The sequence below is a fragment of the Coturnix japonica genome, chromosome 2 (genome assembly GCF_054131305.1).
Source record: "Coturnix japonica strain WE chromosome 2, WE-NBRP24, whole genome shotgun sequence".
Lineage (NCBI taxonomy): Eukaryota > Metazoa > Chordata > Aves > Galliformes > Phasianidae > Coturnix > Coturnix japonica.
Genome location: NC_140664.1, coordinates 75,853,214 through 75,923,088, shown reverse-complemented (window position 1 = coordinate 75,923,088; position 69,875 = coordinate 75,853,214). Strand labels below are relative to the sequence as shown.

Here is a 69,875-nt window from a genome sequence, read left to right as displayed (position 1 = left end):
TTAGTTCAGAGGCAAAAGTAGTATAGCTGGAGCATGCTAAGGCTTTTAAAAGTCTAATTTACATCATAAAAGTAGAATTCTTTATTTAAAGCTACCTTTGATATATATTTACCCTAATGAAGTCCACAGAGTAAATATACACAATGATCATGCTGAAAATTGAACCTCAAGAAAGTGGGGATAGCACTATTTCCTCCCTCCTACCCTTCTTCATCTGCTTCAGCTGAATTTAAGGTCTTTGCAGTAGGAATGCATTATTTTGTTTGCAAAGCAAGATCAGAGAGACAGTCTTATAAATGGATGAACAGTTTTAAGCAGAAATGGAGGAAAAGAATAACAGGTTTTACTGCTTCATCTTTTAAATGCCAGACTTCTAAGAATTTCTTTCTCTATGCTGCATCCTGTCAGAAGAGATTCCTATTTTCTGAGAGAACCAATGAAACTAAATTTTCTCATTTAATCTTAGTCCTAAAATTAAGGCTAGGAAATGATGCTGAAACTATAATCTTCCATACAGTTTCTCTTTTCTCTGAAGATTTTTGAATATCAGATGACACATGTGGGTGGGGGAAATTGAAAGTTAATCTTAACCAAATCTCAGCTTTTGCTGGAACTTCCCAGAGCGTTTCTCACCCTTTGCTCCTCGCTGAAGTTTTACTAGTTTTGGGTACATTCCAATTAGAACTTTAAAAAATTTGGCTTGGTTTTGTTGTCTTGCAGTGTTCCAAGTACTTCCAAGTTTTATTTCATCATCTAAATCTACCCATTTATTCTTCAGTCCACGTTCAAACAAACCTTCTCATGATTTTCCAAAAGACTTTTCATCTGAATAAGGAAGTTAAAAAAAAAAAATCTTCTACCGTAATCAATAGAGACAAAATTTACAGTATTGAAGCAGGGTGAATTCATACTAATAGTAGCTTCCTGGTACCATTTTAGAAAGAAACAATGACAGGTAGCTTTACTTGGTTTCATTGTAGAAAGATCATTAATTCCAATGATCATCCATTCATTGCAAGTGGGTGGATTTGTAAGATGGGATCTGGAGAGCAGATAAACAATCCAGAGCAAGTGAACTCTTTTAACACTGTTTCTCATATGATAATGTTAGCCTTCATGAAAGAGAAAGGGAAATGTAAACTCAAAGCAAGAATTTATTATTAAAAAGATGATGGGAGGAGAGATTGATTTAACAGGAAAAATCAAAGCAGGGCAAAAGTGTTGAGGTGAAAACCAGGAGCTAATGTCCAACAGAACGTGTCTCTGTAAGGACATTTCAGAATATGTGCTAAATCGTACCAAAAGCCACCAATTTCTTTCAAGTGATAACTGAGTAAATACACTGTGATATTCTTCCCCGCTTTAGCTTGCTTTTAGTCATTCATGCTTTTTCTTTGGCTTTCTCCCTTTTCTCACCTAACACGTAGAAATTTGATTCCTTTTCTCCCCATTTAACATCTTCTCCCATTACCGTTATCCCCATGGAGGTGGTTGAGTCACCGTCCCTGGATGTTTTTAAGAGCTGTTTGGATTCGGTGCTCAGGGCCATGATTTAGCAGAGGGTTGTTAGTTAGGGTACTATGGTTAGGCCGCAGTTGGACTTGATGATCTTTGAGGTCTTTTCCAACCTGAGTAATATTATGATTCGAATTCTATGATCCTTCCCTCTCCCAGCTCTTGGCCTTATTTTACACCTCCTTGCATCACTCCCTGTCTAATCACATCCTTGACTAATTCATCCTATGCTACTAGTCTTCTTTAATCAGCTACAGCTGTTTTGTGCAGGCTTGATATTGGAAAATGGAAGAGTTCTTTCTTACAGAATTATTTTGCAATGACGCTTAACTTAGCAAGTAGATCAAACTAATGATTTCAGATACTCCAAATTTGTCGAACATGCTGTGAGAAGAACTACCTGAAGCTGATTTTATTATTTACATCTTAGACCTCATCTATTTGAGTTCCTGGCAACTGAATTCAACTCAACTATTTTCACCACAGCCTCCAGTGACTTCTTAACTGAACCTCACAACTGCAGCACTGCAGTCATCTCATTCTTGGTCTGCCACATCTTGACACAACTGTCATGTATTTCTGAAAGTCTGGCATTCATTGGCTTCGGAGTCTCCATTCTCTCCACCTCTTAAGCAGCTCACAAACACGGTTTGGAGAACATCTTCGATGCCCTCCAGCACTTAAAAGAGGAACAGCATTCATTTGGCCTCCTTTCTCTTCTTCTCCTTTTCTCTAATTACTCCCTCAGTGCACTTAGCACCTTCATACTCACAGCTTACAAATCCACGTTTCCATTCTAGCCATGAATCATTTTCACTTAACTAACCACGCAGCTTGTCTTTCTGACAGCTCACAGTGGATGTGAAATCATCAGTGTAAGCTTATTATGGTTAATCATCCTCCTCCAGTAATTTCCCACCTGCCCCCCCCTTTTTTTTCCCTTACAGTGGAAACATCACCATCCTGACAATCATTTGGACCCATTAAGACAGCATCATGTTCAGCTTGAATTTCTCTCTTGATCTTCATGCAAGGCTACAAAGAAATCTTGAAGATACTTTCTGAATAACAGCCTTAAATAAAACATTCTTCTGTTTATCCAGCTATGATTGCTTTGTTTCTCATCATTCATCATCTCAGTGCTAGCAATAATCTTCTTTTCTTGGCTTTAGCAAAACCATCCTGCACCATATAGATGTTTCAGCCAAGATGAACTTTATACCTTGATATATTGATTTAATCTCCTTTCTTGTGACCTCTCTGCTCTTATTCTTGGCTTTGTATCATTACAAATAGAACACTACTAGTCTTCTGTTTGTAGTATCTTTAGTAGGATGCTACAGTATAGCCCTAACGTGTCTACTGCCTGTGGAACAGCCCCTCTGTTATTTTCTTCTATCCTATTTATGTGTTCCTTCACATTTTCCTTAAAAACGTTACTTTGCTGAGAGTCCTAAAAAATTATGCTACAGCAAGATCCATTTAAGTTCCCTCTATACTACCAACTGTTCCTCTCTTGACTCTTTGAGTTACTCATAGATTATAAAGCTCTAAGAGGACAGTGAAGGTAGCAATGGATTTTGTGGTTCCTGAAATACATGTAAATGAATAGATAAGTGAAAAAATAATAGCTACATTATCCTTGCATTGATGCTATGGTACTCTTCAGTACTACTAACTCCTAACATGTCAATAAATGATACCTTTTCCAAAATAAATTTGCTTCTAAGGTAGACTGACTGAGGTTTGTAAATGCTTGCATAATTCAGATGATTGTGTACTAAACTGTACAATTTAATCACTCTTAACTACAGGATTAGACCCATCAGTAACTTCCTTGTTCTACCGCAGGCAAGTAAAATGAATACAACGTAAATAACCCAGTGAAACAATGAAGCATTACACAAAGACTTGTGCAAAGCAGTATGACTCTAATTTCCAGGTGCAATGCCATTCAACATCCATTTTCAGTCTAAGCACCACAGCAAGGCAAATAAGCAACAAACACAGTACAAATACAGTGTTCCCTTGTGCATCTGAGCAGATGTTTCCCAAAAGTCTTTTTTATAGCTCAGCATCCAGTTCATCGCATTGACACAGATACACGTGCCGCTACTGGCATATAATGTGTATCAGATGACATGATTATGCTTTTACATGACCGAATAACAGGCTTTTCATTTTAGAACAGCATCAATAAAAAGAACAGTTACAGAAAAAAAAAAGAAAAAATAAAAAAAAGAAAAAAAGAAAAAAATGTCCTACAATTGCTGGAAAACAAAAACATGAATTGGCAACAGAAGAGTATCTGTAAATATTTCATATAACCACTTAGTACACAAAGGAACATGTAAAAACATTTAGGAATGATAGAAATTTAGGCTATGATAGAAATCACTTAAGAAGTACAAATTCTAGGTGCTATGCACACTTCTTCAGAAACAAAAGTAATTTGACTTGGTTATTTTTTCCCGAAGCTAAATGAATCAGCTCTCACTACATGCTATAATTAATGTAACACTGCACTCTGCTGAGTGACATAGTTGATTCTTTTAAGGAGATGCCAAGATAAGGAAGAGAAAAGAAGACTGTGCTTCTCATCTTTCAGGGAAGTTCTTATGATATCCAGAACTGATCAGTGTTTTTATCAACACTTGGAATATCTCTTAAATACATTTTCTGCTGTCACCTACCTAACAGTTTTCCTGAGATGGGAAAGGTTTTTCTTGTCTTTCATCCTTAGTAAGATCAAACCACTAACACTTCTATTATCATTCAACAAGAAAGTGATAATCTGATTGAAAGATCCTATGGAAGAAACAGAAAAATTTTCATTACTTTGATATATTCAAAGTCAAGGTTCCAAAGACTTTGAGTTCTGTTAAAAGACAAATTATCTAAATAGATGCAAATATATTCTTAAATTTACATCCTAAGCACAGTGTAGGATGATGCCCACCTGACCTCATGATCTTTTAGGTCATTGGTACAATAACAATAATCAAAATTGGTCCTGAAAATAAATATTGAAAGAATAGATTCAACTTCTAAATACATTCATCAGCAGTTGAGTTACACAACAGGCTTCCTACTGTGCCATACCAGCCCCTGTATTCACACACATACTGGTATATTCCCTACCAACTAGCTTACGAATCAATTTGGGAGATAAAATTTCTACACCCTGAAAAATATGCCTGAATTATTTGAGTATTATTTTTAGTTTCTGCAAACATTAGAGGCCTCCTCTACTCCTTCGTTTGGCTGGATCTCAACATGTTCGGTCAGCTTTTTCCCAGTGTTTTATCAGGCAAAAATTCCCATCACTTTCCACAGCTTGCTTTCACCTACTTTCCAAACTCTCTGTTGCCAGGGCGTGGGACCAAGATAGCCAGTTTCAACATGGAACAAGTCATAGGTTCCATCTACTGGTCTCCAAAGACCCAGTTATGTCTACTGGCATGCACAGATGATTGTCTCCACAGATGCTTTTGTTCCACTGAAACAATTTCTATGTCCTTTACATCCCCCTCTCCTCTTGTCCAGCTGCCTGGGACTCCCCACTGGTGGCTGAAGTTGGATTTTCCCTTAAAGGGGAAGTTTTCCAGAGCAGAAGGAACTTGCAGAGAAATTAATATGAGTCTCCAGCTGAACTGAGCATTGAACAGCTTCCCCAAGGGACTAACAGAGGGACAATTAATTTCTTCCCTTGAACTGCCTCTTATATGAACATTGTGCTCACTCAGCAGAAAAGAAAGAAAAACAAAGTGAGCATTGTAAAGCATGAACAAGAGTATCAGAGGGTGACTAGGCAGACATGAAAGCAGGGATAAAGAGTATCAGGTATGCACATTTCTTTTGGCTGATATACCAGTGTATATCACTGTGTTGAGGCAGTGTTCTGCTCTACCACTCCTAAGAATCAGAGAGAACAGCTGGAACTCTCAAGAAAGCTGGAAGAGAGAAGTTGGCCCTGGCACAGATTTTCAGATCTAGTCCAGAATATCTCTGGCAGAGGTAACCCAGAACAGGAGGGTGGGATATGCACATCCATCTGGACATGGAAAGAGTCTGGCTGTGCCTGCTTTCCTGGTAGTTATGCTCCTGGGAAAGCACTGCCCTACAATTTTGTCTGATTATAATACATTAATATAGCTCTCCTTTCTAAAAAGGCAATAGGAGTTTGACTTCAATAGTACCATGAAAATCTATGTGCATTAGGTACTAGACATCCTTCTAACACACTTAATGTAACTCCATTGTAGTAACAAGGAGAGTGGGGAGATAATATCTTCCTTCAGTTTGCATTGCAAACTTCCACTATTTTTCTATTCTATACTATGTTTTGCCTTCACAATCCACAAACTTTCTATTCTCCTTATTCTTCTTCTTTCATTTTGGTTTAATAATTCACCCTGCATCTTCTTTAGGGTCAAGAACTTCACGTGATATGATGAGTGTGAAATGTGGGGGCATTTACAGGAACCTGGAAGCATTTCTATAAGCATTTCTATCAAGAAAGGAGCTTCATAAGTCAGAACGTGGATATTTTTTTTTTTCAAATGAAGTAGTTTCACAGCTTGTCTTTAGTAGTTTCCCTTCGCATAAAGAAAGAAACTAAAAAATATTCACTGTTGTTTCATGATGGCATGATCTGAACAGTTTCAGACTAATCCTTAATTAGCTCAACTCTTTTTGTATCTGGCAGTGACATCTTTTGATTGTGTTGAAGTAGTGCAACTAACGTTCTTTTCTTTGGGAAGTTTCTCTGAAGGGGGAATTTTGCGTCTGCAGTTCAACAGACACACACTATATAGTAGGTATTCTTTATTCACAAGTCCAGTTCTGTCCTTGTCTTGTGTTAGGGATGAAATGAAGATTCAGATAAGCCTCTGAAATTTGCATCTGGACTTGTAACTGAATCAGATGTTGAAGTTTCTCACTCGACATCCCACTTCCCATATTTCTACACTGCATCTTGAGATAAAAAAGTTTCTGCTAAATCCTTCTACCTCAGACACCAATTCATGCTAAATTAATACTTTCTCCTCCTATCTTAAGAAGATATGAGCTAGACAGAGCCATAGGGAAAGATCTGTATTAATAGTTTCCTGTGGGTTTCTATCAATATATCTTGTCATGATCTAAATCAGAGACTGATTTTTATGTGAAAAAATATGAAAATGGAAAAAAAATAAAAATACTTATTTTTCAGGTTTAGCCCAAAGCACAACTACTACTCCATGTAGAAGACTAACACCTTGCAAATTGAGCCAGTAGAAGAAACAGCTGCCTTCTCCACATCCCAGAGCAATAGCTTAGGATCTCCTGATGTGACTGTGTGAAGCTTTTGTACCCACAACCAAAGCACAGAAAATCTTGACTACTCAGGGCTTAATTAAGAAAAGGGACTCCCTTGCAATTCTATCTGTGACTCGGTTCTCCTCTAAAATCTTCTCTCTGTGGGAGTAGTGAGATGAACCAGAAAGCTGGGTTTGCTCCTGAAAGTGCCATATGGGAATTTGAGAGAAAGCTGGCCACACACTGTGAGCCATAGAGAACAACTTTCCAGGAAAAGACTCAGAAACTACCAGTAGGAAAAAAAAGCTTGTAGAGAAGTCTAGTCATAATCTTTTCCAAGCAAAATTGGCCTCACTTCAGGTATCACTGAGCATTCGCTCCCTCACATCCCTAAAATATTGTTAGGAATGACCACATATCAGACACAAAGTTATCCAAGCATTTTACCACCTTCCAGAACTGGTATGATACCTGGAAGAAAGCACAGAATGGTGTAAAGATGACCTCAAATTTGTTGCGCTTGTAAAATATCCAAAACTATTCAATCTGTCTTCTGCAATAGACTTCCACTGAACAGTGCTGAGCACCTTCCAACCTCACTGTGCTCAGTCAAATGCAAGAACAATCATTTTTTCCCCATGAGCACGGTAAGATAATCATATCAAATGTGGGAAAGTGCTGTCCTAATGGAGTGACTCAGAAGTCCTAAAACAAAGAAAATTTTGTTCACAACTGCTTATGTGCTCTTTAAAAAGAGGGGTAGGGTAAAGGGGCAGAGGGACTGCCCTACATTGCTGAGCAAGTGGTAACATTTAGGAGTTCTCTGGAGTGAATAACCTGGCCTTTTGCCTATGGAGAACACATACAAAGACTTTTATCATCTTTGTTACCTTTTTTCTCTCATTTGCAGAGGATGTGGGTGATGTGGGCTACCAGAAAATGTTGGTAGAATATCTTCCTTTTGCTTGAATATGTTCCTCTTGATTGAGAGCACATTTCACAGAACTGTTCATTAATAATTTCATACCGTAGCTTTGGGCCCTATGAGGATGGGAGATATCAAGCAAGCCAAAAGGAAAGCATAGTGTTGGATCCTGCAGTACTGTTTCAGAGTCAGCCTTCCTTCAAGGACAACTGAAGTCACTAAAAGATAAGGCTGGTATATAAGCAATGGATATGGTTGATGGGTTTTACGAAACGTTTTGTTTCAGTATAAATTACTAGTATTTTACTCAGGTTTCATCCCATGCTTTATGCCTCCAAATAATTCTAAAATCCCTTCAACCACATATCAGTTTCTTAATAGATAAGTCTTTTAACTTCTGTCCTCTTTTCTCAGTACAGGGCTATTTTAAACCAGAGCTGGTCACGTTTCAAGAAAGCCAAATTTCACACTCATCAGCAAACCTTAAACACATTGCTTTATCAGGAAACATCTTGCTCATCATGTAAAGCTATTCTACATTAATAAGAAGGTACATTTGGTGCAGAAACTATGATGTAGCAATTCATATTTGTGAGGCAAAATGCTGGCTTCAGTATCTTCTTAGAAATTAACTACAAAATTGCAGAACACCTGTGGTCCATTGGCTGCCTGTTGGAAGAGCTGAAATAGAATCCTACCGTCTCAACCACGGTGGCCCTTATGAGCATCTTTGGATAATACAGAAAGAGTAAACTTAGAACACTATGGTTTCATTCAGTTTCTGAAGAACTGAATGAGAGGTATTGCATAAGGGCTGGAAAATACAGGGAGAATGGGCAAATGGCCACATCTTGTTTTTGTCAGCGTCCAGGAAAGTGAACTGGATACTATTGAAGGGGCACATGTACTCAGGGAGACAGAAATCATCAGGGAAACAGTTGTGTTCATCATTCTTCTGTTGCCTCAGGAATACCTAAATATTTCCAAAGATCCACTCTATCCCATCTCCCAATTCCTCTGTCTTTCTACTTCTATCCAGACGTGACATCTTTGGGAATGCACTGGCACTGTGCTGGTTCTAGCCAACATATTGCCTTAGTAAGTCACCAGCACAAGCACAGTGATACTGCTCACGTGGGAAACATTCTGAGTCACCAACAAGGGAGAAGTTTTCTGGACAGTCAGGGAAATGAAACAAGGGCCAATCACAGAATACAGATACAAAGAAACTAAGGCTTAAACATCTCCTGGAGAAAGGGAGGCCAACAGGCTAGGTAGTACTTTCATCACTCATAATATAGTTTCATTATGTATGTGGTTCCTTTGCTTTCTCTCATAACTTCCTCTTCAAAAGCTTGTGTAATACACGTGCAAATATATCATATTACTACTGCACTGGGAGCAGCCTCTACATACCTATCAGACTCCTCAGTATCCTTCTTAATCTTTCCATGCAGAGTTTACTATTTTTGTGTACTTTATGAGTGAGCTCTAAGTGTCTTCTCTCCCATCTCTTCCAATATAACCCCCAGTCAGGTGAATTCAAAGAAAATCAAGCCCTAATGTGCGCAACAGAACTTAAGATACTGCTAGAGCAGCCCATCAGAGGAAGGAAGGAAGCACAGGGCTTTTAAACAACTTCTCCTTTTTCACAAGACCTTCCCATAAAGGCTTTCACAGGTCAACATCATCAAGTGTGCAGCTGTATCAGATAGCAGTCTCACACAATCCATTCACAACAGACCCTTTTCAAATTCATGGATTCAGAGTTAATTCTTGAAAATTACCTTGAAAAGCTCATTGCTGAAGGTTTATGACCTGTTGGTTTTTGGGTGGTTTTGTTTGTTTTTTTTTAGCATTTATACAGATAACATACTGTATAAGAGAAGTTGTGAATTGGTTTGCTTTAGTGTGTATTGTAATGCATGCTACTACCATGAGATTTAATACTGTTTATCAGGATTGTTAAATTAGGATGTTCTAGGGATCAAATTCTGCAGCAACAGAGATTGGACAAGTAACTCATCTGAAGTTCTGTTGCTACATTTATAATAGATTTACTCATATTGGAGTCTTAAACCCCCCAGAAGATCAGCTCATCCCTCCACCTTTCAGGTTAGAAAGATGATAATACAGAGCCTTCATTTCCAAGGAAGAGTTTTGGAACACAAACACTGAAACGTAACTTAATTAAATATATCCTCATTAAGAACTGGAATAAAAGCTTTTGGCTTCTCTTACAGAGGAAATATCTACGACTGCAGCTATACTTTTGTAATCATGTACATCATTGCACAGCTATTTTAATTAACGCTAATCTAAGATCTCTTTAAGCGTTGTTTGCTTTCCAACATAGAATAACCTGCCACAAAAAGGAAGACAAAGTTTGTGACAGGAACAGTACCTGAACTATGCACATTGATCTCATAAACACAGGCTGTTAAATCTTAAAAGCTGAAGTTTCATTAGGTAACTCCCTTGCATGGTTAAACCTTGCACCTGACTGACGTCAAGAGTAAGTGAAGATTCATGCCCAAGTGAGGGTTAGCCCTTCTGCTTACAAAACAATGAATTATCATCAATAGTTAAGATTTTACATCTAACACTCACAGACTTGGTTTCGTTCAATTTACTTGGTTTTCATTCGGAGTCTTACTGAAGGCTTTGCATTGGTTTTCATAGCTCCAGCTGTGTTTCTCCTAGTTCTGTACTACCTCTGAAGGCAGAGGAGGTCTCTAGTTGGAAAATCAAGTACACAAGGGGAATGAAGGCTCACTTTCCTCTTTCATATTTGCATTAAATCACCTGCTTACAATCATCTCTTTCCATACACCCACGTTCTTTGTTTAAGAACCAAAACTACTAATAAAATCTGGCACATGAAACTGTACAGTCCTGGGATCTGGGGACAAACAAAATCAGTTTTGCAAGCCCAGCCACAAATTTTGCATCTCTACCTTTGGCTCCATGCAAGTCTTTCAAACTCACGGGGAAGCCAGAGGAAATCTCTCTGAGTAATGTATCTCACATACATCAGCATTACTGCAACAGTCACAATTTCTTCTAGATGCTTTGCTTCTGGCTCTGAGCCACCTCCCCCTGTATGCGACATGCCTATCTTCTCCCTCGTACACTTGGGTTACGTGTGTTGTGCAATACAGAACATGCAATACTGAACTGTTTTCCTACACAGTGTTTGCTCAGGAGCTCTGCTGTGGGCAAGGAAAAAGTGAAGCACATTTGACTTCTGATGAGACCACTACCATTTCCTCCTCTTTGCAGATTCCCCGCCTCAAGAAGAGCTCTCAGCAGAGTTCAGAGGAAGGTGAGCAGTGTTTGACACTGGCTGATGATGATGATAACATCAAAAAGTCAGTCAGAAAGATGGTCAGATCTTGGAAGACACAGACAAACATGCATTCCCACTCCTGTTTCAAACAGTGTAATTGTTATTTTCTTAAGCTTTTATATGAACCCTAGGATGTAAGTATAAGCGGGCAGCTTTCCAATACACAGCTATATTGTGGAAGTGAGAAAGGAAATAATCAGTGCTATGGGATACAAGAACTATTAAGAGGAGGTTCCTCTCTCGACACCTTTCAACATAGTGGAAGAATGATTTCAAGTCTTATACTACTCTGGGGTTGCAAGTCAAGAGAAGAAGTTGGATATGGTAATTAAAATGAAATTGAAAGGTTTTTTCAAGAATGATATTTTCCAAAAGCAAAGTCATGAAGAGAGAACACAGGTATCCACACTCAAGTACCAGAAACCATAAGAACAGCTTTGCAAGTGTTACTTGCCACAAGCACACACGCAAAGAAATGAGTCACTACATCACAAGGGGTGAAACTGTAAGAATTCTCAAATGCTCTGTTCATTATACTCACACTGCCTTCAAAAATCATACTCCAGCACACATGAAATCAGTAAAAAGCTCTTTCCAGAGTGCATGAAAATGCTTTACTGTAGAAGATAACAGTGGTGAGAATGGCTTGAGTAAACGTCTGGTGTAACCACTGGCACCCATAGTGCTAGGCAAACAGTTCACTATTTGTCCCATGATTTCTGTTAGCACTGTGACATGAGGATTCCAAGTGTGACCCATACCCCATTTTGTTAGGTAATGAAAATTATACAGTTTTTGCCTGTGCTACTGAAAATATAATAGTAAGTCCTATTGTGCAATAATAGATGCTTGAAGGAGTGCAGCACTGATGCATTTTGGGCAAGGGTTTTGGTAGGCAAACTAAAAGAAAAGGAAGGAATCGGTTTCTGTTAAACCGAGGCTAAATTTTCCAGCTTAACCTGTCACACCACTTATTAAGCAGATGACTGGTAATCCACAGAGCTTTCTGCTGCTTTACTATTTTTAACTCAATTCTGTGATGCACTTACATAGGTCAGGAACATGTCATGCATGTTCTTGTTCCCATTTCTCTCATCTTTCCAATGATGTTTATATTTTAGATCCTTTCCTATAATAAATGAATAAATAACACCAAAACCTTCTGATCAAAAGGTGACCATATTGTTTGTCATTAACATCTCCTAAGATTGAATCAAAATCAGGGAGAGGAGAGGGAGAGGGAGAGGGAGAGGGAGAGGGAGAGGGAGAGGGAGAGGGAGAGGGAGAGGGAGAGGGAGAGGGAGAGGGAGAGGGAGAGGGAGAGGGAGAGGGAGAGGGAGAGGGAGAGGGAGAGGGAGAGGGAGAGGGAGAGGGAGAGGGAGAGGGAGAGGGAGAGGGAGAGGGAGAGGGAGAGGGAGAGGGAGAGGGAGAGGGAGAGGAGAGATTCAGCTCTCTTTCAGTTTTCCACTTGAGGTTTCATTGTTAGCCTTGTTGTATAGCAGTCACTATCCTGCACTTTGGGTTGAGCCCCTGAACCACAACAGTTAATACCAGAACGTATTACTTGAGCTTGTAAGGTAGTGTGACGCGGGATGCTAAATGATGATAGGCCACAGAAAAAGGTCAAAAAACCCAATGGGGCAAGCAGTGCACGTGTTGAGTACTGTGAGAGCTATGCTGAGTAGCTGCACGGATAACTGAGTTTGGGGGATTTCTCAGTTCTGCTCATTGCTCTCAGGGTTTGCAATGCTGCAAGTAGCAAAGAAGAAAAGGGGGGAGGGGATGGGAGAAAGGCTGTGCAGATGTATAGTAAGGAAGTAATTCTAAAATGTGGCAGCGCTGTTGCAGCAGTGGTAGATCTGCACAACTGGTTACAGTGCTTCAGGGAAGTATATTTTGTGCTTGAGCCTTTTGTGCAGGAGCTCTGGGCACAAATGGGGATACCCCAAATCAGTGCTTAACAAAAAGGGGGGGGGGGGGGGGGTGTCAAAGCACACATATATATATATACTATTAATTCAAGTTAGTACTGGGGATGTATCACTCTGAATCACATACTAAGTTTATGGAACTATATCATACAGAGCAAGTGTAGACACAGTCTAAAGTAATGGTACACACCAAGGTGATTTTAGTCAGCATTATTGCAACAAACCTAATCACATTTTTTGCATTGCTCAAACCAGAACTCTCAAAGCACACACTAAACACTAAGCACATGTAAATCAATCAGTTAACAACTTACACGAATATGCAATTTTATATCACCCTAATGGTCTGTAGAGACTGTCATTTGCCAAAATTTACTGTATTCCTTGGTTTCCAAGACTGTAATATTCTACCTTACAAGGCAGCTTACCAGGCCATATTCTGCACTGGTACTGCAGAAATAAATACCTCCTTTTGTGGTGAGCTACTTCTCCTTCCCATGCATGTGGAGGAGGCAGGTCCGGACAGCGGTTACATTTGTTAAAACAACCCTTTCACACCTCTGGTGAGTGCCATCCTGAGTTGGCAGAGAGTGCCCATCAGGTATGTTAAAACTCCAGTCCTGAAGAGGCTTACATTATAAATACAAATAAATATAAAATACAAATAGAGACAACATTCCTGCATTTAGGCAATAGTAAAAACAACAGTAGCTAATGCCAGGAATCTATCTTCAGCTATCTCCTTCCTCTGACATTCTGGTACATCCTCAGGAAACAAATAACCACAGCCAGAAGCAGGCACTTATCTTTTCCAGAATGTATGGGTACTACCCTTCAGTTTTCCTCTGTGTTATAGCTCAGTGACTAAGGCTGAACTTCAAGTCATGAAATAAAAGATTTTGTCACAAGTTTCACACTTCGGTGCACCTTGGCCCTCAAAATGCATGGTATTATAGCTGAGCAGGAAATTAAAGAATGGGGGAAAGGTAGGGCATCTCCCCAGGCTGAAGTGATTTCAATGTACAGAATAGAGCTGAGAAACTGACAGCTCACAAGCAGCAAGACTGTAGCCTGATGATTTATGTCTGTTACTGCAAGGAGGAGAAATCTGGACCACTGCTATTTCTCCAGGCATCATCTTCTGCATTTGTACAACATAATCATTGCCTGAAATTGTCCTGGAAAAATTCTAAGTCAGAAAGTTTGGACCAGAAGGATTTTAAACATTGCAGATTAGACAGGAGAGCAGTTTAAAGGGCAGAAATCTTGAGCATGGACAAAAGGGAGATAGATTCTGCTGAATCGCTCCAGCAGTGTCTAAGTATCAGTTTGCCTATACAGAGAATATAAACTATTCTTATTAGAGGGAAATGGCCTCTAGTTGCACCAGGGTAAGTTTAGGTTGGATGTTAGGAAACATTTGTTTACAGAAAGGGTTGTTAAGCACCGGAATAGGCTCCCCAGGGAAGTGGTTGAGTCACCATCCCTGGATGTGTTTAAAAACCATTTGGATGTGGTGCTCGGGATATAATTTAGCAGAGTTGTTAGAGTTAGGATACTACGGTTAGGTTGTGGTTGGACTCGATGGTCTTTAGGGTCTTTTCCAACCTGAGAATTCTATGATTCTATGTATTATTATTATATTATTACTGATTTGTACCAAATACTACAGAAATGATATCTGTCCTACGCATAAAATGCTATTTATGAAGCTCACATTACATAGATATTTTTCTGGTATAAATGTAGCCCAGTAAGTGTTGGTTGTAGTAACAAAATAACTGCTCAGAATTGCACAGAAATGAAGCAATGAAAATGGGTCCTGAAATACATTTGAAAGATGGTACACTTGGCATCAGCATATACATGTGTTTTGTATCTGCCAATGTGAGAAAGACTTTGACTAACTCATTATTTTACTGATCTATCGAGAAAGTTGGTATTTGGATCTACTGTTCATTACGTTTCTGTGACTTAATGCGTTTAGAAGAGTGTTCTCAGCTCTCCAGCACCCTCTTCTGGGCTCTGACTAGGGAAGCACTATCCACCCTTTTCTGCGGTTCACTAAGGGCCCAAGTAATGTTGGGATACTAAAGATTATGAATTGTTTCTTTACTCCTGTTGAAACCCCAGTGATTATTAGTGTGGCATAAATTTTTAGGAGCCTACCCCCAGAATTATGTCTTCTGTATAATAATCTGACTCAGATTCAACTTGTCAACCAGAACATCCTGTTCCCTTTCCATGGGGCTGTTCTCCAGCCTCTCATCTCCCAGTCTGTACAGATATCCAGGGTTGTTCCTTCGCAGGTGCAAAATCTGGCACCTGCTCTTGTTGAACTTCATGTAGTTGGTGATTTCCCAGCTCTCTGGTTTGTCAAAATCTCTCTGCGAGGTCCCTCTACCCTCAAAGAAGTCAATAGCTCCTCCTAATCTAGTGTCGTTTGCAAATTTACTTACACCTTCAAGTCCTTTATCCAAGTTACTGATGAAAACATTAAAGAAAACTCAGCCTAAAATGGAGCCCACTCATTAGGCTGCCAGCTGGATGTAAGCCCATTTGCTGGAACCCTTTGATCCCAACTTGTGAGCCAATAGTTTAACCTTCATATTATGTTGTTGTCCTGCTCTATGCCAGATATTTTGTCTAGTCTAGATCTGCTGAGATCCAAAAAGATTAGTTCAATTGGCTTCCCTTGGTCAACCAGGTGGTTAACCTTGCCATAAACAGAGATTAAGTAAGTTCATTAAACAGGGCTTTCCCCACATGAGCCTGTACTGGCAGTGACCAGTGACTACATTGTCTTTCCACATATTTTTCAATAACCCATGAGCTCAACCTTGCCATAGAAGGACAGTTTTGCTGCTTATAAGTTATTAATCTCTCCTGCATGTTTTGTTTTTTTTTATTTGGAAGTCTGGCCTGAGATTAACAGGCAGGGAAATCACCGACCACATAAAGATTAACAAGAGCAGCTGCCAGTTTCTGCACCTGGTACAAGGCAGCTTTGGAGATCTGTACAAACTGGGGGATGAGAAGCTACAGAGCAGCCCCATGGGAAAGGATATGGGGGTTCTGGCTCATGACAAACTGAATCTCAGTCAGCAGTGTGCCCTAGCAAACCAAAGGTCCAAATGTACACTGTGGTGCAAGGAAGGGGCTGTCCCACTGTGTTCTGCGCTGTGCAGCTGCACCTCCAGCACTGAGTGCAGGTTTAAGTGCCATTGTATGAGAAGGACATAAAACAGCATCAAGGCCTGAGGGAACATCATGAGGCTGCATCCGGGGAGGGTCAGGGACAGGTCCTGCACCAGGAGGTTGTGGGCATGGAACAGGCTGCCCAGGGCAGTGGGCACAGCCCCAAGTGCTGGAGTTCAAGGAGTGTTTAAACAACACTATCAGATGGGGAAACCTGAATTTCACCCATAACTACAGTTTGATCATAGAACAAACACTGCTGTCATAGTAGTTGGTACAAACCAAGAATAATACAACAATAGAAATAGTTTATATTCTATGCATAGGCAAACTGATACCTAGAGACAGAGGGAGAGATTCAGCAGAATGTATAGCCATCTCCCATCTGGCTATGCTCAAGATTCCTGCCCTGTGAACTGTTCTCCTATCTAATCTATAATGTTTAAATCTATCTGTTCCAAATTTTATGACTTGGAACTTTCCCAGGACAGAGTTGGGCTCACTGACCATTGTGGGCCCCTTCTAAATCAGGAGGTTCTATGATTCTATGAGGTTTATGCATTGCATAGATTAGTACCTAACTGCTCCCCTAATGCCTTGCCAAAGACTTGCTAGAAGAAGCTGCAATTAAGTTTCAGATTGATAGAAGCCTTAAATATATACATTTGAAAGCACTCTAAAGCATTCAAGCATTATTAAATGTTTACCATCACAAGTTTTAATACCAACCCGAATGACGGATCAGAATTGCTTCCCAGGACACTGTCTTCATCAATGCTTTGTTTTTCACTTAGGTTACCATTTCCAATTTCTGTTACTCACTCCCAGACAGAGGCTGAGAAGAAAAACAGGTCACAGTGAGAGGCTGTTAGTTACGTAGGCTTCCTGCTGCCTTCCTTCCTGTTATTCAAGCCTGTCAACTCTACTGCTTTAAGGAGAGAGACCCACATGAGGGTTGACCGCCTCCTTTTTACTACCTCACAAAACAAACACAGGAATAACAACAGTGTTACTGAGACACCTATGAGGGTACAGTGCAGTAGTTCAGCATTCATGGCCTGAACAAAAACTTGCCCTCGATAAAGGCTTCCTTTCATTTTAACCCCAGATAAAAGTGCAAACCCTTGCACTAGGCACTAGAGGGCACAACAGGTATCCTTTGGATACCTATTTTAAACTCTCAATACACTACTGAGGGACCATGTGTACAATAAACTTGGCATTACTCCTCAGAAAATTGTAAGGAAACTTAAATCGCTCCTATGTAGCTATAATCTAATTTATTTACTTTCCAAGGAAGGTGACTGTACCCTACACCCTAGCCCAGCAAATCACCTCCGGTCATAGGGGACCAGCCTAGATAAAAGCCAGATAAGCTCTAAATATACATATTTCTTATGAAGTACTACTCAGTCAGTGCTCGGGGATAACTGGCAGGGACAGGAGAATACACTGTTCTTGGAGAATGCCTGAGCCACTCTAAACACTTTCATGGGAACTAATTAATATTAAAAATGAGGGGGACTCAAAAGAGGTGGAAGGGAGACTATAAGAAACCCCACTCTGTCCCACAGTGTAGCCCAAACAACAAAAATAATTCCTAAAACCTCTGAACTTTCTCTGAAAAATGTGCTCATTAGATTTCTAAGAAATGCCTGAACCAGGTTGCTGAAATCCTTACAAGGGGACTCGTCCAAAGGCAAACAGGAAAACAGACTGACTTTTCCAATATTATTTTGTAAAATCATTAGAGATCAGCCTCACAATATTGGAAAGACACACTTTAGTGTATCACAGAATAACTTAGGTTGGAAGGGACCTCAAACACCCCTTTTAGTTCCAACGCTCTTGCCACAGGCAGGGTTAGCAATCACTATATCAGGCACTAGATCAGGTTGCCCAGCATCCCATCCAACCTGACTATGAACATTTCCAGCAGCAGGGCAACTACAACCTCTCTTGGCAGCCTGTGCCAGTGTCTAATCATCCTCTCAATGAATAATTTCCTCCTGACATCTAGTCTAAATGTCCCCTCTTTCACTTTAAAGCCATTCTTTCCTGTCTTATCACTACCTAGACACAATAAAGAGTTTATTTTCCTCCCACTTATAAACTCCCTTTAAGTTTTGGAATGTCTCCCAGGAATCTTCTCTTCTCCAGGCTGAGCAAGCCCATCTCCCTCAGTCTGTCTTCATAATAGAGGTGCTCCAACCCTCTGATGATCTTCATGGCTCTGCTCTGGGCCTATCCCAAAAGCTCCTCATCTTTCCATCCATCTGATGTCCTCCCTGAAGTCCTTCCTCACATGAAAGACTCCCCTGTTAACGTGATCTCTATGTTCATTTGAACCTTTTCAAATATCATTGACATTAACTACATATATTTTAACAACACACCTCGAGGAGGACAAAAATATTTTGTACTCTGAGAGCAGCCAGCATCGCCCTTTATAGCAGAACACGAGTGAGCGTGTGATCCATCACATACGTACGCTTAAAGGCATAGACACAACGGTAATGACAGCGCGCAGCGCAACCAACGCCTCCAGCGGTGGCAGCAGCCGCAGCCTCGGGCCGCTGCCCGCCCCGCATAGAGCCCGGCCCTCCGGAAGGCACCGGGAGGGCAGGGAGAGGCTCGGCTCGGATCCGACCCGCCTGGCAGCCGGCATCAGCGCTGAGAGGACGCGGAACGCCGGGTCGGCCGGGCCCCGCTGTGGGTGAAGCACAACGGGGAGCGGTGCGGAGCCGTGAGCTCGGAGCCGGTCATCATCGCCCCAGGGGCTGCGCTGCAGCGAGGCCGGGGAGCGGCGAGTGGGTCTGAAACAGGGTTTGAAAAGGCTGCAAGAAGAAGGGACGAAACGAAAGCACGATTCTCTGCCAAACGTGGGAGGGGGAGATGTAAGAAGTCCGTTCTCTCCCATCGCTCTGTCCGTCTGAAAGAGCTCACAAAAGATCGTGCTTGCGGGCCTCTCACCCTGCTCCTGCACACAGGAATAGCACGGGACAGTGATCTTCCTATACCTCCTGGTGGCGTTTCTCACGTAAACAAACGTCGTTCGAGCTTACAGGCCGCATCAGAGAACGCTAGTGGAAAATGGCAGGTAAGAACATCTACTAATACAAATGCAAATCACTTAGACCCTCGGCAGGCTGATGTAGGGAATGCCTGTAGTGTTGGCTTGTGATACTAAGCCAGTATTTTGTCAAATCACTGCAATTCCCTCAGCAGAGGATGCACTTGAAATCTCCAGTCTCTCCAAACACGGTGTCAGAGCACCCTCAGCTCCCCTTCAAGGGCAATAAACCACAGGAGAAAATGAGCTCAGGAGACATCTGCATTATATATTGCCAGCCAGGCACTGAGAGCTGCTTGTTTTGTGTATTCAGGTTTTCTCCTATAATACCTCAAAATTCCAGGGAATAGAATCATAGATTCATTAAGGTTGGAAAAGACTGCTAAAATCACCTATTTCAACTATCAGCCCACCCCCACCCTGCCTACTAACCACAGCCATCAGTGCCACATCCATAGGGCAGTGTGACATGCTAAAGAAATATACCCACTGTCCACTGGGTCCCACCCAGGAAAACACAGCATAGCACAGAATAGTTGGAGGAGAGGCACTTACTGATTACTTCCTCATGAGTCACTCCTGTCGAGCCAGAATCAAATGCCATTGCAATTTTCACTAGAAAATACAGCACAATAACTGCTTTGTATCTGCCTGTCTCAAAGGAGTCCTCTGCTTTTCTTTCTGCCCCCAGGGAGAAAAGTCCTGATAGTCTACGCACATCAAGAGCCCAACTCTTTTAATGGATCTTTGAAGACTGTTGCTGTGGAAGAACTGAGCAAACAGGGCTGCAGTGTCACAGTGTCTGACTTATATGCAATGCAGTTTGAGCCACGGGCAACAAGAAATGACATTGTCGGTGAGAGATTTTAACAGTAGCAATGAGACAAACTTGCATCTTGTTCATCCTGCTGCATTAACAATCTAGAACCCATGCCGTTAGGTGCATTCTGGAAAGCAGTTGCTATCATTCTGTACAAATATAACTCCACTAACAAGACTCTGCTTTTTTATTTTCTGCAAGCACTGATCAAGAAATGCCAGTGTAAGTATCACCTATTTTGTAATAGGTCTTAAAAATGCCCCTTCAATCAGAATGATAAATCAACTATATAGCACAGACCTGTAAAACAGGGTTCTGTCTATAGACTGAAAGGAATCAGGGATGTCATTGGTTTCCTGGTATTTGCAATCAACTGAAGAGACGTTTTAAGAACCACATCCCCTTAATGAACAATATTACAAGTTACATTTCATAATTATATTTCATAATAGAAAAATAATCTATGATAAATGGAAAATGCTTACTGATGTTGAAGGTTCGCAGTAAACTCCACACAGGAGCAATCTCCAGAGAAAGAAATCCTGCCTTTGTGGTAGTCAGCCCTTAAATGACATCTGAGAGAGGTGGAGCCAAGCTCTACGCTTCTGGTAGCACAGCTGAATTACCTTCACCTGTGCTCCCGCAGCTGACTCATTGCTTTGCTTCGGGTGTTCAATCAGAGATTCAGGCTGTGATCAACAATTTCCCATACACAGTGAGACTACAAAACTTAAGCATTTCTAAAAGTTGACTCCTGGATGTGACCCTTGGCTCACAGTGAGAGTAGTGAGAAACAAAAATGCATTAGCACTTGTTCAGAATCAGTCTCTCATCTAAAGTCCACTTCTCTCGAGTGAGAAATGTCTTCAGATATCATTGTCCAACTTACTTAGCTTAGTTTATGAGATTAATGCTTCCACCTTCCCATACTTTTCACCATCCTGTTGCTAATGACTGATGAACTGCTAATTCAATCTGCAGGAATGGATGTGTAGTTTCATTTGGACATACCTGAGTCAGCTCACCCAGCTATGGTGGAGCCAGCAGAGACACTGGTACCCCTCCCTCTGCTGAGTTTCCACAGCCTAACCATAGTACCCTAACTCTAACAACCCTCTGCTAAGTCATATCTTTAAGCACCACATCCAAACTGCTCTTAAACACATCCAGGGTTGGTGACTCAACCACCTCCCTGGGGAGCCTATTCCAGTGTTTAACTACCCCTTCTGTGGAGAAGTGTTTTCTAATGTCCAACCTAAACTTACCTTGGTGCAACTGGAGGCCGTTTCCCCTTGTCCTGTCACCTGTCTCCAGTGAGAAGAGACTTGCCCTGCTCTCACTGTAAGCACCTTTCAGATACAGGAAGACAGCAATAAGGTCTCCCCTCAGCCTCCTTTTCCCCAGACTAAACAGCCCCAGCTCCCTCAGCCTCTCCTTACAGGGTTGATTTTCCAGCCCTTCAGCTATCAGCTGTGATACTGAATAGCCATGAAAAAATGTGAGGAAAAAAAAGGCAAGCAAGTAACTCAGTTTAGAACTGTAGATCACAACATGTATTTAATTATTTGACTACAGTGCTGTGGATGGAGTAAACAGTGACTGTGCCCTTCTCTCCACAGATTGTTTGCACAACTCAGACAACTTCAGTTATGCAGTGGAGGCAACGGAAGCTTACAAGAGAGGATGTTTGTCCAACGATTTGATTGAAGAGCAAAAGAAGGTGCAGGAAGCAGACTTGCTGATTTTTCAGGTGGCTATTTTAAATTGTATTAAAACACTTCAGTTGTAATGTACAGGGCTGAACAACCTAAAAGGAATAGTAAGCAAAAAGATTATAGATTTCATTAAGAACGTTAACTCTAGCCAGAGTGAAAACAGCCAACAGTTCAGCCAATGGTTTGTACCCAGCATAGCAATTGCAAGGAGTCAGGTTTTCCTGATATGGTGTGTATTTTCGAAAACATCAAAAAGGCCCAGAAATATCACTAGCCCCACAACACGGAAATAGTGTTACCTATGGGAAACAGATGCCTGTGTGCAGAGTAGCTCCTAAATGAAACAGTGGCATCAGCAGTGTAGAGAGTGAAACATGTCACATACTTGTGCAAATGCAGTCAATAGCAAGGATAAAGAACACAATGTACTGGCCTCCAGAGTGCTGATATCCAGGGAAATATTCTGGCCAAATTCATGATCAAACTGTTGGCCTAGGCACAGCTTGCATATATTCCGCTGTCCTGCTCTACTGTTAGGAAGGTTTCTTCTCAGAATGGTGGTTCAAAGTCATCATGTCAGTAGGCTGTGAGACAGTCTCTTAGAACATTGCGGCATTAACAAATGTCAGATCAGAAGTGAGCACCAGATGTCCTGGTAATAGGTCTCTCTGTGGCCATTTTGGCAGCAATAACCATTGGCTTGTACATTCCTTTTGTATTTTGTATGGTCTTGAGTTTGAACTAAATGATGTTCCAACTCTACCGTTTTCCAGCTTCCATCTGTGTAGAAGCTCTGACATTGACCATGGTCTCTGAGCTGTGTACCTGAGATCACTACAAACAGAAAGCACTTCAGTTATTTTTGCCAAGCATAGTTACTCCCTCTCCTTGGAAAAAGACATGTACAAGATCTGAACAGATTAGGAAAACAAGAGATTGCCTAAAGACCAGGCCTAAGGATGCCCTGGGCTCTCTGCACTAATGGGGTCATTCCTTTTTTTTTTGCCTAGTTTCCCTTGTACTGGTTCAGCATGCCAGCAATCATGAAGGGCTGGATGGACAGAGTCTTGGTCCAAGGATTTGCTCACGATTTTCCAATGTGTTATGATACTGGTTTGCTTAAGGTATGTTTCTGAGACTGTTTTATTAAGTTGAAGATCTTTGCAACACACTTTAGATAATGGTCTTTCTTTTCATATAATCATAGCACCGTATGGTTGGGTTGGAAGTGATCTTTTCTATTATATTTGTATAAAGCTTTCACTTTCAGCTGTCCTCCATTCTTTGGAGGAATTACTCGTTTTTGAAAGCATCTGGCTCATTCAGGCCTTCAGCATTGCAGTTACAAGGGCAACTCCAAGAGTAATGCCTAATTGATTATGTTGTCACTTGATGTCAGAGGTAGATGGTGATATGGCAGTAGAGGTTGAACCTTCCCTCCAGTACTCTGTCACATGTTGCTGCTGTGTGATAGATGGAAGCAGAGGAGTGGTCTGACCAAATGACATCTGACGCGGAATTGTGTATGAAACAAAGGTATGGAACTGAATTCATCCATGCAGAAAACATGCCATTCATTGACATTCATCAACGCTTGCTGGACATTTCTGGAGACCAAACAGGGGCTGTGAGCACAGTGAGGTGGTGAGCTGTACATTTCAGCAGTGGCAACAGTGAGAATGTCACCTCCACTGGTGCAGATTTTTATGAGCAAGGCATTCAGGCTGCTGTTCATCACTGGTGAAAATGCATAGCTAGTGGTTGTGACTATGTTGAAAAGTAGCGCTTTGTAGCTGAGAATTTTCTCTATCAAATAATATTACATGCTTTTTGTATCTGTTGTGGTTTCCCTGGAAATAAATAGAATGCATTACTTTTGGAGCAGTCTTAATACATAAGTTCAGGTCTTTGACACACTGAGGTTATTATCAATCCAAAGGTATCTTGAGCAGCACTCAATAGTTGCTTGGTAAGTGCAAGGAGTTATAAAAACTGCTTACTAGTCTATTACTGGGCCTCTCTTAAACTTTTCAACAACTCTCCTTTAAACATGTCTGACTCGTTTTGTTTTTTAATTCTAGAACAAGTTAGCTATGTTTTCTTTCACCACTGGAGGAACTGAAGAGATGTATACAAAAGGAAGTATGAGTGGTGATATCCGCTATATCCTGTGGCCCATGCAGGTATAAGAAATGAAAACTATTGTTGTTGTTACTCATTGGCCTGAATTTTTATTATTCTTTATTATATCTTATTATCTCTACGTCTCTTCTACTATTTTTTTTTTCAATTGTATTGATGCTAGTTTTACATAAGGTATATTTATTGTATATTATAATAAGAAATAACTAGTTTGTTAATTCCAACCATCTACAAGCCAGGCCCTATAATCTTGCAACTGTTTTGAAAGTCCACAGAGTTTTAAAGTTGTTTTGTACCTTCTCCTCTGAAGAAAACTTACAATATCTGACTTTTAGCTCCTTCAGTATAATACAATTTCCTTTAGCTTTAGCATGCAGTTTCTTGTTCTCATACCTACCTGAATCACGTAGGACGGGGTCACATTATTTTGGCGTATCTTTTCTTACTGCTGCTCTTTTGTCAGAGGTAGAAAAAGTGCCTTGTGTAATTTTGGTGATAAGGCAAATTGGAACAGCTACTTCTTGACATAACACAATCAGTATGTATTAATGTCTCTAGAAATTCTTTGGTCTAACCATTTTGAATACTGTCTTTGTGCCCTTTTGGGGCTACCTAGCTGTGGATCTTGCAAATCAATGTAATAAGGAATGTTAAATGCAGCTGTGAATTCAGACATACACAAAGAGAAACAGCTAGTTGAGTCGACAAATTCCACAGACCAGGATCAATGAAACTGACCTTATTCAGTGCACTGTATGCCATTCTGCTTAGTGTCTGCCCTTCAGCACTAACTGCCAAAATGCCCTCAATTAATTTCCCTTCTCTTGATAAAGGTTTAGAAAACCTGTCTTCCATAGGGTCACAGAAACAGTTTTAGACTTGAATATTCCACGTGCTTGAATTGAAAGTGAAAAACTAACTACCTGCTAACGTGTTTCTTTCTTTCCTTTGGTTTTAGCATGGCATCATGCACTTTTGCGGTGTGAAAGTCCTTGAGCCTCACATCTGCTTTGCTCCAGAACATGTCTCTGAGGAGAAAAGGAAGGAGATGCTTATTGCCTGGGCACAGCGACTGAAGACTCTTTGGAAGGAAGAACCCATAAACTGCTCTGCTGAGTGGTATTTTAAGTAATGTTCAAGCGCAAGACTATAGACACTTTTTTACATTATTTTTGGTGCTTTATCTCAGTATCAGAATGTTAGCTTCAGAATTCATATCTTCAATACTACAACTGACAGCTTTGTTGGCAGTAAAGCGCTTGTCTTTATTGATTTCTGAGGAATTCTCTTCAATTGTGAATGCACAACTCTTTGTGAAGAACTGTCCTCACCCATATAAACAGTGACATTCTGCCTGCATGTGGTTAGTAACACAAGAATTTTTTAATTGCAAATTATACCATTAACGCTTATGAGACAGTAAATTAAATTGCCAATTTTATTTCAACACTCTTCTTACCAACTGCCTCTTTCTTTTTACTGGCCAGGAAATACACTGCCTATACTCAACTTCATTGTGGCCAAACCTGTTTTTTTAAATGAAAGATTTACACTTGTGCCTTTGAACTATGAAGCTCGACCGCGGATAATACAAAAGGATGTACAGTTGCACAGTGACTCAGAGCCCTTAAGTTATACAAGCAAGAGACAGTTTTGCCTTGGTACAATATCTCTTGTACATGAAGGGGAATGGGAATAAAAAGGAAAATGTCATGTGCAGAAGCTGTGGGAAAAATACATTTTTTGTCCAAAAGACACAAGGAAAATAACTTGAAGTTGCCTAAAGAGGGATTGAAGAACAAGTAAAACCCCCTCCACAGGAAAATAAGTGTTTTACCATGGAAGACTCATTGATTTGGAGGAGAGTAATTCTTTGGAAGACGTACAGTATTATCCATATTCCTCAGAGTATCTTCAGATGTGTAGAACCTAATTTTACAGTTTCCTGGATTTTATAATTATGGTGCTTACCTTACCAGAAGATGGATGAGTATCTAGTACCAAGAAAAAATCTCAACTGACATGGAAATTCTACCATTCTGTATAGCTAACCATGACTATTGTATCTGCTTCTTCAGCTGACAACCAATCTTGTGAAATCATGTGCATACAGAACACCTGAAAATAGAACAGAATCGTAGAATCACCAAGGTTAGGAAAGACCTCTGAGATCATCCAGTCCACCTACCACCAAAATTTCCCCACTAAACCCTTAATACAACATCTAAATGTTTCTTGAACACTGTAAGGACTTTCTCAAGAAGGAAATTTCATGTCACTGTCTGGCTGATAAGAATTCTCAACATGCATAAAAATTCTAAATATCCCAATTACAATTTCCTGCCGAGCACAGAACCCCACTGCAAAGCCCAGTCAGGCCAAAACATTTGCTCAGTAAAGGATGGCCAGTAAAGGATTCCCCCTCACTCTTCACTGTGTTGAGTGATCTGACGAGTTAACACAGCAGAAGAAAATTATTTTCTAAAAATATGGAAAGAATAAGACATTATTCAGGGTCAGTGGAATACTTACTGTTATTTCCTATGGACAACAAGTGAAACTGTATCAGAATTTCTCAGCACATCCTGTGTGCGTTATTTCCTGCAGAAGAATTAATACCAGAGGCATGTGCAAAGATGGAACTGAGGTGTTACATAGCACAATAGGTGGTGTCTCCATCAAAGCAATCATGACCAGAATATAATAGCTTTTAAAACTATTATTCTAACAACAAAGCCTAATTTTAGATTTGGAAATTATTGCTTCCTAAGTCCTTCCATCATTAAACCCATGAAGGAAATAAAACAGTTTCTGAGAAAATAAGAATCAACTCAAAACTCAGATTATCATGGATGATAAGGATATGAAGGGACATGGTCAGGTTGACAGTTGCACATGACCATCTTGAAGGTCTTCTCCAATCTATATGATTGTAAATGCAAATATTAAAGTTGTACATAAGAGAAATCATCCTTAACTTTACTATGTCCAGTTACTAGATAATTCAAGAAAGAAGGAAGTGGATACGAGAACAGAAGTTGAAACTGTCAAACAAAATGTTACTTTGCTGAATCAACTGCAGTGTAGGTTTAAATGTTAGGTGAAGAGTATAGTTAATATACATATTATTCCATATGTGTATTTTTATATACATATTATATACACATACATTATGTGCATCTATTATTCAGTGTATGATAATTACTCAAATATGATTATGACACACTTCTGGATACTACTTGCTGCGTGTGTGTCAGCTCATTTATATCATAAGTGACAGTATTAGACCACTTATGCATAAAGTAAGCATACATAAGCAGCAGGTCAAAACAAGGATTCTCTAACTCCAAATCTTTTCTATGCAGTGGTTATGAGCCAAGAAGAGCAAACACTTCCCCCAAATGCTGTCCCAACCTCTGACTACATTTAGTTTGGGGATTTCCTGGGCTGTGTTTGTTCTCTCCATATTTACCAGCTGCAGTAGATCTTTCTTCTGTATTTTGTTTAGTCTTCTCATGGATTTATGTCAATTTTAAGCAGTCAGTGCTCTTCGGCAACGTCCATCTGGTCAACTTTTTCTTTGCACATAGCACTGGAGCTGGAGAAACCCAGAGGAGGAGAAGCACCTGGTTCTGAGAGCTTAATTTGTTTACACCCAATCAAGCAATAAATTATCGATTCCATCCATGGTGTGGCCCATCATTACAGCTGTTTGCAGGCAGCCATGGTGCATTGCTACTCTGCAGCAAGCTCAGCAGTAGGAATATGTGACCTTGCTTGCACGATTCTGCCTTGCTGAACCTGCAATAAAAAGTATGAGGCTGGAGTGCTCTGAAGTGCTTTTATATGTACGTATATACACAGACACATATACTTTGGTATGGATAACTACACACAAAAATATTCTTTGTATGTTTATCCACACACAAAAAAAGGTACATGTACATACACACAAATAAATTAACTATTCTTTGTTTCCGAAATTCTCCATATGCAAAAATCCACTGCTATAATAGAAGATACTAAGGAGCTGTGGGAGGATGGCGAGTCAAAGGAGTATGATCAAGGTGACTGAGACAGACTGCCTTGTCCTTAAATGCCCAGCTTAAGAATATTTTTGGCCAGTTTAATAAATACATGATGCATAACCAGCCTGGAATAACTTCTTGGTTTTTGTTTTAAATGAATAAGGAGCTCTACTCACATCCTGTTACACTGTGAAGGAAGCTCTACCTGTACTTCCCATAAGGTTCTTTTAAAAACAACTTTTTTCCTGCCTAGACACTTGTTGCACATGTACTGTGGAGGTTGGAAGCACCATCTTTACAGTCAAAATGAGACACAGGAACAGCTGAATCATGGCTGTCTACTGAACTCACACCAATTATGCTAATTCTATCATTTCATTAATTGAATTGTATTTGATTACTTCAAATAAATGTTGCTTCTTATAAAGTTCAGAGGCTTATAAAGAGAAGTGTCTGAACATGTGTAATTTGGGATGTTATTCTGCTCAATTAAACTTAGAAAGCTGGTAAACTAGCAGGCTTGCCGTGCCAGAACTAAACTGCAGTTAAGGAGCACACCCTTAAGTGTGTAGTAGGAGGTTTTATTATTTGTAGCTCCAAATCAGAGCAGCAACTACTGATGCACTTAAGTTGAAATCAGTAGTCCTTATGCAAGACGGAGAGCATATGCCTCAGTGAACCACATCATCAACCTGTTTAACTTGTGCTCTATGCTGGACTTCCTTTTGCATAGTGTATAGGTGGTAACTACAAGGATGGTAAGAAATGTAAAGGAGATATAAATAAAAGGGGAACTCACCAGTGATGACACTTTAGCTGAAGGAGCTGGGGCAATCTTCACTAGCAAGTGATCTCCAAGAGATGCTGCCTCAGTGATGGTCAGCCCTTAAATGAGGTCTCAGAGGAGGTGGAGTCGAGCTCCACCCCTCCCGGGAGCACAGCTAAATTACTCTCACCTGTGCTCCCGCAGCTGACCCAACACTTGCCCCAGCTGATTAATCAGTGGTTCACGCTGTGATTACTAATCTCCCATACACATGGGTAGCACTTTGTTTCTTTCATGAGAGGAGGCTTCAGCCTGTACAGATTTTCCTGAAGCTGCTACCTGCTGCATGACTTGGCCTTGCTCCCTTCTAGTAAGGGCAGAGAGCTCTGCAGTCCCTGCACAGGAGGAACAATCTCCAGTGACATGCTCTCAGCCCTCTTGCTGGCTAGGGGCAAAGAAAAGACCAGAACATTCACATATAGCACAGATCTTCAAAGCTTGTTTCTTGAGTATGTTTGGATACAACTGCGGGTGCTGAGCACACTGCAGATTCTCACAGAGGCAGCACACATCTTCCATTATCTAGCACTTTCCAGATGGAACCTTCAGCTTCTCAGAGGACAGCACAATGGGTACACATCCTCAAAAAGAACAAGTTTGCTAAAGCATTAATGGAAATTCCCAAACTGACTCCTGCCTGCAGTGGCACACAGTCACTTTTAAACTAGTTTCAACTGCAACCCCTTTAAGTGCATCACTTCCATTCTCTCCATTAAGAATGACAGCACACGATAGCACAAATACTTCTGAAAAAAAGTATTTACTATGAATATAAACTGTATCTTTGCCTCTACTCACCTCTTTCTACACTTCTAGGATGCACACAGACAAACTCACTAAAGCAGAACCCATCCCAAACCATCCCACTATGCAGGAACTTATCAGAGGAAGGAGAGCACACACAAGTGTAAAGAATCAAACTCAAACACAGTAACAGCACACAGCTGTGAGTGATCTCCTTAATTTTTGAAACATTTAAGTTATATCCACAATTCCATGAATTATTAATACTGGGAGCCTTGGAATAAATAAAGTTTCCAACAGAAGTACCTTTTGGCTCAGAAAAGAGTTACAAAAAGCTTTGTATTGAACAGTGAGCAAAGATGTCTCAGGTTGTTTACTGAAATGCTTTCATCAAGGCCAAGATCAAGCAAAGTATGGTGAAATGCAGGAGCTTCAACTGAGACTCCTTTTCAATAAAAGGTTGCTTCCTAACTTGGAACCACATCATCAGCTGGGACTGCACTGTGTTCTTGCAGAGGTGGCCATTTTCAGCTAGGTCACACATACACACCATATTCACCAGTGGACAGGTAATTCCACAGCACCTTGGAAAGCACAGACAGTTACCCCAGCAGCAACTCAGCACCCCAGTAATGAAAAATAAGTAGTAATTCTAGGTCTCTAATCTAGTCAAATGTGGTCCTGTTTCCTGCCCAAGCTAATTAGCAGCCCTGTGCTGCTTCTACAGTGGCTGGCTTTGAGGCAGACCAAACCACTGCAAACATAAGATTAAATAGAAAAAATTAAATGCATCAAGGATGGAATGATGACAGAGTCAGGGAAAGGAAAACTCAACAGTGATCTTGGGTGAAGGTAGCACAGAATCACAGAATCATGAAGGCTGGGAAAGTCCTCTATAATCATCCAGTCCATGAGGCAGACGGAACCATGAACTTTTATTGAATAAAGCCTCTTGCTGTATCAGCCTGGAGCTGTGTACCATGGCCACCCAAAGGGCCTGTGTAAAGACACGGTTCAGGCAGTTCTGATTGCTGTGAAACATTGATGCTGAGCACATGAGATGGGGGAAACTGAGTGGTCAGCCATGCTGGAGACATCCCAGGAACATGTGCTGAGGCTGGAGTGCTGCTGGCACACGTGCAGCAGGTGAGGCCGGCACATGGTGATGACCAAGCAATGGATGGCGTCATCGCTGTGGGACGGGTGGTGATGTGCCCCAGTGAAGGTGAGGCCTGGCAACACGGCCAAGCCCTGGTTTGTGACATCTCCGTGCGATGGATTGTGACTGCTTGGCCCACGCTGCTCCAATTCGGGCGCAGCAGCCCAGCCCAGCAGTTCGTGCCTGGCCTCCAACCGAGCGAGTGTGCGAGGACTGGAGTGTGGACAGGGCGAAATTTGGAGCTGAAACGTGCTCTGGGTGCTGCTTGCGCAGCTCTCAGGTGCCGTCTCAGAGCCGCTTGTGTTGTACCCCGACCCTGCTGGTTGGCAGCAGGCAGCCGGGACATCAAGGAGAAGAGCGTGCAGCAGAGCAGGTGGGCAGCATGGCAATGCCTCATGCCGGCAGCTGGGGGTGCTTCTTGAGGAACCCTCCCCAGGCTGGCCTACGCACACTGGGGCCACTTGTTCGCTTCCTACAGTGGCTGGAGGGGAACAGGGACTGGGAGGGATTGACGGCGAGGGACCGGGGCAGCGAGTGACCGTGGCCTCTCTCTCTCTCTTGCAGGTGGTAACACCTTCTGCCTGCTGCAGCACCTGTGAGGGGAGCAGCGTCCCGACCTCAGCTCTCCCCAGCCCACCGCACAGCCCAGGGCCATGGACGTGCCATCCAACTGGACCTGCCCCATCTGCGGGCAAATCCGGGAGGATGTCACCTACGTGACCCCCTGCCAGCACCAGCTGTGCTACGGCTGTGCCATCTGGTGGGCTAACAAGAAGCCGAGTTGTGCCGTATGCGGGCACAAAATCGATACCATCCGATACTCGGTGAGGTCGGACGACGATTACCTCGAGTGTGCTGTCCCGCAGCCCGCAGCACACTCAGATCACGACCTGCAGGACGAGCAGGGGCCTGCAGAGCCGGTGCTCATCCCACCTGAGCACAATTTCCCAGCCGAGGTCTGGGCTGCCTTTTTCCAAGACCATCCGGAAGACCTCGGACCCCTGCTCCAGTGGCTGCAGGAGGAGATCCAGCAGGTGTCCAGCAATGACTGGTGGGAAGTCTACGTGGGACAGTGCACCACCATGAACTTCCTGTGTGAGCACGGGCTGGACCAGGAGGCCTTGGTGCAGGCGCTGCAGATGAGCACCAGCGGCGACGTGCTGTCCTTTGTTAGGAGGCTCATCAGCACCGCTGCAGCCCTGTACGGTCCCACGATCCGCCACCAGCTTGACCACCAGGACACCCATGCTGCTGGAGGGAGGGAGGACAGTCCTGCAGCCAGCTCCATCAACAGCACCTCCCATCAGGAGCCTCCCGCCTCGGGCCCAGCCCGCTCCACCAGCCCTGCAGGGCCCAGCACGGAGCCAGGGCAGGCGGCAGCAGCGGGCCCCTCTTCCCAGGGCAGAGACCGCTCATGTGGGGGGCCCCGGCGCCCCCCGAAGAGGAAGGCCCGCAGCAGCCCCCAGGACTCTGCGCCGCCCTGCAAGAGGCGACCCCGGCGGCGGCGCTAGGCCAGAACCGCACTGCCGTCACAGCACGGCTCCGGCGGGCTGGGAGCCCAACATCTACCTCTCAGCCTGCTGCTTATAACACCTAATAAATATCATTTTAAAAAATGTTAAAAAATACAAAGTCTTTGTGTTCTTGACAAGACTGCTGGCATTGCTGTTCCTACCCATCCTACCCATGCTGCTTTCTCCATATTTCCGTCCTGATGGAGGGTGTTAAATTTCATCTTTTTTTTCCATGACCATAAATCAGCACTCCTGATGTTACTAATAAAAGAGACAAAGACCCCAAAGAGCAGAGGATGGACAAAATGTGATGACGTGTGATGACATTCGGTGATGACATCACAATATCAGACCCCGTCCCAAACCATCTCACTGTGAGTAATGCAGGAATTCATCAGAGGAAGGAAAACACATGAAAAGTAAAGAATCAAACTCAAAGCCAATAACAGCTATGACTGATCTCCTTAATTTTTGAAACTCTTCAGTTATATCATGATCTTTGGCCTGAATCCCTTGATTTTTTTAATGGAGAACAGCTTCATATGTGGTACCCGTTTTTCAGGTTTTAAAATCTGTCCAATGAAAAATTGCAAATAACACCAGGCACCAATGACTGTTCAGAGAACACAGGAGAAGTGAGAAACAATCCCATATTATTCAATGCAATGAAAAGCTTCAGCAAGTTCACCCGTAACAAACTTCCTGGCACTTCAGTCAAGGAGTCAGCAGAGCCACCTTGTCCACTCAGTGCAGATGTGGCAACATCAGCTGAACAGCAACAGAGCAGAAGTTACACGTGAAGCACGTTAGGCTTTTATTTCATCACGTTTCACAGACTAAGCAGGATCAAGATCGTGATCCCTGATGTGCGTCAGGTAACCACTGTAGGCCTGGTAATGGAAGTGTACGGGTTATGCAGCAAGCAAACCCAGTGTAGTGACTGAATAAAACCAGCTGGGACTGCTCTGTGAACTCACACAGATGGCCATATTCAGGCAAGGCACACACACACATCCTGTTCACTGGTGGCCAGTTAATTCCCAGCACTCTGACAAGCACAGACAGTTGCCCCAGTGGCTACTTGGCATCTCAGTAGTGAAAGCATATTAGTAATTCTAGTTCTCTATTCTAGTCAAATGTGGTCCCCTTTTGCTACCCTACCCCTGCTAATTAGATGCCCTACGTTTGTTCTGCAGTGGCTGGCTTTTCAGCACACTAGAGCACTGTGCTTAAGGTTGAACAGTAAAAATAAATGCTTAAATAAAGGAATGTTGACGATGCTGGGGACAGTGACACACTATCTCATGTTCCACTGAAGTGAAAGGTTCACTCAACAGTGATCTTGGGCAGCACAGAATCATAGAATCATGAAGGCTGGAAAAGATCTCCAAGATCACCTGCTCCAAGAGACAGAGGGAAGTATGAAATTTTATTGAACAATAAACCTTCTTGCTGTATGAGCCAGGGGCTGTGTGCCATGGCCATGGCCAGAGCTACAACATGGGGCATGTGGGAAGACACAGCCCAGGCCCCAGAACACTGATAAGAAGCACTGATGCAAAAGACTGATGCCAAGCACACAAGAGCTGGGGGGATTAAGGAGGCAGGCAGAAGCGCTGGAGAAAGCCCAGAAATGTGTGGTGGAGCTGGAGTGCTGCTGGCACACGTGCAGCAGGTGAGGCCGGCACATGGTGATGACCAAGCAATGGAAGGCGTCATCGCTGTGGGACGGGTGGTGATGTGCCCCAGTGAAGGTGAGGCCTGGCAACACGGCCAAGCCCTGGTTTGTGACATCTCCTTGCAATGGATTGTGACTGCTTGGCCCACGCTGCTCCAATTCGGGCGCAGCAGCCCAGCCCAGCAGTTCGTGCCTGGCCTCCAACCGAGCGAGTGTGCGAGGACTGGAGTGTGGACAGGGCGAAATTTGGAGCTGAAACGTGCTCTGGGTGCTGCTTGCGCAGCTCTCAGGTGCCGTCTCAGAGCCGCTTGTGTTGTACCCCGACCCTGCTGGTTGGCAGCAGGCAGCCGGGACATCAAGGAGAGGAGCGTGCAGCAGAGCAGGTGGGCAGCATGGCAATGCCTCATGCCGGCAGCTGGGGGTGCTTCTTGAGGAACCCTCCCCAGGCTGGCCTACGCACACTGGGGCCACTTGTTCGCTTCCTACAGTGGCTGGAGGGGAACAGGGACTGGGAGGGATTGACGGCGAGGGACCGGGGCAGCGAGTGACCGTGGCCTCTCTCTCTCTCTTGCAGGTGGTAACACCTTCTGCCTGCTGCAGCACCTGTGAGGGGAGCAGCGTCCCGACCTCAGCTCTCCCCAGCCCACCGCACAGCCCAGGGCCATGGACGTGCCATCCAACTGGACCTGCCCCATCTGCGGGCAAATCCGGGAGGATGTCACCTACGTGACCCCCTGCCAGCACCAGCTGTGCTACGGCTGTGCCATCTGGTGGGCTAACAAGAAGCCGAGTTGTGCCGTATGCGGGCACAAAATCGATACCATCCGATACTCGGTGAGGTCGGACGACGATTACCTCGAGTGTGCTGTCCCGCAGCCCGCAGCACACTCAGATCACGACCTGCAGGACGAGCAGGGGCCTGCAGAGCCGGTGCTCATCCCACCTGAGCACAATTTCCCAGCCGAGGTCTGGGCTGCCTTTTTCCAAGACCATCCGGAAGACCTCGGACCCCTGCTCCAGTGGCTGCAGGAGGAGATCCAGCAGGTGTCCAGCAATGACTGGTGGGAAGTCTACGTGGGACAGTGCACCACCATGAACTTCCTGTGTGAGCACGGGCTGGACCAGGAGGCCTTGGTGCAGGCGCTGCAGATGAGCACCAGCGGCGACGTGCTGTCCTTTGTTAGGAGGCTCATCAGCACCGCTGCAGCCCTGTACGGTCCCACGATCCGCCACCAGCTTGACCACCAGGACACCCATGCTGCTGGAGGGAGGGAGGACAGTCCTGCAGCCAGCTCCATCAACAGCACCTCCCATCAGGAGCCTCCCGCCTCGGGCCCAGCCCGCTCCACCAGCCCTGCAGGGCCCAGCACGGAGCCAGGGCAGGCGGCAGCAGCGGGCCCCTCTTCCCAGGGCAGAGACCGCTCATGTGGGGGGCCCCGGCGCCCCCCGAAGAGGAAGGCCCGCAGCAGCCCCCAGGACTCTGCGCCGCCCTGCAAGAGGCGACCCCGGCGGCGGCGCTAGGCCAGAACCGCACTGCCGTCACAGCACGGCTCCGGCGGGCTGGGAGCCCAACATCTACCTCTCAGCCTGCTGCTTATAACACCTAATAAATATCATTTTAAAAAATGTTAAAAAATACAAAGTCTTTGTGTTCTTGACAAGACTGCTGGCATTGCTGTTCCTACCCATCCTACCCATGCTGCTTTCTCCATATTTCCGTCCTGATGGAGGGTGTTAAATTTCATCTTTTTTTTCCATGACCATAAATCAGCACTCCTGATGTTACTAATAAAAGAGACAAAGACCCCAAAGAGCAGAGGATGGACAAAATGTGATGACGTGTGATGACATTCGGTGATGACATCACAATATCAGACCCCGTCCCAAACCATCTCACTGTGAGTAATGCAGGAATTCATCAGAGGAAGGAAAACACATGAAAAGTAAAGAATCAAACTCAAAGCCAATAACAGCTATGACTGATCTCCTTAATTTTTGAAACTCTTCAGTTATATCATGATCTTTGGCCTGAATCCCTTGATTTTTTTAATGGAGAACAGCTTCATATGTGGTACCCGTTTTTCAGGTTTTAAAATCTGTCCAATGAAAAATTGCAAATAACACCAGGCACCAATGACTGTTCAGAGAACACAGGAGAAGTGAGAAACAATCCCATATTATTCAATGCAATGAAAAGCTTCAGCAAGTTCACCCGTAACAAACTTCCTGGCACTTCAGTCAAGGAGTCAGCAGAGCCACCTTGTCCACTCAGTGCAGATGTGGCAACATCAGCTGAACAGCAACAGAGCAGAAGTTACACGTGAAGCACGTTAGGCTTTTATTTCATCACGTTTCACAGACTAAGCAGGATCAAGATCGTGATCCCTGATGTGCGTCAGGTAACCACTGTAGGCCTGGTAATGGAAGTGTACGGGTTATGCAGCAAGCAAACCCAGTGTAGTGACTGAATAAAACCAGCTGGGACTGCTCTGTGAACTCACACAGATGGCCATATTCAGGCAAGGCACACACACACATCCTGTTCACTGGTGGCCAGTTAATTCCCAGCACTCTGACAAGCACAGACAGTTGCCCCAGTGGCTACTTGGCATCTCAGTAGTGAAAGCATATTAGTAATTCTAGTTCTCTATTCTAGTCAAATGTGGTCCCCTTTTGCTACCCTACCCCTGCTAATTAGATGCCCTACGTTTGTTCTGCAGTGGCTGGCTTTTCAGCACACTAGAGCACTGTGCTTAAGGTTGAACAGTAAAAATAAATGCTTAAATAAAGGAATGTTGACGATGCTGGGGACAGTGACACACTATCTCATGTTCCACTGAAGTGAAAGGTTCACTCAACAGTGATCTTGGGCAGCACAGAATCATAGAATCATGAAGGCTGGAAAAGATCTCCAAGATCACCTGCTCCAAGAGACAGAGGGAAGTATGAAATTTTATTGAACAATAAACCTTCTTGCTGTATGAGCCAGGGGCTGTGTGCCATGGCCATGGCCAGAGCTACAACATGGGGCATGTGGGAAGACACAGCCCAGGCCCCAGAACACTGATAAGAAGCACTGATGCAAAAGACTGATGCCAAGCACACAAGAGCTGGGGGGATTAAGGAGGCAGGCAGAAGCGCTGGAGAAAGCCCAGAAATGTGTGGTGGAGCTGGAGTGCTGCTGGCACACGTGCAGCAGGTGAGGCCGGCACATGGTGATGACCAAGCAATGGAAGGCGTCATCGCTGTGGGACGGGTGGTGATGTGCCCCAGTGAAGGTGAGGCCTGGCAACACGGCCAAGCCCTGGTTTGTGACATCTCCTTGCAATGGATTGTGACTGCTTGGCCCACGCTGCTCCAATTCGGGCGCAGCAGCCCAGCCCAGCAGTTCGTGCCTGGCCTCCAACCGAGCGAGTGTGCGAGGACTGGAGTGTGGACAGGGCGAAATTTGGAGCTGAAACGTGCTCTGGGTGCTGCTTGCGCAGCTCTCAGGTGCCGTCTCAGAGCCGCTTGTGTTGTACCCCGACCCTGCTGGTTGGCAGCAGGCAGCCGGGACATCAAGGAGAGGAGCGTGCAGCAGAGCAGGTGGGCAGCATGGCAATGCCTCATGCCGGCAGCTGGGGGTGCTTCTTGAGGAACCCTCCCCAGGCTGGCCTACGCACACTGGGGCCACTTGTTCGCTTCCTACAGTGGCTGGAGGGGAACAGGGACTGGGAGGGATTGACGGCGAGGGACCGGGGCAGCGAGTGACCGTGGCCTCTCTCTCTCTCTTGCAGGTGGTAACACCTTCTGCCTGCTGCAGCACCTGTGAGGGGAGCAGCGTCCCGACCTCAGCTCTCCCCAGCCCACCGCACAGCCCAGGGCCATGGACGTGCCATCCAACTGGACCTGCCCCATCTGCGGGCAAATCCGGGAGGATGTCACCTACGTGACCCCCTGCCAGCACCAGCTGTGCTACGGCTGTGCCATCTGGTGGGCTAACAAGAAGCCGAGTTGTGCCGTATGCGGGCACAAAATCGATACCATCCGATACTCGGTGAGGTCGGACGACGATTACCTCGAGTGTGCTGTCCCGCAGCCCGCAGCACACTCAGATCACGACCTGCAGGACGAGCAGGGGCCTGCAGAGCCGGTGCTCATCCCACCTGAGCACAATTTCCCAGCCGAGGTCTGGGCTGCCTTTTTCCAAGACCATCCGGAAGACCTCGGACCCCTGCTCCAGTGGCTGCAGGAGGAGATCCAGCAGGTGTCCAGCAATGACTGGTGGGAAGTCTACGTGGGACAGTGCACCACCATGAACTTCCTGTGTGAGCACGGGCTGGACCAGGAGGCCTTGGTGCAGGCGCTGCAGATGAGCACCAGCGGCGACGTGCTGTCCTTTGTTAGGAGGCTCATCAGCACCGCTGCAGCCCTGTACGGTCCCACGATCCGCCACCAGCTTGACCACCAGGACACCCATGCTGCTGGAGGGAGGGAGGACAGTCCTGCAGCCAGCTCCATCAACAGCACCTCCCATCAGGAGCCTCCCGCCTCGGGCCCAGCCCGCTCCACCAGCCCTGCAGGGCCCAGCACGGAGCCAGGGCAGGCGGCAGCAGCGGGCCCCTCTTCCCAGGGCAGAGACCGCTCATGTGGGGGGCCCCAGCGCCCCCCGAAGAGGAAGGCCCGCAGCAGCCCCCAGGACTCTGCGCCGCCCTGCAAGAGGCGACCCCGGCGGCGGCGCTAGGCCAGAACCGCACTGCCGTCACAGCACGGCTCCGGCGGGCTGGGAGCCCAACATCTACCTCTCAGCCTGCTGCTTATAACACCTAATAAATATCATTTTAAAAAATGTTAAAAAATACAAAGTCTTTGTGTTCTTGACAAGACTGCTGGCATTGCTGTTCCTACCCATCCTACCCATGCTGCTTTCTCCATATTTCCGTCCTGATGGAGGGTGTTAAATTTCATCTTTTTTTTCCATGACCATAAATCAGCACTCCTGATGTTACTAATAAAAGAGACAAAGACCCCAAAGAGCAGAGGATGGACAAAATGTGATGACGTGTGATGACATTCGGTGATGACATCACAATATCAGACCCCGTCCCAAACCATCTCACTGTGAGTAATGCAGGAATTCATCAGAGGAAGGAAAACACATGAAAAGTAAAGAATCAAACTCAAAGCCAATAACAGCTATGACTGATCTCCTTAATTTTTGAAACTCTTCAGTTATATCATGATCTTTGGCCTGAATCCCTTGATTTTTTTAATGGAGAACAGCTTCATATGTGGTACCCGTTTTTCAGGTTTTAAAATCTGTCCAATGAAAAATTGCAAATAACACCAGGCACCAATGACTGTTCAGAGAACACAGGAGAAGTGAGAAACAATCCCATATTATTCAATGCAATGAAAAGCTTCAGCAAGTTCACCCGTAACAAACTTCCTGGCACTTCAGTCAAGGAGTCAGCAGAGCCACCTTGTCCACTCAGTGCAGATGTGGCAACATCAGCTGAACAGCAACAGAGCAGAAGTTACACGTGAAGCACGTTAGGCTTTTATTTCATCACGTTTCACAGACTAAGCAGGATCAAGATCGTGATCCCTGATGTGCGTCAGGTAACCACTGTAGGCCTGGTAATGGAAGTGTACGGGTTATGCAGCAAGCAAACCCAGTGTAGTGACTGAATAAAACCAGCTGGGACTGCTCTGTGAACTCACACAGATGGCCATATTCAGGCAAGGCACACACACACATCCTGTTCACTGGTGGCCAGTTAATTCCCAGCACTCTGACAAGCACAGACAGTTGCCCCAGTGGCTACTTGGCATCTCAGTAGTGAAAGCATATTAGTAATTCTAGTTCTCTATTCTAGTCAAATGTGGTCCCCTTTTGCTACCCTACCCCTGCTAATTAGATGCCCTACGTTTGTTCTGCAGTGGCTGGCTTTTCAGCACACTAGAGCACTGTGCTTAAGGTTGAACAGTAAAAATAAATGCTTAAATAAAGGAATGTTGACGATGCTGGGGACAGTGACACACTATCTCATGTTCCACTGAAGTGAAAGGTTCACTCAACAGTGATCTTGGGCAGCACAGAATCATAGAATCATGAAGGCTGGAAAAGATCTCCAAGATCACCTGCTCCAAGAGACAGAGGGAAGTATGAAATTTTATTGAACAATAAACCTTCTTGCTGTATGAGCCAGGGGCTGTGTGCCATGGCCATGGCCAGAGCTACAACATGGGGCATGTGGGAAGACACAGCCCAGGCCCCAGAACACTGATAAGAAGCACTGATGCAAAAGACTGATGCCAAGCACACAAGAGCTGGGGGGATTAAGGAGGCAGGCAGAAGCGCTGGAGAAAGCCCAGAAATGTGTGGTGGAGCTGGAGTGCTGCTGGCACACGTGCAGCAGGTGAGGCCGGCACATGGTGATGACCAAGCAATGGAAGGCGTCATCGCTGTGGGACGGGTGGTGATGTGCCCCAGTGAAGGTGAGGCCTGGCAACACGGCCAAGCCCTGGTTTGTGACATCTCCTTGCAATGGATTGTGACTGCTTGGCCCACGCTGCTCCAATTCGGGCGCAGCAGCCCAGCCCAGCAGTTCGTGCCTGGCCTCCAACCGAGCGAGTGTGCGAGGACTGGAGTGTGGACAGGGCGAAATTTGGAGCTGAAACGTGCTCTGGGTGCTGCTTGCGCAGCTCTCAGGTGCCGTCTCAGAGCCGCTTGTGTTGTACCCCGACCCTGCTGGTTGGCAGCAGGCAGCCGGGACATCAAGGAGAGGAGCGTGCAGCAGAGCAGGTGGGCAGCATGGCAATGCCTCATGCCGGCAGCTGGGGGTGCTTCTTGAGGAACCCTCCCCAGGCTGGCCTACGCACACTGGGGCCACTTGTTCGCTTCCTACAGTGGCTGGAGGGGAACAGGGACTAGGAGGGATTGACGGCGAGGGACCGGGGCAGCGAGTGACCGTGGCCTCTCTCTCTCTCTTGCAGGTGGTAACACCTTCTGCCTGCTGCAGCACCTGTGAGGGGAGCAGCGTCCCGACCTCAGCTCTCCCCAGCCCACCGCACAGCCCAGGGCCATGGACGTGCCATCCAACTGGACCTGCCCCATCTGCGGGCAAATCCGGGAGGATGTCACCTACGTGACCCCCTGCCAGCACCAGCTGTGCTACGGCTGTGCCATCTGGTGGGCTAACAAGAAGCCGAGTTGTGCCGTATGCGGGCACAAAATCGATACCATCCGATACTCGGTGAGGTCGGACGACGATTACCTCGAGTGTGCTGTCCCGCAGCCCGCAGCACACTCAGATCACGACCTGCAGGACGAGCAGGGGCCTGCAGAGCCGGTGCTCATCCCACCTGAGCACAATTTCCCAGCCGAGGTCTGGGCTGCCTTTTTCCAAGACCATCCGGAAGACCTCGGACCCCTGCTCCAGTGGCTGCAGGAGGAGATCCAGCAGGTGTCCAGCAATGACTGGTGGGAAGTCTACGTGGGACAGTGCACCACCATGAACTTCCTGTGTGAGCACGGGCTGGACCAGGAGGCCTTGGTGCAGGCGCTGCAGATGAGCACCAGCGGCGACGTGCTGTCCTTTGTTAGGAGGCTCATCAGCACCGCTGCAGCCCTGTACGGTCCCACGATCCGCCACCAGCTTGACCACCAGGACACCCATGCTGCTGGAGGGAGGGAGGACAGTCCTGCAGCCAGCTCCATCAACAGCACCTCCCATCAGGAGCCTCCCGCCTCGGGCCCAGCCCGCTCCACCAGCCCTGCAGGGCCCAGCACGGAGCCAGGGCAGGCGGCAGCAGCGGGCCCCTCTTCCCAGGGCAGAGACCGCTCATGTGGGGGGCCCCGGCGCCCCCCGAAGAGGAAGGCCCGCAGCAGCCCCCAGGACTCTGCGCCGCCCTGCAAGAGGCGACCCCGGCGGCGGCGCTAGGCCAGAACCGCACTGCCGTCACAGCACGGCTCCGGCGGGCTGGGAGCCCAACATCTACCTCTCAGCCTGCTGCTTATAACACCTAATAAATATCATTTTAAAAAATGTTAAAAAATACAAAGTCTTTGTGTTCTTGACAAGACTGCTGGCATTGCTGTTCCTACCCATCCTACCCATGCTGCTTTCTCCATATTTCCGTCCTGATGGAGGGTGTTAAATTTCATCTTTTTTTTCCATGACCATAAATCAGCACTCCTGATGTTACTAATAAAAGAGACAAAGACCCCAAAGAGCAGAGGATGGACAAAATGTGATGACGTGTGATGACATTCGGTGATGACATCACAATATCAGACCCCGTCCCAAACCATCTCACTGTGAGTAATGCAGGAATTCATCAGAGGAAGGAAAACACATGAAAAGTAAAGAATCAAACTCAAAGCCAATAACAGCTATGACTGATCTCCTTAATTTTTGAAACTCTTCAGTTATATCATGATCTTTGGCCTGAATCCCTTGATTTTTTTAATGGAGAACAGCTTCATATGTGGTACCCGTTTTTCAGGTTTTAAAATCTGTCCAATGAAAAATTGCAAATAACACCAGGCACCAATGACTGTTCAGAGAACACAGGAGAAGTGAGAAACAATCCCATATTATTCAATGCAATGAAAAGCTTCAGCAAGTTCACCCGTAACAAACTTCCTGGCACTTCAGTCAAGGAGTCAGCAGAGCCACCTTGTCCACTCAGTGCAGATGTGGCAACATCAGCTGAACAGCAACAGAGCAGAAGTTACACGTGAAGCACGTTAGGCTTTTATTTCATCACGTTTCACAGACTAAGCAGGATCAAGATCGTGATCCCTGATGTGCGTCAGGTAACCACTGTAGGCCTGGTAATGGAAGTGTACGGGTTATGCAGCAAGCAAACCCAGTGTAGTGACTGAATAAAACCAGCTGGGACTGCTCTGTGAACTCACACAGATGGCCATATTCAGGCAAGGCACACACACACATCCTGTTCACTGGTGGCCAGTTAATTCCCAGCACTCTGACAAGCACAGACAGTTGCCCCAGTGGCTACTTGGCATCTCAGTAGTGAAAGCATATTAGTAATTCTAGTTCTCTATTCTAGTCAAATGTGGTCCCCTTTTGCTACCCTACCCCTGCTAATTAGATGCCCTACGTTTGTTCTGCAGTGGCTGGCTTTTCAGCACACTAGAGCACTGTGCTTAAGGTTGAACAGTAAAAATAAATGCTTAAATAAAGGAATGTTGACGATGCTGGGGACAGTGACACACTATCTCATGTTCCACTGAAGTGAAAGGTTCACTCAACAGTGATCTTGGGCAGCACAGAATCATAGAATCATGAAGGCTGGAAAAGATCTCCAAGATCACCTGCTCCAAGAGACAGAGGGAAGTATGAAATTTTATTGAACAATAAACCTTCTTGCTGTATGAGCCAGGGGCTGTGTGCCATGGCCATGGCCAGAGATACCAGATGGGGCATGTGGGAAGACACAGCCCAGGCCCCAGAACACTGATAAGAAGCACTGATGCAAAAGACTGATGCCAAGCACACAAGAGCTGGGGGGATTAAGGAGGCAGGCAGAAGCGCTGGAGAAAGCCCAGAAATGTGTGGTGGAGCTGGAGTGCTGCTGGCACACGTGCAGCAGGTGAGGCCGGCACATGGTGATGACCAAGCAATGGAAGGCGTCATCGCTGTGGGACGGGTGGTGATGTGCCCCAGTGAAGGTGAGGCCTGGCAACACGGCCAAGCCCTGGTTTGTGACATCTCCGTGCAATGGATTGTGACTGCTTGGCCCACGCTGCTCCAATTCGGGCGCAGCAGCCCAGCCCAGCAGTTCGTGCCTGGCCTCCAACCGAGCGAGTGTGCGAGGACTGGAGTGTGGACAGGGCGAAATTTGGAGCTGAAACGTGCTCTGGGTGCTGCTTGCGCAGCTCTCAGGTGCCGTCTCAGAGCCGCTTGTGTTGTACCCCGACCCTGCTGGTTGGCAGCAGGCAGCCGGGACATCAAGGAGAGGAGCGTGCAGCAGAGCAGGTGGGCAGCATGGCAATGCCTCATGCCGGCAGCTGGGGGTGCTTCTTGAGGAACCCTCCCCAGGCTGGCCTACGCACACTGGGGCCACTTGTTCGCTTCCTACAGTGGCTGGAGGGGAACAGGGACTGGGAGGGATTGACGGCGAGGGACCGGGGCAGCGAGTGACCGTGGCCTCTCTCTCTCTCTTGCAGGTGGTAACACCTTCTGCCTGCTGCAGCACCTGTGAGGGGAGCAGCGTCCCGACCTCAGCTCTCCCCAGCCCACCGCACAGCCCAGGGCCATGGACGTGCCATCCAACTGGACCTGCCCCATCTGCGGGCAAATCCGGGAGGATGTCACCTACGTGACCCCCTGCCAGCACCAGCTGTGCTACGGCTGTGCCATCTGGTGGGCTAACAAGAAGCCGAGTTGTGCCGTATGCGGGCACAAAATCGATACCATCCGATACTCGGTGAGGTCGGACGACGATTACCTCGAGTGTGCTGTCCCGCAGCCCGCAGCACACTCAGATCACGACCTGCAGGACGAGCAGGGGCCTGCAGAGCCGGTGCTCATCCCACCTGAGCACAATTTCCCAGCCGAGGTCTGGGCTGCCTTTTTCCAAGACCATCCGGAAGACCTTGGACCCCTGCTCCAGTGGCTGCAGGAGGAGATCCAGCAGGTGTCCAGCAATGACTGGTGGGAAGTCTACGTGGGACAGTGCACCACCATGAACTTCCTGTGTGAGCACGGGCTGGACCAGGAGGCCTTGGTGCAGGCGCTGCAGATGAGCACCAGCGGCGACGTGCTGTCCTTTGTTAGGAGGCTCATCAGCACCGCTGCAGCCCTGTACGGTCCCACGATCCGCCACCAGCTTGACCACCAGGACACCCATGCTGCTGGAGGGAGGGAGGACAGTCCTGCAGCCAGCTCCATCAACAGCACCTCCCATCAGGAGCCTCCCGCCTCGGGCCCAGCCCGCTCCACCAGCCCTGCAGGGCCCAGCACGGAGTCAGGGCAGGCGGCAGCAGCGGGCCCCTCTTCCCAGGGCAGAGACCGCTCATGTGGGGGGCCCCGGCGCCCCCCGAAGAGGAAGGCCCGCAGCAGCCCCCAGGACTCTGCGCCGCCCTGCAAGAGGCGGCCCCGGCGGCGGCGCTAGGCCAGAACCGCACTGCCGTCGCAGCACGGCTCCGGTGGGCTGGGAGCCCAACATCTACCTCTCAGCCTGCTGCTTATAACACCTAATAAATATCATTTTTAAAAATGTTAAAAAATACAAAGTCTTTGTGTTCTTGACAAGACTGCTGGCATTGCTGTTCCTACCCATCCTACCCGTGCTGCTTTCTCCCACTTCTGGTCCTGGAGGTCGGTTCAGAAATGCAACTTTATTTCCTCCACCGTGATTCAGCACTCTTCACAGCACTAATAAAATATACAAGGGCCCCAGTAATGGTCAGAGATGGAGCACACCTTACTCCAATAATCCCATCATCAGGAGCAGTGTGAGGAAGGGCAAATTTCTGCACTTGTGGTGGAACACCTCCAGGCCACACCACAGCCGGGGCCACCTAGCTGGACAGGACCCAGGAGTCCTGCCAGACACTCGGCTCAACCAGCAAGGAGCGCTGCCCACAAACCTGAGTGCTGCCCTGGGCTGCATGAGGTGCCTGCGTGCTACCAGCATGCAAAGGGCAGAGATGCTGCCCCTCTGCTCAGCTCTGGGGAGGCCACAGCTGGACCTCAGGGCACAGCCATAGACTCCCCAGTATCAGGGAGACCTGCCCTTGATCATCTCGCACGCCTGCTGCCCTGGAATGTGCTGACTGTCCCTGTCCAAACTGCCCAGATCTTGCTAGGCTTGGTGCTGAGTTTGGAGGGGAGCACGGCTTGCTGTGAGGAGCGGGGCTTGTCCCCAGCCTCAGAGAAGAGCCAGCCCACCACAAAGGTGTGATGTTCCCTCATGCCTTACAACTACTCACTCACCTATCATCACGTTTGCATGTCAATGTGGGCTTTTGGCTTCCACAGTCATTAAAACAGTGGAACAAACTAAAAACTCAGGCATCCCTGCCACACACATTCTCTGTGACACGAGGTGTCCTACAGTCATGGCTAGAATTGAAAGAACAGATATTCACACACGGTCAAATCCTAACCTCAGAAACCTTTGTTCCTCCTGCACCTGTCACCACAAGGACATTAAATGTAGACTTGTGTCTTCATATATTTAGGTTTTGCTGGACACAAACCATTTCAGTCCTTCATACCTGTTGTGCATGGAGTATTTGTTTTGGTATTTATTTGTGTCTTTTCCCAAGTACTCATCTTTGAAAATCAGAAGACTGGCAGATCATAGTTAACATACCATCCCAACCAAGAAATACTGAAAGTACATACCTATATCTTCGCTTGCAAACCTTTCCCGCCTCCTTACCACGTATAGTGGATCTTCACCTCCTTCAAGCATTCAAGCAAGCCAGCAGAGGGACACGTTTTTATCTGAGCCTCTCATTGACTTATGCAGGTCTGAGATGGAATTTTAATGTTCTTCTCCTATTCAGAATGGGGGAACAGAGATACATAGAGCAATGTGAAGGAAAAGGAGCAAAATATATTTAAGAGAACAGAACTTATTTCCTTAGATCATAGTAGGTAAACATATCCTGCTTCTCCAAGTTCTCTTTAAATTCAGGCCATGCTGTTCATCAGTGTTTTCAGCACCTTCATGCTGTGACATGTGGATCACCACACCAACAGATCAATAGCAGATAAAGAGAAGAGTAGCTTGTTTAGTTTCACAAAAACAGGGTTAAATATCCAACCAGTTTTATGTTTTTGTTGCTCTTTTTTTCATGTTTTAATAAAAATATTAAAAGATGAAATAAGTTTTGTTACTTATACACATTAACTATATTGCATATTTTTATATCTGCCCGAGACAATCCCTCTTCACTCGGTTTTGCCCAGACAAGCCAAAAGGTTTGATACCCATGAGGTGGACTATTAACCACAGTTATGTTTGTTTACTTGCTTAAATAATGAAATTATGGAAAATTCCTTCATAAATACAAGCAAGTCTGGAATGTTTGGAAGTGGGCTTTCTGCCAAACTATAAGATAAAGTAAAAGCAAAGTCTTAAATAAACTCAGACCACAAGGGAAGAAATTCGGATCTCACTGACTTCAGGAGCTCCAGCATTTCACTCCTTTACAGCCAGTCTGTCTGTTAATGACATGAAGAAATCTGTTCTCATTATTCTGTTTGAGTCAAAATTTAAGATGCAGCCTCAGTTCCTCTGTCTGAGTGGAGCAGATTAGAAGTGATTTAATGAGAAGAAGACTCACACCTTGTACTCAAACCCTGCAAGGTCCAGGGGAAAAACATGAGCAAGGCTGTCACTGGAAAACAAGTGCCCATTAGTTATCACCAGGGTGACTTGGAGCCTTGTCTTAAGATATCATTAAACTCTCAGAGCCCTCAAAAATTAGATAAAATCCTGGCCTAGTGGAAAAGATCCCACAGAGGATTCTCAGATCATTTCTCCAAGCCCTTGTGCATCAATATCAACAAAACACCTTTCACAATTTTCCATGGAAAAGAGACAAAAGGCACAATGAAATGGGCAGCAGCTCTGTAGGCTCAAGGGCTGAAGTCAAAGGCACAAGTGCCTGTAGCACTGATCATCACCTGAGGCTCCAGCTTACCCTGGTGACCTGCAGTAGGTAGCAAAAACATCACCTTATTAATTACAGCTGAGGATGATAAACATTAGCCTCTTTTACACATCGACTCTAATTCCTCACCCTCACCAAAACTGGGATACATAATCTATCAGCAACTTGCCCTCTTGATGAAACAGTGCATCTGAGTCACTTCTCCTCACCCAGCCAGTCAGAAAACACCTACACAGTGGGAGAGGCAAGAGGATGAAGAACTGTAAGCAACCCCCTTGTCCAGAGGTCTTTTGTTGTTTTAAGCTGCTTGCTGCCTGGCTTTGAGGAAGTGGACTTTCAGAAAGAGCTGTGGGACCACTGAACTGCCCAGGAGGGACAGCTAAAGGGGGCTTCTCTCACGTGAAGCAACTGTATTATCAGCAAACATCCTCAGCTTCAGTGCTCACATCCTTTTCCAAGCCATTTATTTTCAGCAGCATGGATCACCTGCAGAACCTGACTTGTAACAACCCATGAACAGAGAACTGACCATTTACGTTTGCCTTCTTTGTCCTGTCTTCTAGATATGTGTCCATGCTGTAATCTTTCCTAACCTTACCTTATCAGAATTCTTGAAGCCATTATACAAAGGGATATATGATGGGGTGCATAAATAAACCAAGAACAACCATCCAACTGCAACTCTCTGCAGTCATCTCAGTCGATTCCTGTGTAGTCTTTTCCCATACAGAAACTGCTCCACGTGCCAAATAATCCTTGTCACTCCTTTCTACCTTTGCTATATCTATTCTGGGATGAGGTAATCAGAACTCTGAACTGTGTCTAGGGTGTGGATCTGTACCAGATTAAATCATGTTTGCTGAAGGGTGCTCACGCAGTGCTTTAGAAGCCAGTCAGCTGTTCAATAGTGAGTGCTGAGACACTCTCAGTGCCTTCATCAGAACCAGGTTAGATCTAGGTAGCTTCAGCTCTGTCTCAGACAGGGGAGAATGGTATAAGGGCAACATGCTTCCCTCCTCCATTTAGTCTGGATTTCTATTTTCTTGCAGCTGATCCTCCTCTCCCACACGTGTTTAGGCAACACTGGTCTTGTTCTCTGATGATTTGTTCCAAAAAAATCATGACAATTTTTCTTTATTTTTATATTCTACAGCAGCAGGTGAAGCACGTTTGCAACATCAGAAAAACACAGATAAACAAGTAGATCCCCCTCTGATTTATATTACTCTTTGGCTGAAGTATTTGACCTTACATACACAAAAGGAAAGCAAATAATTGAAGTTTGTGGTGATGTTTAAGTTTCTGTGCCAGACACTGTCTTGTCATTCTAAGGGAATTAATATACTTAAAAACAAAGCTTGAAATTTTTGTGGTGTTTTCTTTTAAATTAGGTGAGTCATTACAAAGACCCAGTGAGGATGTGGATGCCCCTTCCCTGGAGGCTTTCCAGGCCAGCCTTTAGTGGAACTCAATATAAAGTCCGAGTGAAAGTAAATCCTCTTAATATTCTCTACACTTACAGCTGCTGCTGGGCCACACCTCAGCATCCAGGGAGGATCGTGGAAGATCTTCTGAACTTAACTACAACAAGCAATTTTGGCTGCATTCAGTCACAAACAACAGTAGTGCCTCATCACACTCTGCACTTGTGCTCCCTGAGGGGATACAGCCCCTTTTCCACACCTCAGTGCTGACTGTTGCACGGTTGCTTCTTCCTCTGCCCTATGGTGTCAGGGAAATACAACAGAACTTGCTGAGGAATGGATGGGCCAAAGGTATCTAAATATCATGACCTCTCCTTGTTAAAATCAACAGCACAACATAATATCTTGACAGCTGCAGGACAGCAGTGGGATCAATTAGATCAGATAATGCTTCAGCTTTAGATTAAAAGGTAGATTACAGAAAGAAAGATTACAGACAAATACCTGCTTAGGGTATTGTCCACTGATCATCCCTTTGTACAGCATCCTGGGAAGGGTGCTGAGCCCAGAATTAATGTCTCAGCATTGACTCCAGAGCTGGGAACATTCAATGTGAGGGATCCCCATGGAGCCTGCAATCATGGGCAGCCACAGTGCCACCAAGCTCACATCCCACCAATATGCTGGTCCCTACACAGCTCCTAAAGCACGTGAGACACAGAAAAGAAAGCCTCTGAGCTAACCACAGTCACAAATAGAAAGGAAGGAAATCCAGTTTCCATTGAAAAGTCCCTTTTCCAGTACGGCACAAACTTACTGTGATCTCATTTTATTTTGAAGATTAATAAGATGGGAATCTGTTCCAGGTAATCTTGGTTATTGCCCACTGTGGGATAGCCTTCCTTTCTTCTCAGTCACAATTGAGAGATTTCTGTGTAAATTCAGATTGCATTGCTGGATCAGTTTCTTTTCCCTACTCGTTTTAAGAAGGGGTGTCATAACTGTCAACACTGAGCTCTTGAAAACCAGCAAATAAATGCTAATCTATGACTTCACCCCAGTTATATGTCTGAATTAAGTTTTGCTTTATTTCATTGCTACACCATCTCAGAATCTCTGGACTGTGGGTTTTAGTACAGCCTTCTTTACAACCCTTCACAATATGGGCTACCAAGAAACTCCTGTCCTCAAACTACCTTAAACTTAATTTGTCATCTCAACGAGGCTGCCCTAAGCCTCTGAATTACTATCAGTGTTAACAGCCCTTCCATTCAGAGCTGCCAGAGCATTAAACACCTGTGGCTGTTTCCATTCTAGTCAATCCAGAATTAGTTGAAAACAGGGATGCACTAGGCACACGCCAATTCCATTGCTATCATCATTGTTATCATAGATCATTAAAGTTGGAAAGACCTCTAAGATCATCTAGTCCGACTGCCAATCCATCACAAGCATGTCTACTAAACCCAACTCTCAGTGTCATACCTGCACATTTCTTGCACTTCTCCAGGTCCTTTTCTGATGGGCAGCTTTCCAGTCACTCTGCACCAAGCCTGTAAGGATGTATGGGGATGTTGCGATCAAAGTGCAAGACATGGCCCTTGGTCTTGCTGAACAACTGGCCTCAGACCACCAATCCAGCCTATCTAGATCCCTCTGTAGGGCTTTCCTACTCTCAGGCAGATCAGCACACCCTCCCAACTTAGTGTTGGATCATCCATAAAGATATTTAAGGGTAAACAGAAGGTACAAGTCAGATTGCCTCTTTCTCTAAAAGGGCAAATAAGGATGCACCAGTGGTTTAAAAAATTCGGATTCCTTGATGACCATCTCAGAAAGGGATAAAGGTCAACTTCTGTACTTGCAGAGGGCCAGAGTTCCATGATATGCCAGCATTACACACCAGTATACTCACATAAACATCAAAAGGTTTGCAATACTGAAGGGAGTATGATCATTTTGTTTGCAAGAGACAGGCATAGGATTGATACAGACATCGCCTCAGAAGTCTTCACAGCAAAGGAACCTCATCAAGGAAACTCACTGTAGGGTTTAGCATAGAATTAAACAACCCCACCCTGGCCATTGTGTTTCTTTTTCATCTGCAATAGTCTTGGCCCTCAGCTTCCACCAGGGAACAGAAACAGGCTACTAGATCACTTACTGGGATGCTTCATCACACTTCTAGAGCTTGCTCTCCAGCTGTAGAAAGACACCCTCCCTTAAACATAAGCTGTGGGCTGCTGTTACCTCCCACATGGGCCTGCTCCTGCTGTTCTGTTAGTGCTGAGCCACTCAGCACAGTGAAGAGTGCAAGAATGCCCTAGAATGGGAAAGGTAGTTATTGTTTCACTGAACAAACTGTGATTTAGGGATTGGTCTTATGCGAAGACGCTACATTAGCCATTATTTCTATTTTAGAATAGCTTTCCTAATGAAAAGAATAGAACGCATTACGAAGTTGTGCAGTCTTCCTTGCTGTTAGTATAACAACAAAGTTGGACAGAAGCAGGCAGGACACACCTGACCTCCGTAGAGCTGAATGGACCGGATGCTTTACGCCGGTCCTTTTAGGTTATGTATTTCTGCGGCTGCATCATGTATCCTCCACACTAAGCTGCCTTTTAAGCACCGATGCCGCAACGAAGTAACGCGCTTCTCCAACCTCAGCGACTCAGCGGCACCCCTGCCCCGCCAGGCCCGCGCTGCCGCTTCCCGTCGGAGGGTGTGTGACTTTCGCTCAGCCCCGGCTACCCTGCGCAAGAGCCGACGGAGCGACAGCCGCAGCCCGAGCCGCCTCCTTCACTTCCGAGCAGGCGCAGCGGCGGAACGCGGGTGCGGTAATACCTCCGCCGCCGGGCTGCGGGGCTCGGCAGGGGTCGGCGAGGCGGCAGGACGGAGCCCGTAGCCACGGTAAGGCTCGACGGATCGAGGGAGAGCGGGCCGGGCAGCCGAGTGCCCTGCTGAAACCGAAAGTCCCGCACCGCTCCCGTCTTGTGGGTGGCGATACCGGCGCCGGTTCGCAGCTCCCGGGCCGGCCCCGGTGCCCGCCGGGTTGACAGCCCCGGGCGAGGCGAGGAGAGGGTGTGCGGCACAAGAGAAGGGGCACCGGGCCGCTCGGGGAGGCGGCCCGACGGGGACCGGCGGGCAGGAAGCAGCCGGGAGGAGCCGAAACGAGAAGTAGGCCGGAGCCCGTCCGTGCTGTGTACCGCGGAGGGATGCGTGTCTTTGTGACCGCTTATAAAGCGACGGTGATACAACTGTGCTGCTGCAAAGCGTCGGGCAGACCCTCTGCTCTCCATTTCCCCATCTGCCTCTGCTCTTTTACCAGAACGCACTGTCGTTACTGTCTTTGCTTCCTTTAGTTTGGCTTCTCCGTGCATTCCCATGGACTCCCCTCTAGAGACTGCTCGTGCAACACGTATTGTCTTTGCAGTTTCCAAAAGTAAAGAAGTAAATGGTCCTCAGTGAAAAAACACCATAGAGAAAAAGAAAAAAACTAAGCAGAGTAGAAGGGTTTGAGCTGAGTGGGTTATGAGAGTCGCAGATAGAGCTACGAGGCACTGACAGGAGTGTACTGGGCTTCTGTAAGGTCAGGCTGAGCTGAACTACAAAACTTTTCTCTCAATCACAGGCACTTAATGTGTGTATTGATGTATCGCAGGTGCTAAGGATACATCTGAATCGCCATGTATCTCAATAAGAAGTAAGCTTTGAATGGACCTGAGCCCTCCTCCTTGAGTTCCGCATTATCTGACACTCCCAGGTAACAAGTTAGTATCTCGTTAGTTAGCATACTGAAATAAGCAGTCTTTAAATACACCTACATATGTAATTTGCATTCAGAAGAGCAGTACGTGCAATTCTTGTATGAGTTACTACTCAGATGTGAAATTACCGCTAGCGTGCATAACTTACTATGGATCATAGAATGGTAGATTGGCCTGCGTTGAAAAGGAGCACAGTTTCATCTCCCTGCTATGTGCAGGGTCACCAACCACCAGACCAGGCTGCCCAGAGCCACATCCAGCCTGGCCTTGAATGCTTCCAGGGATGGGGCATCCACAACCTCCTTGGGCAACCTGTTCCAGTGCGTCACCACCCCCTGTGTGAAAAACTTCCTCCTAATGTCTAACCGAAACCAAAACTATGGATATGTAAACTGCAACTGCACAACCCTTCTGGTCTCTTGGACTTTGCCTTTTGTTAGAAAACTTTTCCTTTACGTGACATAACATGATTAAGGTGAGAGTTCAGGATGGAAAAGCAGAGCTTGTGGGTTACTGATGTGCACTTGGGGTAGGCTGTGGAGCCTTCTTTTCAGGTTTTACCTCCTGAGAGACACGTCAGGTGAGAGTGCTGCAGCTTTATCAAAAGCTTAAAATCATTTGGGTATTCACTGGGGTGACTTGCCTACCCATTTCAAGGCTCCCCCAAGTTCTTGGTTTATTTAGGAGTTACTGCAAGCCTTCATCATTTCTTCATCTTTTTCTTTCCCTAAGGGATGGGGACGAAAGTATTGCCTTATATCCCCACCACAGTCCTTGCCACTGTTTGTCTCCTTAAATTGAGGCAGCTGGGCAAAGGAGATTTCTGCAAAAGTTGAGTTCTCTTTCATCATCCAGAGAAAACTTGCCTTTGTTTTAAGCTTCAAGCAGAGTCTTGGAAGCTGAGTTTGCAAAGATGCCTGAGATGTAGCTTAGAGTTATAAGTTACTTATAAGAGTTACTTATTAGAGTTATAAGATACTTATAAGTATCTAGGCACCTGGCAGACCCAAATTCAAGCAATATAGAAAGTAAACTGCCCCTCAGAATTGCTATGAACAACTTGCCTTTAGAGCTGTGGCTCTTGGTTTTTCAGGTTCTCAGTTTTTGCAAGCGAAGCTTGATGTACGACACTACCAACCCATTACATATTATATGGATAAGAACACATTATTGTTATTAACAGTACTCTGCAGCAATCAGGTGAATTTAACATCAATTTAATCTAACTAATGGATTGACAGAATACATCGTTTGTGATCTTAAGGTCTGATCGTATAAGAGAACAACAGAATCTTCAGTTTCACATCGAGGCCCTTTGAAATGCAGCTAGTTCGGAGGAGTTACAAGAGTGTATACACCAGCATTGCTCTCCTTACATAGAGGCTGATTTAGTGGAACAGCTAAATGCTGAATAATGACACTTTCTTTTCCTCTTTCCTATAGATCCAGAACCGCTAGAGTACTTCATTTCCTTTTGACTGCTAAGCCGCAAAGCCTGCAAACATGTCACTGGATGACATCCACATGAGCACAGAGGATTTGCTTGACAAACAACAATTAGATGCTGGAGGATACGGAAAGATTTTGTTATGTCGTCACAGGACACATGGATATGTAGTATTAAAAACAGTGTACACAGGACCCCAGCGCACTGAGTAAGTTAAGGATTAGTTCTTTCAGTCTAATGAGTCCTCTAAATTCAATGGAGATAAATCTGTATACAAGTTTGTAATTGTAGATCTTTGAATCCTGGAGATGCTGGGTGAAAACACTCCTAATACAGTATTAGCAGCTTTCCTTCACATTTTCACTTTTCCTTCATTAGCCACATTTTCTGCAGTTTTAACTCATTACAGTAGAGTTCTCAAGTTCATACAATCATAGAATGGCCTGAGTTGAAAAGGACCACAATGATCATCTAGTTTCAACCCCCCTGCTATGTGCAGGGTCACCAACCACCAGACCAGGCTGCCCAGAGCCACAACCAGCCTGGCCTTGAATGCCTCCATGTTTGTTGGTTTGGTTTAGTTTTGATTTGTTTTATTTTGCAAGGTGTGCTCTGCTGTAAATTGTTAAGTCTTGCACACCTAAGCAGATGCAGGAACTCAATGGACGTGTTACTTTCAAGCTTGCTGATCAGTTTTCAATATAGTTGTCCCAACTGTAGATGACCACTAGGAACTGAACAGACACTGTCTGTCGGCAGCATGCCAAGCCTACAGTTATGATACCAAGAATGCAGCTCTCTCTTCTGAGAAGGACTGTGAGCTAAACCCACTGACTTAATTTAGGGACTGAAATAGCTGTTGATTTCAATGGATTCAGGTCACGTTCTATCTCTACTTCCTCATAGTCCTAACCATCATAAAACTCTCCCTTGAGTCATCTACTAGAGAAAGACAAAAGCCCATGTTCTAATTTGAGTGAGGGTGAATAACTCGAGTCTTTATTTTGCTTTATCTTTTTTGCAGATGTAATGCTTCCCTCCTTGAAGAAGGAAGGATTATGCGCAAGCTGCAGCACGACCGTGTGGTAAAACTACTAGGTGTAATTTTGGAAGATGGAAACTACTCACTCGTGATGGAATATGTGCACCGGGGCAACATGATGAAAGTGCTCCAAAAAGTAAGCAGTCAATTGCTTCATTCCTTGCTGCTCCTTTCAGTTGATGGTTGAAAGGGACAGGATGTTTTTGCCATCACCAGAGGATCTACTCCTTTTAGTTTCTGATTCTCTATTAAAGGGCCAGCAGCACCTTTCCTGCTCTAGAGATGGCAGGTTGTAAAAGCAGAATGCAGCTTTGGCTTTCCTGTGCATTGCAGAGGAACAAACCACAGTTGTAGGTTCAGAGTTAATGGGGTAGAAATATTTGTAGATCTGAAGAATTTTCTTAATTAAGAGTGCTTTTGTAAATATGGAGTGACTCTAAAACTACCATAATGGAATAATTCAGATTCAGGAAGGACCTTTAGTTCATTTCCTAGCCTGTCTTAAACAGAGGCAATCGTAAGACTGAGAAACAAAATTGGTTAAATACTGTTTCTTATTTGATGGTTGTAATAGCATTCTTTACCAGGTGGTTTTCTTTCATTTCAGCTCCCAGTACCTTTGTCAGTGAAAGGGCGTTTCATCCTGGAGATCATAGAAGGAATGCTTTATCTACACGAGCAAGGCTTAGTACACAAAGATCTGAAACCAGAAAACATCCTTGTGGATAAAGACTTCCACATTAAGGTGCGTGTTAAAGTAAAAATGGAGAATGCTGATAATTTGCATTCTGTCTGCATTCGGATGGTATTGCTGATTGGTAGATGAACTCTTCTGTATTTCACTGAGCTATCGCTAAGGAAATATGAGCAGTGACCTACGCAAGCTCTGCACCTGAGATTTGCGTAATCTTCCCCCTGTCTATGGGGGAAAAAGAATTCACTGCAGGCATTTAAAAGTTGAATAATATTAGTGAGAATTAGTGAATAATGAAACAGCTAAAGAGAAAAAAGAGCAAACTTTAGCACCCACAGTTTGAATCTAAAGGTTTCTTAAGGATCACATCTGTTGTCCTTTATTGCTGCAATTTCTCATCCTGTCTCTAACTCCTTTTTCTTCTTCTCCTTATTATCTTTTCCTCTTTTGTCTCTCTCTCTCTTTTTTCCCTTAGTCATCATTTTTAAATGACAGCCAGGAGCTACAGAAATAAACAAATAAGTAAATAAATAAATCAGCAGGAGACTACTACAGAGAATGATCTATAAACCAGTTCCAAAGTCCTTCTGTTAAATTCAGGGGGCTTTTGGATCCAGATGTGTGCATATAGAGCCAACTGCTCAATAAACCTGAGTACAATTTGCAGCAGTCCTCATCAGTTGTCCTGCTCAAGGTGAGTTACTGAGATAATCAGTTCATTGCAATAGGAAAAGTAGGCCAGCGGCATCCTGGCTTGCATCAAAAACAGTGTTACTAGCAGGAACAGGGAGGTAATTGTCCCCCTGTACTCAGCATTGGTGCGGCCGCACCTTGAGTACTGTGTTCAGTTTTGGGCCCCTCACTGCAAGAAAGACATTGTGGCCCTGAAACGTGTTCAGAGGAGGGCTACAAAGCTGGTGAGGGGTCTGGAGCACAGGCCTTACGAGGAGCGGCTGAGAGAGCTGGGATTGTTCAGCCTGGAGAAGAGGAGGCTCAGGGGAGACCTTATTGCTCTCTATAACTTCCTGAAGGGGGGTTGTAGTGAGCTGGGGGTTGGCCTCTTCTCTCGTGTGATCAGTGACAGAACTAGAGGGAATGGTTTCAAGCTGCAGCAGGGCAGTTTCAGGCTGGACATTAGGAAGTATTACTTCTCGGAAAGAGTAGTCAGGCATTAGAATGCACTGCCCAGGGAGGTGGTGGAGTCACCGACCATGGGAGTGTTCAAGAAACGCTTGGATGTGGTGCTGAGGAATACGATTTAGCCTGGAAGTATTGGTAATGGTTGGACTAGATGATCTTCTAGGTCTTTTCCAACCTTGATAATTCTGTGATTCTGTGATTCTGTGAAACTAGTGAGTAGAATGTTGTGAAGAAAACTCTGTCATTTGATACTTCTCACACATAAATCAGAAATAATTTGACAAGGTTAAGATACTAGCAAGTCATAGTGCAGTATGAGCAGCTTGCAGAAAAGAGAGATAAGCTTGTAGAGTTTTGTTTTGTTTACCAAAACAAAAAACCAACAACAAACCCACCACCTCTTTATCCACTTTAAAGGTAAATTGGATGGTTTGGGGCGTTTCAGACTGCTTATACAGACAGACATGAATTAGATTATCACAATGTATGGCAGACCAAACTGGAGCCCAGGATCAAATTCCCAATCAGATCAGACTTAGCAGTTTGACCAAAAGTCTCACGTAAGGCAGCTGTTGAATGATCTGTCTGCTCAGATGTGTTTAACGTTGCTAATATCTATAATAGGAAACAGCCATTCTAGGAAACTGAAAATGCAGGAGGATTTTTTCCCTTCTGTCAGGGAGCTGGTTGAGTGTCTTGCACTACATGCCCTGCCACTGCAGGACCATAATAAGACAAGGGAGCACATGAGAGGAGGCTGTGAGAAAAGGAGGGTAAAATTACTTTGTTCACCACCAGCCATTAGTCCAGCTGTCATAAAACAGCATCCTAAGGTTTCAGTAGCATCATGGTGTCCAGTGCACAGTACCCAAATACTCTGGCTTTGTTTCATGCTGTCCTTTTTCCACGTCTCTTATAGCACACATTTTATCACTTTAGATCTAATTCCTCTCCTTTTTTTGTAGAAAGGCTTAACGGGGATTGTGTTAAATGGATTCTAAATGGAAAGGGGGAGGTATGGATGTATGTGTTTCTCATAGATTATCCCTCAATCTTAGCTGCTGCTTTTGTGGATATTCTATTATGCTATGAATAAAGTAAAGCATTTTGCTTCCTTCTCTTTAGTTACATTTTTGCAGTTTCTACCAGCAACTGTTATCACGCACTGCATGAATGATTTTTTTATCTCCTTTTCCTCACAGCACCAGCTCTGACATTTTAATTATTTGTTTATTTTTTAAAGATTGCAGATCTTGGTGTTGCTTCCTTTAAGCACTGGAGCAGGCTGACCACAGAAGAGACTTCCCGACAGAAGAAAATCAAGAGCGCTTCCCAGAACAATGCTGGGACCCTTTTCTATATGGCCCCAGAGCACTTAGAGAGTGTTAATGTAAAACCTGTGGAGAAATCAGATATTTACAGCTTTGGCATTGTAATCTGGGCAATTTTTGCTAACAAAGAACCATATGAGAGTAAGTTACTTGGAAAAAGACTAGACTAGATTACAGAATTAAGTTATAAATGCTAAGCATTTAAAATTACAGAGTTAACAATTGTGGATTATGTTGCTTGTGCCCAAGCATAGCCCCAGTTTTACATCTCATGGCCACTTATAGGCATTGGTTGCATCATTCCTTTTAAATGTGATCAGGAATAACCCAGTTGCACTTGAAATAGTCATAAGCCCAAGTTCAAACATATAGAATGCATGTAAACCTGCACTCAGTGGCAGAAATTAGACAAGCCTTAGCAGGCCAGGATGGAAACTCCCATGTATGCTGTTTCCTAACATGGGCTAAGCGTGCCTGCAGCCAGTTATTGTTTCTCAGCTGTGTAATGCTAAACATGCATACATGTAGAAAAGTGGGAGCAGACCATGGAATTCCAGAGCAGTGTTTATCATTCTGAATGTTTGTTTTGTTCTGCTAACTGTCTAAACAGTGCCTATGCGACTATCTCTGTGCTCTGACCTAGCACGGAGCATAACTGAGATTCGGGTTCTACAAATCTAGATGTGTCACCCTCACGTAGCACACATTTGTAAAAACATCCATTAATCTTAGGTCTCTAATGTACAGGAGTTAGGGAACCGGGTTCAGATTTACAAATCTCTCAAATTTCTATCTGTAACTCGGATATCTTTCTTTGAAATCTTCATGTATGTATCCATAAATATACAGGCTGTTGCTTCAGCTGTTCCTTTTTACCTGCAAAGCTGTGACTTTGAGGGAGAGAAAAAAACCATGATCAGAACCTGATCTGGAACTTTAATTTTTCAGATTGTATAAATGTAAACCATGTTTACTTTGGAATCATGCGTGGAAACAGACCAGACATAGAAGAAATCATTAAGGAATGTCCAAAGGAAATTATCGACATAATGAAACAATGCTGGGAGCAGGAGGTAGAGAATCGACCAACCTTCGCAGGTAAGACATAACTGGGGGGATTATTTTTGTTATGTGCCCATCAATAGTTTACAATGCAGCAAACATGAATTAATTCTCAGTTAGGAAATAAAGTGACCAACTCAGATGCCCAGTAAAGCCCAGAATCCAAAACAACTGAAGTTAGTAAAAGCCTGAATTGAATGGTCTGACAGAAGGTGGCAGGTGGGGGGGCGAGGGGGGAAGAAGGGTGGAAATAAGAGTAGTCATTAAATATACAACATAAATAAGCTGGTATTCCTCATTTCCTTTTGCCTTTTCTCTCTGTCACAATAGAAGTCCCAAAAAAGAAAAACTGCATGTTATAGGAAATAGGGAGTTAGGATTTATGCAGAGGCACCTAGAGCTTCATATGCAGCAGAATCAATATTCATAGGAAGCATATAGACATGGAGAAACAAATCAACTGTTTCTGTATTTAACCTGCAGTGATGTTTGTAGATTCTTTGAGTAATTCCATTTTTAGTAGAAGTAGAGTAGCTATTTATTCAATACCTGAATGCAGGTCTTACTGTTTATTTTGGCAGGCAAGGGAAGGTACTTCAGCCACAGATCACTTTCCTTCTAAAAAGCAATAAGAGAACCAAAAAAATCCATAGAAATAATCTTATTCTTTTTAACTACACTAAGGCTAAACAAGTCATGTGCGTTTAACTTTCCCATTACTGTTTCTGACTTGATATAAAATCACAGAATCACCCGGGTTGGAAGGGACCTCAAGGATCATGTAGTTCCAACCCCCCTGCCTGGCAGGGCCACCAAACATACACATTTACTACATCAGGTTGCCCAGGGCCCCGTCCAACCTGGCCTTGAACACCTCCAAGAACGGGGCATCCACAACCTCCCTGGGCAGCCTGTTCCAGGGCCTAACCACTCTCCTAGTGAAGAACTTTCCCCTAACATCCAACCTAAATCTCCCCTCTTTTAACTTAAAACCATTTCCCCGTGTCCTGCTATTGTCAGCCCTTTTGAAGAGTTTACTCCCCTCCTGGGTGTAGGTTCCCTTCAGGTATTGAAAGACTGCAATGAGGTCACCCCACAACCTCCTCTTCTCCAGGCTGAAATCTCGATTGACTTCTTGTACATCAAGGCTGTTAACAGTACAAGTTACTTATTTTCTACTGAAAACCACCTTCATCTAGTTCTCCTTTTTTGTGTATATATATATATATATTTTTTTTTTTATTATTATTTTTATTTATTTATTTATTTTTTGCAGAAGTTAGTAACAAGTACGTGCCCTTTTACCATCAAAATCTAGAAAAAAATATTGACGACGATCTGAAGAAGATAGAAGTGAGTAATTTGTTTGGTATTATTTCCTAAGTGTTAAAGTGTCAGTTTCCCAACCATGCCATGACACATCCCCAGTTACTGCCAGATTCACCCCAGCTCTGCTCATGCCTGACCAACCTGATTTCCTTCAGTGTAAAAATGGATGGATTTGTGAATGAGGGGAGAACACTGTACATCATTTACCTCAACTTCAGGAAGATTTTCAGCACTGTCTCCCCAAATATTCCTTTGTCCAGGATTAGATGTTACCATCTGGACGGGTAGACAGCCAGATGGGTTAAAAACAGATGGTCCTAGAGGGTAGTGGTTAGCAGGCCCTACCTCACCTGGAGAACAGGAACAATTGGAATAATACAGGGATCTACTATATTGGGACATGCCTCAATTTACACCTTGATCAGCAACCAAAGGAGCTGTCTCATAAGGTGTGCAGATGACAGACTATGGGGATAGATGAGTACCATTGTGGTCAAGGTTGCCCACAACAGCCTAGAAGAACTAGAAGAGCCTAGACAAAAACCTTATAAAACTCCAAAACTTTATTGCTTGTAAATTCCCAGCCTGCTTGAAAGCAGGAGCTACACAACAGCAATAAGAATAGTTCCCGTTTTTATTTGAAATCAGTTATTTTTCCTTAGTGCGTAAGTTGGTTTCTCTTCCTTGTCTGGCTTGAGGTGCTACCACTTTCTGACATTCAGACAGAACCTCTTGTGGTTCCATTTGTTCCCACCACCTCTTGTCCTGTCACTGAGCACCACTGAAAAGAATCCATCTTCTTTACACCATGTCATCAGATATTTATACACACTGACATGATTTCCTGATCCTCCTCATCTCCATGCTAACCCATCCCAGCTCTCTCAGCCTCTCTCTCACAAGAAAGATGCTCCAGTCCCTTAGTCATCTTATCTGGACCTTCTCTGTTGGCTGTTATACTGCAGGGGCTCAGAACTGAACACAGCACTCTAGATGAACCCTGAGTAGAGAAGAGGGTTCATCTCCCTAGACCTAGTGACAAGGCACCAGAGCAATATCAGCCTTCCTCACTTTAAGGGTGTATTGCTAGTTTGCACTCAATTTGACATCCACTGGGACTCCCAGGTCCTTTTCTGCAGAGTTCCTTCCAGCCAATCAGCCCCTAGTATATATTGGTGCATGGATTTATTCCTCCTTAGGTTCAGAATTTAGCATTCCCTTTTATCAACCTTCATGAGGTTCAAGTCAGCTCATTTCTCCATCCTACTCATGTCCTTCTGGATCATTAATGGAGATTTTGAACAGGATTGGACTCAGTGATGACACATGGGGCACACTGATAGTTTCAAGCCTCAAACTAGACTTCAAATTACTGAACACTACCCTCTGGATCCAGTTATTCAACTAGTTTTCAAGTCACTATACACTTATCTAGCTCACAGTTATCAGCTTCTTTGCTAAGACCTTAGGAGAGACATTAATTATGAAATGTATCCCTATGTACCGATTAAACTTATACTCATTTAGGTAAATGGTGTTCTCTGGCCAGCTCAGAATTACTACAGTTGCATTACAGTTCTTCCTCCTTTCACTGAAGATAAGATTTTGCCCATCTGTAGCAAAGCAGCAGCTATTTTCTGCAAGGCTCTGTCCTCTGTAAGATTGATGGAATCTGTTCACCCAGGTGACTTCAGTATAAGGATGTGTTTTCTACTCTATAGGTGCTTCCTCTCGTTAAGCTTTTACCTATAACTTGACCATATGCTCTTTTCTTACATGTAGGAAATGTGGCCCAAGTCAGAAGAACTGCTGCAGAGGATGAAATCCCTTCAAATAGATGCTGTAGTAGATACCAGCAATGGCCAAATAGGTGGGTGTTCCAAGTTGCATAACTAGCACATCATCCTGGCATGTACTCTGCTAAAGATAAAGTTGCCCCTTTTGTAGCTATGGAGAGACTCAATCATTCAGTACTTCTAAAATCCAGTAGAAGTCAAATCCTACTAACTTTGCCCACACCACTGTAAAGATTTTATTAAGCAAGTAACTTGGAACTATAACAGGCAACCGATAAACCTTCACCAAAGCTACGTTTGCCATAACAGAAGTAGAACTATTGGACCTAGTAAGGCAGGCCAATTGCTGTACTTTTAAAGTAGCGTAGGTACATTTCCCTAGCAAAAATAATAATGTAAGACTACAGATTACAGATGCTTTTGTGCTTTTTTTTTTTTTTGTGACATCTCCAGATAGGATTTCTACATAATCTTTTGCAGATATGACTTCAGTGACAAATTATTTGTGTTGCATTAAGTAACGCCAATTACAGTGAGTTCTATCTTCCATCTGGTTATACTCTGGTCTTACACTGGTTAAATACCAGTTAATGAAGTCAAGACTTGGTAGTAAATTAGACCCTATGAGTGCTGCTGGGAACCTGTTGTTTCAGTGACTAAGAACCTGGTGTCGATATATGCAGAATACACAGTGAATTCAGACACTGCTTTCCTAGGCATAATTCAGTGACACTTCCCAGAAAGGGAAGTATTACATAAAACAGTTTATGCTGGAAGTGATGCTACAGTTTCATCTTTTATAATTTACCATAGTATTAAAAATAAATTAATAGAATCTAATGTCACCACTGGTTATATACTTGCAATAGAATCTATTTCAAATACTTCATTTTTCTCCCTTTCAGATCAACCTAATTCTCTACACAGCTCTCAGGGTCAGATTAATGAAGCCTTGTTTGCTGCCTACCCTGAGAACCAGCCTGTTGAGAGCTGTGAGACTTCGTTTACATCCCCTGACAATCTTGAAAGAAAACTTGAACGTGAATACGACTACCACGCATATGGCAGCCGGATGGATAAATCAGTAGCTCCACCGTACAGCCCTGAAATGAGAGAGAGAGAAACGAGACCTAAAGTTTCCAATGATCCATTTGCAAAGCTGCCTTCTGTTCCTCAGTGGGGTGAACTGTATTACAAAGCTGAAAATATAGGATCAAACACTAACCCTTGGTTTTGGCCGAAACAAGCTGCAATACCAACTCAGGGAAATTTAGAAAATTTTTATGGGCCAAACGTTAACAGTCTCCTAACAGGAAACACTGAAGATCGCTATGATCCATGTTCAACAAGTGCCTTTAGCCTAAGCAAAACTCCTGTGCCGGAATCTCGCCCAAACCTGGGGGCACAGAACAGCATAAACCAGCAACAAAAGAATGCAGATGTGGATACAGGTGAGATTCTTCCTCCTCTTAACTCCTGTGTTTCTGAAAATGTGTTTTTTCCTCTAAAGACAAAGCAGCCTTAATAATAGCAGACAGTGGATAATACTGCAGCAGCTAACAAAACCAAGAGCTCTTACTAATCACACTTGGAAAACTAAGGAGTATTTTTGACTCACATAATGTAACATTCACACCACAGGCTGTGTGCGCAAAAATGGAACTTTTCTCATGTGTGTGCGTGTAGCATTTCAGAAAAGAGATATTTAAGCTTGATTTGCAGCAAGTTAAGAGTTCAGGGAGCTAACAAGGAACTAAAGCTCTTAACTGGTTTCTCCAGAGAACACTGCTCAGTGCTAACACAGAGATGCCCTTACAGTTTGCTAGTGAACTGTGGAATAGAAAGGTATGGAGAAAACGAAGAGAACAGTGAGTGTCAGTAACGAGTGGAAGCAGTTATTGTAGGGAGGCAACATACAATATCATAGCAGGCATCAGGCAGATGCAGAAGACCTGCACTGCAGTTCTTCTATTGTCTTATTTGGTGACCATAACCCAGTCACTCTTACTGCCCAGTCACAAACTGTGAGAGCTCATCTGAGCGCATCCAAATCCATTACTACATCAGACAGGAAGTTACATCTCTGCAGGACATTATTGCTACCAACAGAAGATACGGTGGCATCCCCAGCTACAGCTGGTCACAACTAACATGCTAACAAACCATGAGCAGTCTCAGCAGTAAATAGCAGTGTGCTCGGCAGCCTTCTTGGCTTGGAGGCAGTAATATCTGTGTCTACGCTGTGATCCTGTGCTGCTTTCTGCCAGGCAGGTGTTCATACACCCATGTGGAATCCTGTTGTTCTCACTGGGATCCAAGGATCACGAAGGCTATCAGTCCATAAGCAAAACCACAATAAGGGTAACTGCTTCAGAGTTATTTAAGGAGATAAAGTCCTGTTTGTTAAAAAACTTGCTGTCTTTTTGTATTTAAGAGCGCTATGCACACTGTACAAATAACAGCAGTACTTGTAGATTTGTTTTTTTTAATTTCCATAACACTTCTGGCATTTCCTCTCTCTTTAGGTATCAAGGTTTCCGCCTCTTTCACAAGGGGAACTTTCACATATTATCCTCCTGCAACTCCAATAACCAGAGGTAAATGCTGTAGCCTTTGTTTGTCTTGGTAGCCAACAGTTTATGCATTGCATTACGATCAGTGCAGAAAAAAGCTTCAGCATCTTCATCATCAGGCTGCCCAGGGGGGTGGTGGAGTCTCCTTCTCTGGACATATTCAAGACCCACCTGGACGCCTACCTGTGTGACGTGGTTTGGGGAGCCTGCTTTGGCAGGGGGGTTGGACTCGATGTTCTCTAGAGGTCCCTTCCAACACCTACAATTCTGTGATCTTGAAACAACTCATCCAAGAGCTTTAAATATAGCAGAAGTTATATAACTAAGCAAAACTAATTTCTGTCTCTACAATTACCTGTATATACATATTTATATTTGCTTGATCAAGGATGTCATCATCTTTAATGTAAATCAAAAGGATCATTCTAATCAGCCTACCTTGGAGCACAGGTCTTTAAAGTTCAGCTACCTTAAACCCCTCGAGTTTTGTCCTGTCCTTTGTCTAGGGCATTTTGGTATGGGATAGAGTAACACTGACTTTCAGTAGAGCACAGCTGTGTCACACTACATTAAAATACATTCCTGATTGCCTGTGCACTGCAGGGGAGTCTGACTAGATGACTTTTAAGGGTCTCTTCCAACTCAAACAATTCTACTATTTCTATGTTAAATACAAGAATTTAATCACTCCCTTGATTATCAAAACCTTCATCCTCACCCTTCATACAGCACTGCTTCAATTTTTTATTTGCATGCAGATATTTATGAAACTCTATTAATTTCCTTACACAGAAGATTCAGTCATGTACAACATAACTAACAGCTCTAGAATTCAAATTGGATCCCACAATCACATGAAGATTGAAGAGCAGAAACAACACACCAGCACTTCTCCTGTTGCTACAGAAGCATCTTACTCATACTATGAATCAACGGGTATATTTGGTAAGATACATCTCCCTGGCTTCAGTGTATTATCCTCAGTGAGAACAGTACAACTTAGCTGCTCTGTGACTCCTTTTCTACACAGTAGCACAGTACTCCAGTGGCGCAGTGGTAGGAATGCCGCGCTGCAACACCTGAGGCCTGGGTTCAAATCCCCCTGTGGCGCAAGTGGTAGAAGTGCCGCTCTGCTACACAGGAGGCTCAAATCCCAGGGGTTGGACTCGATGATCTCTAAGGTCCCTTCCAACCCGCACAAGACTGTGATTTAAAGACCTGTGCCAGTGCTGTTCTGTAATACTGTGTATCTTATTTCTTTTTTGGCTTCATGAAACACCAGATCCAAATACACATGTAGAGGAATAGCAATGCTAAAACTGATAGAAGTGAGGCTGGGATTGATGGTTCTCACCTAAGTATTCTATTAGGGTAGAATTTGGAAGATTTTTTTTAAAATTTCTTTAAGTCAATATTGGATTAACTACTCTTTTATTCCTAAGTAAACAGAGTAACAGAGTCCTAGAATATAAAAGAGATCACATATAAACATCAGTCAGCTACACAAGGACTTTAGGAAAGAGCTTGTGAATTTGGCAAGTGTTTCAGTAACAAACTTAAGTAGACTCGGGGAAAAAAAGCAAGTCTCCCAACCGACTTGTGAACACATGTTCCGACTGTGAGCTTCTTTTGTGGTATTCATTAGGTAATATCACCTCCACTTTTGATCCTGTCACTAAAGTTCTACCTCAGGATATTGCAAATACTTTGGAAAGGACAATTGACATATGTAAGGGTGGCTAATATAAAGATGTTGACCAAGATGGTGGTAAATAGTCAAAGGTTATTAGTAAAGAAAACTCACCAGTGTCAATGCCTTGACCAGAAAGCTGAGGCAGTCTCCACTGGGGAGCAATCTCCAAGAGATGCTGCCTCAGTGGTGGTCAGCCCTTAAATGAGGTCTCAGAGGAGGTGGAGTCGAAGTCCAGCCCTTCTGGGAGCACAGCTACATTACTCTCACCTGTGCTCCCACAGCTGACCCAATACTTGCCTCAGCTAATTAATCAGAGGTTCAAGCGGTGATTTCCCATACAGACATAGAGTGGGGAGCAGAAGGAATGTTAAATAATGTTATTTACTTATACTTTTTTTTCCTTCTTCTTCAGACAATAATACTGTCTTGACTGAGAAACAGATGGATCTGGTGAGAGAAAAGTTGGCTAAACAGTGGATGCACTGTGCCCGTAAATTAGGCTTCAGCAACTCTGAAATTGATGAAATTGATCACGACTATGAACGATACGGACTAAAAGAAAAAGTTTACCAAATGCTGAGTAAGTGGGAAATGAGAGAAGGCTCCAAAGGTACAACAGTTGGAAAAATTGCCAGAGCCCTCTTTGGCTGCCAAAGACTAGATCTCCTTGATGCCTTGATGCAAATGAATGAGGAGTAAATTGACTGATGCTGGAGAGGGAGGAACACGGGATATTTTTACCTGAAGACTTTCTAATAACAAATCATTCTGAACAGACTTTCTGGAGCTTTTTGCACACTTTTCCTCTTTGGAATGGATTTTTCTGCCAAGCAGTTTTCAGTGAATACCTCCAGCAACTCAGAAAAACTTGTGTCAAGATAATGAGGTCTTCCAGATGCTAAAATTTGATATTTTCCTTCTGGGAGGGAAAATTAAAAACAAAGATTTTTCCAAACAGAATCGCAGAATTATCAAGGTTGGAAAAGACCTAGAAGATCATCTAGTCCAACCATTACCAATACTTCCCGACTAAATCATATTCATCAACACAACATCCAAACATTTCTTGAACACTCCCATGGTCAGGTGGTCTACCACCTCCCTGGGCAGTGCATTCCAATGCCTGACTACCCTTTCTGAGAAGTAATACTTCCTAATGTCCAGCCTGAATCTGCCCTGGCACAGCTTGGAACCATTCCCTCTAGTTCTATCACTGCCTACATGAGAGAAAAGGCCGACCCCCAGCTCACTACAACCTCCCTTCAGGAAGTTATAGAGAGCTATAAGGTCTCCCCTGGGCCTCCTCTTCTCCAGGCTGAAACATTAGACAAAGGCATTAATAATATTGATTCAAGGAAGATAAGTTATACTAAGTTCCTAGTCTGTTTAAACATGATGAACCAAACTTTGGTTCTGAACAGAAGGTATGTCATTTCAGCAATACCAATGGATCAGTACAAACATGAAAGACTGGCTCACTGTTTTGAAGCAAAATCAACCCTTAAATTTCTCCAGTACTTACAAAGCTACTACTATCTCAGACCGCTCTAAGTTAACGTGCTATTATTTTTTAATCTTTTTATAATGTTCATTGTATATCTTGAACTATCCTGAATAGAAGTGTGAATAAAAGCAAGAATGATTTTTGATGTTGTTGAAGAAGTGTGTAATGGATAAAGTAATCTTCTTTCACAGGTTAACATTGCATTAGATTTAACGTTGCTTGGTAGAGAAGACTTTACACAAGTGATCTCTGGTTTATAATATGGAAAAAACAATCATTATGCAATCCAAAATAAAGACTTGGGAAACCTGAGAGCTTTGGGAAGGGGAAAGTGCTTTATTATTACAGGACAGAAGACCCATTCTGCTTACTATATGACTAAGAGTATTACTAGTTACTAAAACTCCTAGGCTGCATTAAATTATGCAGTTAATTAAAATGCACTTTGGGTGCTGAGGTGAGCTGGCAAAGAGTAGCTTGCTGCCAGGATAACAAATTCATTTAACCTTGAAAATATTAAATCATTCTTAGGAATCATGTAAGCAAGGACTGTCTCACCACATATAAGACGTACTGGGAAGCATTGGAAGAGTTCTGTAGGATACAGCAGCCACTATTTTAGTAAAGGTAAAATCAAACTGGAATCACACTTTATTAATGAAAGCAAGCCGAGACCTTACATTCTGAAGTAACTGTGACAACAAAAGATGTAAAACAACTCAGTACAACAGGCATAGAGTAGGCAAAGATCTTTGAACTGGGATGTGGGAGACAGATGTTCATTTAAGCTTTAATACTGGCAAGTCCAATCCTAACACTAGCGCTCAGCATTCAGTTTGCTTTGTGGATGGTATAGAAAAGAAGTGGGAGCTACAAGAAAATCTTTTAATGTACTGTTTACAGAAGTCAATCACAGATTCCTGGGCAGAGTACAAAGCATTATAAATTCTTCGGTATTGTGAAAAGCCACATAATAGCACCCAGTGGCTGGAAGCTGCAGCCAGGCACACTGAAATTAGAATTAATACATATTTAATTAACTGGTTAATTAACTACTGGAATAGACTACCTAGGGAATTTGTAAATCTTCTTGATGTCTTTAAACTACTACTGGACATCTCTCTTTAGACGTAGATAGTAAAAAATAAAGCTATAGGTCTCTGTGCAAGGTTAAATGGGTGAAGGCCCAAGGAAGAGAGTTAGCACCATCCTCAGACTGAAATTCAAGGACTTTTTGAGCTATGGCAGAAGGACTAATTCAAGATTATGTTCCTTGCTATTATTTATATTTGCTTTCTTTTTCACTCTAGGCAGCAAGTCTAGGAGCTCCTAGTGGAGACAAAGAAAGAACTGTCTACTAGCATGTGGTCAATGAAGTGCAGCCTCCATCCTGTAGCTACAGTGATTCACAGAATCACAGAATGACCCGGGTTGGAAGGGACCTCAAGGATCATGTAGTTCCAACCCCCCTGCCTGGCAGGGCCACCAAACATACACCTTTACTAGATCA

The 69,875-nt window shown here is 44.4% G+C and overlaps 8 protein-coding genes across 13 annotated transcripts; all 8 read left to right on the top strand.

The window, feature by feature from the left end:
- Positions 1–18,817: 18,817 nt before the first annotated feature.
- Positions 18,818–28,120, top strand: NQO2 (N-ribosyldihydronicotinamide:quinone dehydrogenase 2). Of its 3 annotated transcripts, XR_014943581.1 has the most exons (7): positions 18,818–19,319; positions 19,984–20,148; positions 21,732–21,862; positions 22,838–22,951; positions 23,909–24,010; positions 24,928–25,332; positions 25,457–28,120. XR_014943581.1 is itself a non-coding variant. In XM_015854496.3 (6 exons), exons 1-6 carry the CDS (start codon positions 19,313–19,315, stop codon positions 25,099–25,101), a joined length of 693 nt encoding a protein of 230 aa, XP_015709982.2. In that variant the 5' UTR covers positions 18,818–19,312; the 3' UTR covers positions 25,102–28,120. The 3 variants fall into 3 exon arrangements, 2 of the variants coding, with proteins under 2 accessions (XP_015709982.2, XP_085396419.1); XM_015854496.3 differs by having other exon boundaries at positions 24,928–28,120; XM_085540293.1 differs by having other exon boundaries at positions 19,984–20,334; positions 24,928–28,120.
- A 3,117-nt stretch (positions 28,121–31,237) lies between these two features.
- Positions 31,238–32,314, top strand: LOC146761969 (uncharacterized). The gene has a single exon (XM_085540291.1). The coding sequence runs from the start codon at positions 31,380–31,382 to the stop codon at positions 32,235–32,237; it is 858 nt and encodes a 285-aa protein (XP_085396417.1). The 5' UTR covers positions 31,238–31,379; the 3' UTR covers positions 32,238–32,314.
- A 2,125-nt stretch (positions 32,315–34,439) lies between these two features.
- On the top strand, positions 34,440–35,516 carry LOC146761968 (uncharacterized). The gene has a single exon (XM_085540289.1). It carries the CDS (start codon positions 34,582–34,584, stop codon positions 35,437–35,439), a length of 858 nt encoding a protein of 285 aa, XP_085396415.1. The 5' UTR covers positions 34,440–34,581; the 3' UTR covers positions 35,440–35,516.
- A 1,213-nt stretch (positions 35,517–36,729) lies between these two features.
- On the top strand, positions 36,730–39,679 carry LOC146761967 (uncharacterized). The gene has a single exon (XM_085540288.1). The coding sequence runs from the start codon at positions 37,784–37,786 to the stop codon at positions 38,639–38,641; it is 858 nt and encodes a 285-aa protein (XP_085396414.1). The 5' UTR covers positions 36,730–37,783; the 3' UTR covers positions 38,642–39,679.
- A 1,164-nt stretch (positions 39,680–40,843) lies between these two features.
- On the top strand, positions 40,844–41,920 carry LOC146761966 (uncharacterized). Its single transcript, XM_085540290.1, has one exon. The coding sequence runs from the start codon at positions 40,986–40,988 to the stop codon at positions 41,841–41,843; it is 858 nt and encodes a 285-aa protein (XP_085396416.1). The 5' UTR covers positions 40,844–40,985; the 3' UTR covers positions 41,844–41,920.
- Positions 41,921–42,387: 467 nt separating this feature from the next.
- LOC146761964 (uncharacterized) lies at positions 42,388–45,059 on the top strand. Its single transcript, XM_085540287.1, has one exon. The coding sequence runs from the start codon at positions 44,188–44,190 to the stop codon at positions 45,043–45,045; it is 858 nt and encodes a 285-aa protein (XP_085396413.1). The 5' UTR covers positions 42,388–44,187; the 3' UTR covers positions 45,046–45,059.
- LOC146761965 (uncharacterized) lies at positions 43,261–44,197 on the top strand. The gene is made up of 2 exons (XM_085540294.1): positions 43,261–43,907; positions 44,099–44,197. Exons 1-2 carry the CDS (start codon positions 43,402–43,404, stop codon positions 44,103–44,105), a joined length of 513 nt encoding a protein of 170 aa, XP_085396420.1. The 5' UTR covers positions 43,261–43,401; the 3' UTR covers positions 44,106–44,197.
- Positions 45,060–51,788: 6,729 nt separating the features above from the next.
- RIPK1 (receptor interacting serine/threonine kinase 1) lies at positions 51,789–68,510 on the top strand. Of its 4 annotated transcripts, none has more exons than XM_015854646.3 (13): positions 51,789–51,897; positions 52,649–52,750; positions 54,198–54,409; positions 55,226–55,379; positions 55,851–55,988; positions 58,321–58,549; positions 59,357–59,506; positions 60,747–60,823; positions 62,582–62,669; positions 63,501–64,046; positions 65,121–65,192; positions 65,961–66,113; positions 67,274–68,510. In XM_015854646.3, exons 3-13 carry the CDS (start codon positions 54,258–54,260, stop codon positions 67,558–67,560), a joined length of 2,046 nt encoding a protein of 681 aa, XP_015710132.2. In that variant the 5' UTR covers positions 51,789–51,897; positions 52,649–52,750; positions 54,198–54,257; the 3' UTR covers positions 67,561–68,510. The 4 variants fall into 4 exon arrangements, with proteins under 4 accessions (XP_015710132.2, XP_015710133.2, XP_085396408.1 ...); XM_015854647.3 differs by having other exon boundaries at positions 52,649–52,757; XM_085540282.1 differs by lacking the exon at positions 52,649–52,750.
- The last annotated feature ends 1,365 nt before the right edge of the window (positions 68,511–69,875 follow it).

What these genes read in the sequence shown, in the direction of transcription:
- LOC146761969 (XM_085540291.1), top strand. Translation starts at nt 31,380, where the DNA reads ATGGACGTGCCATCCAACTGGACCTGCCCCATCTGCGGGCAAATCCGG.
- LOC146761965 (XM_085540294.1), top strand. Translation starts at nt 43,402, where the DNA reads ATGCAAAAGACTGATGCCAAGCACACAAGAGCTGGGGGGATTAAGGAG.
- RIPK1 (XM_085540282.1), top strand. Translation starts at nt 54,258, where the DNA reads ATGTCACTGGATGACATCCACATGAGCACAGAGGATTTGCTTGACAAA. An exon ending in TGATGAAAGTGCTCCAAAAA is followed by an intron (nt 55,380 to 55,850) that starts GTAAGCAGTCAA and finishes CTTTCATTTCAG; the next exon opens with CTCCCAGTACCTTTGTCAGT. An exon ending in TGAATCAACGGGTATATTTG is followed by an intron (nt 66,114 to 67,273) that starts GTAAGATACATC and finishes CTTCTTCTTCAG; the next exon opens with ACAATAATACTGTCTTGACT.
- LOC146761968 (XM_085540289.1), top strand. Translation starts at nt 34,582, where the DNA reads ATGGACGTGCCATCCAACTGGACCTGCCCCATCTGCGGGCAAATCCGG.
- LOC146761966 (XM_085540290.1), top strand. Translation starts at nt 40,986, where the DNA reads ATGGACGTGCCATCCAACTGGACCTGCCCCATCTGCGGGCAAATCCGG.
- LOC146761967 (XM_085540288.1), top strand. Translation starts at nt 37,784, where the DNA reads ATGGACGTGCCATCCAACTGGACCTGCCCCATCTGCGGGCAAATCCGG.
- LOC146761964 (XM_085540287.1), top strand. Translation starts at nt 44,188, where the DNA reads ATGGACGTGCCATCCAACTGGACCTGCCCCATCTGCGGGCAAATCCGG.
- NQO2 (XM_015854496.3), top strand. An exon ending in AACAAGAAATGACATTGTCG is followed by an intron (nt 20,149 to 21,731) that starts GTGAGAGATTTT and finishes TTCTCTCCACAG; the next exon opens with ATTGTTTGCACAACTCAGAC. An exon ending in ATGATACTGGTTTGCTTAAG is followed by an intron (nt 22,952 to 23,908) that starts GTATGTTTCTGA and finishes TTTTAATTCTAG; the next exon opens with AACAAGTTAGCTATGTTTTC.